At 48.6% G+C, this 60,029-nt stretch overlaps 2 protein-coding genes across 4 annotated transcripts; both read left to right on the forward strand.

The window, feature by feature from the left end:
- The first annotated feature begins 771 nt into the window (after positions 1-771).
- Positions 772-33,720, forward strand: CERCAM (cerebral endothelial cell adhesion molecule). 2 transcript variants are annotated; one of them, XR_013981718.1, is made up of 14 exons: positions 772-1,095; positions 6,015-6,125; positions 6,699-6,816; positions 7,900-8,034; positions 9,827-10,031; positions 11,019-11,138; positions 12,741-12,817; positions 13,152-13,258; positions 14,844-14,976; positions 16,265-16,392; positions 19,391-19,594; positions 26,785-27,041; positions 28,212-28,332; positions 32,762-33,720. XR_013981718.1 is itself a non-coding variant. In XM_080990922.1 (13 exons), exons 1-12 carry the CDS (start codon positions 845-847, stop codon positions 27,029-27,031), a joined length of 1,836 nt encoding a protein of 611 aa, XP_080847048.1. In that variant the 5' UTR covers positions 779-844; the 3' UTR covers positions 27,032-27,041; positions 32,762-33,720. The 2 variants fall into 2 exon arrangements, 1 of the variants encoding a protein (XP_080847048.1); XM_080990922.1 differs by lacking the exon at positions 28,212-28,332 and having other exon boundaries at positions 779-1,095.
- A 5,502-nt stretch (positions 33,721-39,222) lies between these two features.
- On the forward strand, positions 39,223-59,080 carry CFAP157 (cilia and flagella associated protein 157). 2 transcript variants are annotated; one of them, XM_080990929.1, is made up of 9 exons: positions 39,230-39,503; positions 40,121-40,392; positions 41,424-41,577; positions 48,418-48,685; positions 52,104-52,234; positions 52,393-52,543; positions 55,356-55,543; positions 57,534-57,681; positions 58,582-59,080. In XM_080990929.1, the coding sequence occupies exons 1-9, from the start codon at positions 39,358-39,360 to the stop codon at positions 58,684-58,686; spliced, it is 1,563 nt and encodes a 520-aa protein (XP_080847055.1). In that variant the 5' UTR covers positions 39,230-39,357; the 3' UTR covers positions 58,687-59,080. The 2 variants fall into 2 exon arrangements, with proteins under 2 accessions (XP_080847054.1, XP_080847055.1); XM_080990928.1 differs by lacking the exon at positions 58,582-59,080 and having other exon boundaries at positions 39,223-39,503; positions 57,534-58,313.
- The last annotated feature ends 949 nt before the right edge of the window (positions 59,081-60,029 follow it).

Here is a 60,029-nt window from a genome sequence, read left to right on the forward strand (position 1 = left end):
AGGGAAACCCAGCCAGATGGGCGGGGTAAAGGTAAAGGGACCCCTGACCATTAGGTCCAGTCATGGCCGTTTCTGGGGTTGCGGCGCTCATCTCGCTTTACTGGCCGAGGGAGCTGGTGTACAGCTTCCGGGTCATGTGGCCAGCATGACTAAGCCGCTTCTGGCGATCCAGAGCAGCGCATAGAAACGCCATCTAACCCCGTTTACCTTCCCGCCGGAGTGGTACCTATTTATCTACTTGTACTTTGACGTGCTTTCGAACTGCTAGGTTGGCAGGAGCAGGGACCGAGCAACAGGAGCTCACCCCGTCGCGGGGATTCGAACCGCCGACCTTCTGATCAGCAACCCCAAGGCTCTGTGGTTTAACCCACAGTGCCACCCGTGTCCCCGATGGGCAGGGTACAAATAATAAATTATTATTATTATTATTATTATTATTATTATTATTATTATGTGTGTGTGTGCATGCTCGCCAATGGCCGATCTAGTGCAGCACCCTCTTCTCACAGGGACCAACCAGGTGCCCTTATGGAAACACCGTAAGCAGGACTGGAGCGCAAAATAGCACTCTCCCAACTCGTGGCTTCCAGCAACCGGAATTCCAAAGCATTCAGGCCCTGGGCTGGGGTGGGGGGAATCTCCCTGCCTGAAATTCTGGAGAGCCGCAGACAACATTGAGCTCTATGATTCAACATAAAGCGACTTACTAAAATGTTGGATTTCTCGTCCCCGCCCCCTCCCGTGTCCTGGGCCCGCCCCCTTGGCCCTCTCCTCGCCTCTCCCCTCCCAAACGTCGGTCTTCGCCCCCACCCTGCGCGCCCATAAGTTTTGCAGCCTCCGAGACATGGTTTCTCCCGCGGCCGCGTCTCTTCTCCCATGCGCCCTGCTTCTCCTTCTGCGCTCCGGTTTGGGGGTCTCTACCCCGCCCAATGAGGAGGGGGAGGATGTTGAGAGGACGGGGAGCCCTGCCGGACCGCGGGAGGAGTTTCCAACCGTGGTGTTCGCTATCCTGGCTCGCAACTCCCAGCACTCTCTGCCCCATTACCTGGGGGCCCTGGAGCTCATGGATTACCCCAAAGAGCGCATCTCCATCTGGTAAGGGGCGCAGCAACTTTAAGTTGCGCTGAGCTGACTGGGGTGGGGTGGGGAGGCGGCGGCAAGCGGGGACAGGATGGAGTTTTGGGGGTTCCCCCTTCCCAGCCCAATTTGGGATTGGTTCGAGACGCCCTAGAAAAGTGTTTATGAGCGTGAGGGTTAGTTGTGGGGGGAACCTAGTTAATTTTGGGTGGTGGTAGGTATCGCCAGTTGTAGTGTTAGTGAAGGTTTGTAGGGGCTTGAACCTTGGGCAGGCCGTGCAAAGGTGTGCCTCAGGACCTCAGGTTGGGGGTTACGTGGGGGGAGGGTGCATAGCTGTCAACTTTTCCCTTTTCTTGCGAGGAACCCTATTCGGAATAAGGAAATTTCCCTTTAAAAAAGGAAAACGTTGGCAGCTATAGGAGGGTGTCTAGGGAGGAGCAGGTCCTCAGAGGCTGCCGCCGTGCAGGGCATAGTTTTGGAGTATATAGGGGAGCGTGATTTGGGGCGAGCCCTGAATACTTCTGGTGTCTAGTGTGGGGGCACAGTAGCATGTACATTTCTGGAAGTCTTCTTTGGGGTGCCTGAACAAGGAGTGCTGAGTTTTGCACGGTATCTGGACTGTCTCCTAGAGTGTTAGTTTGTTGTTGCTGCTACTTGTGTTGACGTGTTGTTGTTGTTTTCGCAGGGCCAGCTGCCCATTTTCAGGGCTGACCTGGCCATGATCCTTCCAGACCCAATGGGATATAATGGAGCTGTTGTTGTGTTGATCAGAGGTGAGGAACATGTAGCATAGCTGTCAACTTCTCCCTTTTCTTGCGAGGAATCCTATTCAGAATAAGGGAATTTCCCTTAAAAAAAGGGAAACGTTGACAGCTATGACATGTAGCCCTCCAGTTGCTGAGGCCTCCAACATCTGAAAGGCTACATAGATGTTACTCCTATGATGCAGATCAGTGGGGAGAGCTGGTGCCCTCTTGGAAGACCTCATTTTATAGAGGTGGGCACTGATGAGGTCAGGAAATTGTTGCCGAATGCATCCCCCAATACATGTTTTCTCTTTAATGTACCCCTTCCCTCTTTTAGGAGGGAAACCTCCCGTTGGAAGGAACAAAAGTTCTAGAAGTTTTTTGTGTACATATAAGCGCTCTCTAAGGATACACAGGGGTGGTTGTAATCAAAAGTGTTTGTAATGCTTTGGGCTATGTTGACATGCTAGGACAGGGACAGGGTTCCTGTAGCCTTCCAGATGCTGCTGAACTCCAGCTCCCATAAGCCTTTGCTACTGTGGCCAGGGATGGTGGGAGTTGTAGGCCAGCAACATCCAGGTGACCACAGTTTCCTCATCCCAGGGCTAGAATGGCAAGTTTTTTAGTTACACTGGAGCTTCGGGAGAAAGAGCGGCAGGAACCACACCAACATTTTAGGGTGGAGGCTCCTGTGGCAGGAATAAGAAACCTGTGGTCCTCTGGGTGCGGTTGGACTCCAGTTCCCATGAGTTCCTGCCAGCATGGCCAGTGGGCGGAGCTGTGATGGGAGTTTGCATCCAGCGTAATACCTGCAAGGCTACACATTTGGGAAGGCTGGGGGTCCTAAGAGGGGTAGCAGATCCTGAGGAGTGGCTGCTTCCCTTCACCTCTACCTCAGGGGTGGGGTAAACAGATAAACAAATGGAATAAAATGTAGCATGACCACTGCTCCATAAAGGCTGAAAGCAGCTATAATGAATTACAGAGGATCGTTAAGACACATAGCATGGAAGATTTGGAAGTCTCTCCAAATATGTCTCTGTGTCTGTGGTGGTCTTTAGGCTTTATAACTTTAAAAAGTACGTTTCTAGTCTCTAGTCCTTATGGAGGCTACAGAAAGCTGTTTCAGCAGTGCATGCTGGCACTGGGTTGAACATGAAAACTTGCCTTTGGCCAGCAAGTGTGACTTTTCTTACTGTTTCTGTCTCTTCTCATGGTGTTCCTGCCTATTCTGGTCTAATTTTTCCTTGGTCACTTACAGTTGGCATGTCAGTTTTTTCTGCCAGCCGGGTAGTCCATATCCATGCAGACCATGAGTCAAGTGACAGGCAGGTCTCCTGTTTTCCAACTCCTAGTTATTCCTTGTGGTCCTCTGGCTTTTGTAGGACTCCAGCTCTTCCCTCCAACCCCAAAAGCCTGCATGGCCAAGCGCCAGGGATGATGGCAGCTGTAGTCCAACAACATCTGGAAGGTCACATGTCCCCCACCCCACCCCTCTTGAATGGCATCCAGAGAGCCCTCCGTGTTGCCTGCCTTTTTATTTCCCACCCCCTACTGCCCCATTTCCCTAACCTTGCTGGGACTGCTCCGCTCCAGCCTCCCACCCCATGTTTCAGTACTCTGCAGAGACAACAGAATTCCCTCCCTTTCTGTTCCAAAGCTTCTCCGCCTCAGGCGTGTTTTATAGCCTATTCTACGATCTTGTAGGAAACCTTACCCTGGTAGTATAAATCTTCTTTTTTAAGAGCTCATGAGCTGTTTTCCATCTGCTGTCTCTGTTAAACTGATGCACAAACCTCTTAATGATGTCTCAGTCCAGTTCGGGAGAGACGGCATCCTAGACCTGCAATTTAATCTGCTATATATTAGCATCTGTTCTTTCTTTTAAACCAAGTTAATTTTCCTCGAGTTTCGTTCTTGGACCTGTGGCTCTTGGCTTGTTCAACACTGCTGGAGGGAGTCTGTGTGGCAGGGCAGAGAGAACTCCCTTTCTGGGATTCCTGTAGCGCATGCAGATGGAAGTCTGTTTTTTCAGATCCATGAAGTGTACAGTGGTACCTCAGGTTACAGACGCTTCAGGTTACAGATGCTTCAGGTTACAGGCTCTGCTAACCCAGAAATAGTACCTCAGGTTAAGAACTTTGCTTCAGGATGAGAACAGAAATCACACGGTGGCAGTGGGAGGCCCCATTAGCTAAAGTGGTACCTCAGGTTAAAAACAGTTTCAGGTTAAGAACGGACCTCCGGAACGAATTAAGTTCTTAACCCGAGGTACCACTGTAATCCTAAATTTGCAAATGTATATACCAGCATGGTTGGCAAGAGAGAAGCGAGAGGATTGAGGTTGCAGGGAAACAATATGGCAAGGACTCTGGACCACAAAAGCGTCTGTCTTAATAAATTTGTGCCACAAGACTCTGGTGATTTTTCTCCTTTGTCTTTTTGCTGCGGTGAACTGACAACACTCCCCTTCTGGAAACCGATCTAGGGAAGCAGACTCATGGGTCCTTCTTTGGATACCACACACCTTCCTTTGTTTTGGGGACATTTCACTACCTTGAGATACATTGGGGTTTGTTTCGAGATTGGAAAAAGTTTCCCAAATTGTCTGCATACATTTCTTTCTGAGTTAGGAACTGAAGCAGTCTTGCCATATACCACTGGCTCTGCTGTGGCTGCGCTGGGGGCTTCTGAGCCCTGTTCAGAGTGCTGCTTTTTATTCATCAGGAAATAAGGATTTGTTTTTAATTATGTAGCATGAGGCTTTATATGCAATGTTTAATTTTTTTTGGTAAATGAATTCCATTAATCCATTCACAATGTCATGCTCTTCCAGAGGTTTCCGTAAGATTATTTGGGGCAGTTTTTCTAATGAGAGGATATTATCACAGATGCTTGTTTTTGCAGTTCTCAAAAGTGTGAATTTGTGTCTGCAGGGATAACATGCCTTTCCTTCACAGGAAAAATGTTATAAAATAAACATACAGAGTTGAGGGGAAAAACCTTAATCCCATTGTTCCTTTGCAAATTTATATACACAGAACCAGTAATTTTTGATATAACTGTAAAATTTATTATTCCACAAATGAAATCTTCATCTGGTTGTAAATATTAAGATTATACCAGCAAGAATGAGTCTTTCTGTAAAAATAATGATTTAAATCAAGTCTTACTGACTAGTGATTTAAATCGTGATTTAAATCGTGTTTTAAACCAATTTGATTTAAATCAAATCCACCCTGCTTCATCATGTCATTGGGTGACCCACTTGGGGCTTGCAGATTAATTCACACTGGCTTCGATTCCTGCTTTAGGATGTGCCCAATATAAGCCCTACTTGCCAAGGAGCAATATGGAGCACATTTAAGGCATGGGCAATGGTCAGGGATGATAGGCGTTATAGACCAGTGGAAAGCCACAGATCCTCCAATCTCTGCTTTGGAAGGTCTGTTAAAAAGTGCCCATGCCAGCTAGTGCAAGTTTTGGCGAAGAATACATGCCACTAGCTATAAATATGCTCAGAGATGATGTGCTGGCATAGCCATGCTCTAGTCAGGAGCCCTTTGGGAAATTAACATGTAATTTTCAAGAACTGACTGGGTTGCAATAGTGTCTAAATTGCAGATTTCCTAGCCAGCACTGAGAGGACCTTGCAGTAGATGAGAGGGTTTGTCAGCTTTCAAGTCCAGGTTGCCTTTATTCTAACTCAAAATTTTAAAAAAAGGGTAAACCCACACTGATCTGGCAGGTTTTCCGTTTTTTGTTCCCAAATGTTCAAGTGGAGAATGGAATGGAGTGTGCTGGAAGAGGGCATGGCTGGCTGGCCCCCCCGAATAGGAGCCTTCCACATTGCAGGTCCCACTTGCATCATGCCTGCCATCCCAGGGTATCAAATATACACAGGCTATAAACACACCAATAATGTGTATAATTAAATTGGCTTATGTGGCATTAAGCTGTTGCACTCCAGCTAGCTACAGTTCTAGTAGGTTTTTCTGCTGACATAAAGTGCCGATGTTTTGTGCATGGCAAATAGCAGCTGGACAAACCAATTGAAAGGCTACAAGCAGCCTTGGATTTCTAGTTGCAAACCACCACCACCTCTTTGCTCTTTCTGCCAGCTTTTGGGTAAAATTGGCTAACGGTGAATTGAGGAGGAACAGATCCCTCACTTGCAATTTGGATCCTCAGGTGCGCCACTGACCACAATGTGGACAACACAACAGAAATACTGCATGAGTGGCTGACTGCAGTGGAAGGCCACTACCGGCACATTGAGTGGAGATCCGTAGATGAGCCCAGGTAAGTTTGGAATACTCGTGCCGACCTACTTGAATTTCATAAATAATTGAGAAGCATGCATAGGTTAGGAATTAAAGAAGATCACGGTGGATTTGGATACCCAGAAACAATTGCAGTACTTCTTAGAAGGTTGATGTGGTACAGCTGTAACTTTGTGGAAAAGTCAATAGGAAGATCTGCGTTCAGAGGCAATGTGAGTTGCTGTAGGAACAACTGTTGGTAGAATGCCTTCAGACCCTCTTAAGGAACATAAATGGAGCCTTGAAGCCAGATCAGGCCTAGGGGGACTGTGCACCATGCTGCAACATTTTGTTGCCATTCCCCCATGCTCATACGCTATGATCCCTTTTTAGGGTAGAGAACTTGAGTTGGTTTATTCACGGGGATGTTCCCATCTACAGAATTCTCTAATTCCCTCCAGTGAACCATTAAATGTGCTTCTGTGTTTCTTGGAACTACAGTATGGAAGGGCTGTGCTAACCTGAAGGCTTGCATAAAATAGGCGCTTCAGCGCAAAGGAAAGGGGAGAGGGACAGGCCTTGCACTCTCTGCTTACCATCTTGCCTCTTGCAGCTCTTATCCTGACGAACATGGGCCCAAACACTGGAGCGACGCACGCTTTGAGCACGTAATGAGGCTCAAACAGGAAGCTCTGAGCTTTGCCCGATCTGAGCGGGCCGATTACATTTTGGTAAGTCAGTCTGATCATCTGGAGGTGGGAAAATGTCCAACGCGTGTCTCCTCCATTCTGTCCACGCCAGAAGACACTTTTGGGTGGACCTGATTCTCAACTACCTCAGCCTTCCTCAACATGGTGCTCTACAAATGCTGCTGCCACAATTTATTTATTTACTTATCATGCTTATTTGTTGCTTGTTATCCGGAAGGTCTCCAAGAGACTTACAGTAGAGAAAGACATATGTATGCACATACATAATACCCTGAGGGAGGGAGGGCAAGATCATATAATATGTTAATATTTCACATAATGTACAACTTTGTAAAATGGAAGCAACATGCCAGCTGCATAAATGGTAGTGAACAACTTTAGCAATATTCATACAATCTCTCTCTTTCTTTATTAAGGTTCAGAGACCCAACAAATCGTTACAAAGAAATACACAATTCATACAGCCTACCCTCCAGGTTAAACAAGCATTTTGTTCAGAATATAGGGATCATTGGTTCTTGCAACCACCAATAAAAACTTTGCCACTGCTAATGTTGTAGCATTTGTCCGGTCTTCCAATAGGAACCTGACATGGTGAGCCTCTGATTTTCCTGGGAAAGGTACCAGCAAGGGTAGTATCAGTTCAGCCTGGCTTGATATTCATACAATTAAAGCAATACTCCTAGCCACTAATTAGCAGATAAATGAAACCTGACCTTTGGTCATAGTGGCTACTGGAGCTGATGAGAGATGGAGTCCAGGTTGTGGGGTGGGGTGGGGGCTCCTGTGTCACCTTATTTCCTTCCCTCTCAAACCAAGGGCGTCCCACACCCTGCTTTCTTCCTCGTCACCTGCCCACAGACACCTTCCTTCCTTAGTTTTCTTCAAATGTACATCTTGCCTCACACCTTCCAACCTTGACTGCTTGGTGCTCCTCTGCTTGGGGCATTTTTAAATCCACTGGAGCACTTGGTGAGATTTTTCTATCCATGCAGGCTATTTTGCAGTTCAGTTGTGCCTGCCAGGCTCCCTCAGGGGTGGGGTTTAGTTTCCAGACATGGTTTCAGTCAAGATAAAAGTGTGCACTTTTAATTCTGTCCCCAGTTCACAGACACAGACAGCATCTTGACAAATGACCAGACTCTGAAGTTCCTCATTGCACAAAACAAATCTGTTGTTGCTCCCATGCTGGATTCTCAGACCTATTACTCCAACTTCTGGTGTGGAATTACTCCTCAGGTAAGCCTGTTTGGTGGAGGTGCTTGAGCAGATTTGCAGAATTTATTTATTGCACGAGCAGGAAATCTGTGGCCCTCCAGGTAATGTAGGGCAGTGCCCAGGGGTGATGGGAGTCATTGCTCAACATCTGGAGGACCACAGGTGCACTACAAAGAGACAACAGAGTCAATTCAGCAAGTGAAAATGCATGCACCATCAGAGCAATATAAAAGCAAATATATATCATAAATACAGCCAGGCTTCGACTGAAGTCACCCACTATTTGTTCTTCTGGAAACAACTGAAGACATTTTTATTTCTACAGACATTTTTGTTTCAAAGCCTGTTTAAGTTGTTCTTATTTTTGCAACGTTTTAAAACTATTCTAAAAAAATTATGTCTACTGTGAATAGGACTTAGTTGGACATAACCCTATGTGTGTATGGCATGCTTGAAAGAAAACTGGGATGGGGCCAAACCTGCCTCCTGGGGAAGGGAGTTTCATAGGTGAGGAGCCACCACCCAAAAGGCTCTGCCTCCTATTCCCACCTGCTTGATTGGCAGGTCTGCAAGAAGGGGGTCTCTATAGCAGGCTCGTATGGGTGCAAGTGGTCCATGGAATAACTTGGCCCCGGAGTATTTAGGTCTTCAAAGGTAAAAACCAACACTTTGCATTGTGTACAGTTGATGTAAACCTAGTATGCTCTAAACATTGAGCTCCCTCCAACATACGGACCTCTGCGTTCTGCACCAGCTGAAGCTTCTGGACCACTGGATCATGGCAGTACATCCTTAGTGTTCCTTCCGCACTTGCCGCTCTCCACTTACCTTTCCCCAAAGGCACAGCCCTGCTTGAAATTCCTTCAGGCCTGTTGGGTGACTGCTGAGGGTCATAGACACACAGTAGGCAGAGCCAGAACAAACGAGAGGTGGAGGTAGGTCATTATAGTTTTGCCCCAAGCGTTGCATTCAGTGCTAGTCCTACTCAGAGTAGGTCCACTAAAGGCAGTGTATATTTTATTTGTTTGTTTATTTATTAAATTTGTATACCACCCTATAACCATAGAGCTCGGAGCGGTTCACAACATAAAGTCACAATATAAAAAAACACAGAATACATAATAAAAACAAAGACAACCCAATAATCCACAACACATTTAAAATGACATCAGATGTCAATTTAGCCAAAGGCCTGGTATAAGAGGAACGTTTTTGCCTGGCGCCTAAAGGTGTATCAGGAATGCACCAGCCGAACCTCCCTGAGGAGAGCGTTACACAAATGGAGAGCCACTGCAGAGAAGGCCCTGTTCTCATGTTGCCACCCTCTACACCCCTTGTGGAGGAGGCACATGAAGAAGGGCCTTAGAGGATGATCTCAGGGTCCGGGTAGGTTCAAATGGAAGGAGACATTCTTTGAGGTATTGCGGTCCTGAGCCGTTTAAGGCTTTATAGGTCAAAACCAGCACTTTGCATTGGGCCCAGAAACCAATTGGCACCCCTTGAAATTCATCGGTTATAATAGCAGAGTCAATATCACAGTGGCACATTAATTTTCATGGGTCTGCTCTGAGTAGGATTTGGTTGGATACAACTCTAAGGAGGATAAACAGGCAATGCTGCCCCCCATCCCCGACCCCCGGGCTAATTTTAAGTAAGATGCAGGTGGTGGGTTTGGCGGCTGTGATTGGTAGACAAGCCTCCATTGCTGCAGGACCTTTCGTGTTTAGAGTTATGGTTTCCTAATTGGGTGGCAGACAGTTCTTGGCGCGGCACTGGGCTATTTTGGGTTATGATACTCTGTCGCACGTTCCAGGGTTACTACCGTAGGACAGCAGACTACTTCCCCACCAAGAACAGGCAGCGGGTCGGGTGCTTTGCTGTCTCCATGGTCTACGCCGCCTTCTTGATTGATCTGCGGAAGGACGACACTGCTGACCTGGCCTTTCACCCACCCCATCCCAGCTATACCTGGCCATTTGATGACATAATTGTTTTTGCGTACTCCTGCCAAACTGCAGGTGAGAGTGAGGAAGGAAAAGGGGGAGGCAGACTATCATGGCGAGCAATTGTATAGAGTTTCCACATGTCCAGAAAGTGCTTGATAATACAGTGGACCCTCGAGTTATGTACCGCTCTGGATACATAACTTTCGGGTTGTGAACGCAGCAAACCCGGAAATGTATACAGTGGTACCTCTGGTTGTGAACGGGATCCATTCCGGAGCCCCATTCGCAACATAAACAGAACGCAACCCGCATCTGTGCGGGTCGTGATTCACCGCTTCTGCGCATGCACGTGACGTCATTTTGAGCATCTGCACATGTGTGAGCGGCGAAACTTGGAAGTAACCCTTTCCAGTACTTCCAGGTCGCCACGGGAAGCAACCTGAAAAGACGTAACCTGAACTGAACGTGACAAGAGGTATGACTGTCCTTCCAGGTTTCGCCGCATGCGCAGAAGCGCTCTGTGCACCGCGCACGTGCGTGGAAGTGGTGCCTCCGATTACGGACTTTTCAGGTTATGTATGGACCCCTGGAACGAATTTAATTCGTATCCAGAGGGTCCACTGTAATAAGAGCCCTACTTTTCAGACCAGATGCCCTTCTAGTCCAGAGGTACCTGTGGCCAACCGGGTGCCTCTGGGAAGCCCCTCAAACAGCATGAAAGCATCAGCCCTTTTCTGTTCCCCCCTCCCTGAAGCTCGTGTTTAGCATTATACTGCTACTGGACATTGAGGCTCCATTTCACCCTGATTTTTTTCTAATGTTTGATTCAAACTGGAGCAAGCAAAAAAGGGAGATGGACAGCCCATGCTCTGTCTACCAAGGTGTGCAGAAGAGCACGGCGGTCAGGTGTGGCACTGGGCGGAGCAAAGGAATTCCACTGTCAAGGAGCCTGTGCTGGCGATGTGGCAATTGTTTGGACTTTATCTTAAATGCTCGTTTACAGAACCATAGAATTGTCAAGCAGCATATTTTTAAGTTATTATTCTGTTTCCTGTGCAGGAGCCCAGATGTACTTATGTAACCAGCATCAGTTTGGATATATCAATGTCCCTGTGAAATCTCACCAGACGCTGGAGGATGAAAGCATCAACTTTGTGCACCTGATCCTGGAGGCAATGGGTGAGTTAATACTGCCCTAGCCCACCAGAGAATCTTTCTTGGGGGTTATTGTAGGGTATTTTTCTTCCTGGCTGCGGGACCTTGATAGGCCTACACTTGATGGCATGTACCCAGTGCTTGCTCTACTCAGAGCAAACCCATTGCAATTAATGTCCATGACTAAAGGAGTTTCCAGACCCTCACTATTTCCAGGTGGGATTCAGTCACGTGCTGGCAAATTCAGGCTGCATAATCAAATTCCATTGGGAGGGCGTGTGCTGCAAACCTGCTTCCCCAAAAGATCAGACTTTTTGGTGGTAAGGAAAGTGAGGGATCGCATTTGCTTTGGTGCAACAGCGTCTAACCTCCCTGCAAACAAATGGGGATGAATGCTCAGTAAGCAGGTTGTCTGGAAGCACCACAAGTTGTGCCCATTAATTTTAGTAGGTCTGCTCTGAGTAGAATTTTGTTGGATATGGCCCCCTATCTTTCTCTGGTTTACCTGAGAAAGATAGGTTTGAGCATATTATGCCAATTCTGGTCCAATTCAAAGTGCTGGTTTTGACCTATAAAGCCTTAAATGGCTCAGAACCACAATACACCAAAGACCACTTATCTCCATATGACCCTACCCGGACCCTGAGATCATCGTCTGAAACCCTTCATCATGTTCTTCCTCCATGAGCGGTCCAGAGGGGGCAACACGAGAACAGACTTTTCTGCAGTGGCCCCCCATTTCTGAAATGCTCTCCCCAAGGAGGCTCACTTGGTGCCTTCATTATACACCTTTAGGCACCAGGTAAAAACCTTCCTCTTCTACCAGGCCTTTGGCTGATTGACATCTGATGTCATTTTAAATGTGTTGTGGAAGGGGGGATTACTGGGTTGTCTTTGTTTTTGCTCTTATTATGTATTATGTGTTTTTTATATTGTGATTTTATGTTGTGAACTGCCATGAGATCTGTGGGCATAGGATGGTACACAAATTTAATTAATAATAATATTAATAACTTAACCTTCTCAAGCTCAAGGGAAATTAGAACCAAAGAGCTGGAGAGAGCTTTGTAGGCCATTTTGTCTGTCTCCTGCTTGATGCAAGAAATCCAAACCTGGAACCGTTTCTCCCTCTTCATTTACTACTACTTATAATTAATAATGCTAATAATTAACAACAACAACAACACAATGGAAGCCCTATTATAAGCAATTCAAAGAGGGAAGGGGAGAAAGTTTTGGGAGCTGGTTTAGAGTTATTGGCAGAATACACCAGCAAAATAACAGCAAGCTGTTTATGGAACTCACTTGCTTAAGAGTACAGTACAGTGGTACCTCGGTTTACAAACTTAATCCGTTCCAGAAGTCTGTTCTTAAACCAAAACCGTTCTTAAACTGAGGTGCGCTTTCCCTAATGAGGCCTCCTGCCGCCGGTGCCCTTCCACCATTTGGATTCCATTCTTAGACTGAGGTAAAGTTCTCAAACCGGGACACTACTTCCGGTTTTGCGGAGTTCGTAAACCGAATCATTCGCAAACAGGACTGTTCTTAAACCGAGGTACCACTCTATAGATTAAAAACCTGAGCAGCAACATAGCCTCCTCTTCAAGCTTTACATCTCTCTTGCAGTGGATGGTACCCCAATGTTCCCCTCCAGCCATGTCTACCTCCCACCGAAGCATCCAACCAAAATTGGGTTTGACGAGGTAAGCAAGTCTCTCTCTCTCTCTCTCTCTCTCTCTCTCTCTCTCTCTCTCTCTGTGTGTGTGTGTAAGAGAGAAATTGTCAGCACCTGTGAGGGCTGTGAGTGAGTGAGTGACTGAGTCAGAGTATGCCTGAATGCATGTGATGAATTTTGTGCGTTTTGAGTAAGTGGAATCCTATTTTATGGGGTTTTTTTGAGCTTCATTGTTTTACGTATTCCACTTTAAATTCATTAGTTAATTGCATTTGATTTTCTTTGTAAGCCTGCTTTTGTAATGAAAAGTGGTTTATATAAGTACTCGAAAAAAGGAATTGAACCTTCTGTTTTCCTTTTAGGTTTTCCTCATCAACTTGGCAAGGCGCCCAGACCGTCGGCAGCGCATGCTTAGTTCCCTCTTTGAGTTGGAGATAGAGCCCCTGGTGATTAACGCTGTCGATGGAAGGTGACTGGCTGACGCCTCTTTCTGGGGTGCTTTGTTTTGGTTTTTAGCATGAAATGGGGCTGCTGCAACTGGTGGACCTCTCTGCCACAAGGCTTAGATAGCTTTTTAAAAATGCAAATGTAATAGGAGAAAGGGGAACACATTGAGGCCAAAATATGATGGTGATGATCATTATTATTATTATTTACAGTCATACCTCATGTTACGTTTGCTTCAGGTTACGTTCTTTCAGGTTACGTCCCACAGCAACCCGGAAGTACCAGAAAGGGTTACTTCCGGGTTTCGCCACTCATGCATGCGCAGAAGCGCTCAATTGCGCTTCGCACATGCGCGCAAGCACCAAGTCACACTGTGCACCTGCGCAGATACAATGCTTCAGGTTGCGCTCTTTTCATGTTGTGAACGGGCCTCTGGAACGGATCCCGTTCACAACCAGAGGTACCACTGTAGATAGATTTGAAGGAGCAAGTCCATTCAGGAAACAGCTATCAAGTCCTTCTAGTCGTGATGGATTTACAGAACTTGCAGAACCAGTGTACCATGGAATATCAGTTGTTAGGTGAAGGGCAGTAGTCAGGGTGGGGGAAGCCATTGCCTGCGTGCCTCACTGGTGGGATTCCTGCAGGCATTTGCTTTGGCACTGTGGAAACAGGATGGTGAACAAGATGGGCCTGTGGTCCAGAAGGACCCTCTCCTCATGTTCCTAAATATCCCGGCCTTTCCCTCTGCTGTATGTGAAGCTTCTTTCATCACTAGCTTTAGTCATCTTTGTGAAGATAACCCTTTTTGCCCAGGCTTCCCCTGACCCATAAGATCGGACCCTGCTTTTGCTGAATTCCTCTCTTTTTTGTATAAATACTCCCCCCCCCCCATTTTTTTATTCATTTTATAACATAACTAAACAACACAAACAGAAAATACAAACAGTACGAACAGATTCTTGTCTTACCCTCATTTTTTCTAAACATTGTTAGGTGGGCTTCCCCAAGTCCCCACTATCTGATTTTCATTTTACCTCCTCTTTAGCTGTTTACATATATCATAATTTTTAACCATTTTTTTTTAAATCACGCTTACTTTTACCATAAAAATCTTCACATTTTATCACTTACAAATAATACTATTTTAAAATACACTATCTTCTACTTCTAACCCTACAGCCTATATCCACTTCCAAAGCTATTCTAAGATTTAAATATTAACATATTTTTTCAGATATTCTTTAAATCTTCTTCCACCATCTCTTCTCTAAATACTTTTTAAATGCACTTTGTCTGTTTTTATTATGCTGTTCTTTGTACATGGCTTTCAGAACTTTTAACTAGAAATGCTCCTGAACAAATGCAATAAATCTACTTGCTGTATAGTTGTCTGAACCCCATTGCACCTGAAAGCTGGAGAGAGGAGCACGTGGGCTCCATGCCACCTACAGCTGATGTGAACTGGCGCCCCAACAACACCTGGGGGACCCAAGGCTGGGTGGGATATCTATACGGGGCTGTGTCGCTCCATGCTGCCTGTCCTGGTTCGTGACCTGCGCTCTTGGGAGTGCTGCTTTGCTAACCTCTGTTATCTCCTCTGCCAGTGCCCTAAACAGCAGTGACATCAAGAAACTGGGTGTGGACCTGCTTCCAGGTTATTTTGACCCCTTTTCAGGCAGGACACTCACCAAAGGGGAGGTGGGATGCTTCCTGAGCCACCATCATGTGTGGAATGAGGTAAGGGCTTGGGCTGGGTTGGAGGAAAGGGTCAAGGGCTTGGGTTGGTTCAGTGCAGGGAAGGGCCATTGATGTGGTCAAGCAGAGCCTGCCCATCCGCTTCTCTCTCGTTGGCTACTCAAGATCTGGGGCCAAGCCCTGTGCAATGGTTATATAGGTAGAGCCAGTGTGGTGTAGTGGTTAAGAGCGGTGGCCATGTAATCTGGTGAACCGGGTTCGCTTCCCTGCTCCTCCACCTGCAGCTGCTGGGTGACCTTGGGCCAGTCACACTTCTCTGAAGTCTTTCAGCCCCACTCACCTCACACAGTGTTTGTTGAGGGGGAGGAAGGGAAAAGGAGATTGTTAGCTGCTTTGAGACTCCTTCGGGTAGTGATAAAGCGGGATATCAAATCCAAATTCTTCTTTTAGGTCCAGCTAGGCTCCTACTGTGTCTCTCAGGTCACCTGGTTTGCTGGGCTGAAGAGTAGGGGAGGCGTTTCTGGCTGTTGCTCGACATTGTACAACATAGCAGAGAGTGGGTGGAGAAGTGTCGGGAGGCTTGGGGAGCCCAGTCCTTGCAAATCCTGACACTGGTTGACCTGACCCCCACCTCCCAGATTGACGCATGCATCAGGAATTCATTGCCCTCTCACTTTTGCACTTGGAATCATAGAGCTGAAGATTAGGAAGGGTCCCTGGCAGTCATCTGGTCCAAGCTGCAGCAGCACAGGAGTCAAACTCTTTCCCAATGTTCCAAAGTAGTTCTTTTGTTAGATAACTTATTATTTTTTCATTAATAACAATCCCATGTAAGCCACATTAATACAATATCAAATCACAATACAATTAAAAGAGCCAATTATCCAGTTCCAAATTAAACAATTTTGGGTGACTTCCCGTATTCTGATTATCAGGAGATGGTGTTATTCCTTGATCCTGGCTCCAATCCTCCTAATTAATCCAAGCCTGTGAGCATATGATAAAATTTGCTCTCTGCCCTGCACTTTCCCCAAAAAGGTCTTTTGGATTTCTCAACAAGGTCTACACCAGGGATGCAGAACCTGTGGCTATCTAGATGTTGCTGGACTCTCATCAGCCCCACAGCTAATGGGAGCTGTAGATCTCAGACATCTGAAGAGCAACAGCTTCTCCAGCTCCGAGCTGTGCTGTTATAGCATACACAGCAAGTTCCCTTGGTAAAGATGCTGATGTCCCTTTGCTTGCTGCAGTCCTGGGTGAGCTCTGCGATGGAACTTTAAGGTCTCTTTCACCCATACTCTCTAGCGCTGTTGTTTTCTCCCCCCTTTAGATTGTCGAACGGGGTCTGGAGAAGTCTGTGGTGCTGGAAGATGATGTGCGGTTTGAGGCATATTTCAAGAAGCGAATTTTGCGGCTGATGGATGAACTGGAGCAAGTACAGCTGGATTGGGACCTGATGTATGTTGGGTTAGCTGGTGGGGTTGGGCAGGGTCCTCAGCTGCAAAACAGCCCTAGTTGTTTGGCTACACTTTGGAATGCCAAAATAACTATAGCTCAGTGGCAGTGCACCTGCTTTGCATGCAGAAGGTTTCTCCAGGAAGGTCTGGAAAAGTCTCCTGTTGGAAATCCTGGTGAGCTGCTGCCAGTCAGTGTAGGCAATATTTTGCTTTTTGGCACTAAAGAATATGAAGAAGACCTGCAGAAGGGACCTGGGAAAGACTTAAGAGCCTCGGACATAAGATCTCCAGGTTGATGGACTATATGGATTTGACGGAAAGGACTGGCAGAATCCGAAACCAGGGAGAGGAGATGGTGGATGAAGATGAGAGATTTTAAAGTTTATATATAGAAATATTGCAAAATTAATGAATGATAGAAAAATGGTGGAAAGAAATTTTATGGCTTTAGTAGAAATGTTATAAGGAGTTAAGGATATATGAGTATTTAGTTTTTAATGATAAAAAAATATGTTCAGATATTTATAATAAGACAGAAAATAGAGAAAGATGGAAAGGGTTTGCTGAAACAATTAAATAGAAGTGGAATACAAAAAGGGAGGTGAGAGGAAGTAGAGGAAACAAGGGAATGAAAAATAGAGTATGGAAAGGGTGTGATTTATGTTTTTAAATGGTTATTGTTTTGTTTTGTTTAGGGTTAGGGTTTTGTTTAGTTTAGAGTCTGTGCTTTGCATGCAAAAGTCTCTGGCTCAATCCTAGGCAACTCCAGGTAGGGCTGGGAAAGAGATCCTGACTCTGCCTGAAATACTGCAGAATCACCAGAGGCAATGTTGAACCAGATGCGCCAATAGTCTGAATCATTAGAAAGCTATTTCCTGTATTCACGTTTATTTATTTCATAAAAATTATGCACTTCTTGAGCATAAAGCACCTCAAAGTGGTTTAAAAGAAGGCAAAAGAAAAAATCTAGAAAAAGACCACAACACTGCTTCAAAACATGCAAGAGTTAAAATACTAAAACTGATTAAAATCACCTCAACTTTCCAAGCACCTGGCTAAAAAGGTAAAGGGACCCCTGACCATTAGGTCCAGTCGTGGCCGACTCTGGGGTTGTGGCGCTCATCTCGCTTTACTGGCCAAGGGAGCCGGCGTACAGCTCCCGGGTCATGTGGCCAGCAGGACTAAGCCGCTTCTGGCGAACCAGAGCAGTGCACGGAAACGCCATTTACCTTCCCGCCAGAGTGGTACCTATTTATCTACTTGCACTTTGACGTGCTTTCGAACTGCCAGGTGGGCAGGAGCAGGGACCGAGCAATGGGAGCTCACCCCATCGCGGGGATTTGAACTGCCGACCTTCTGATCGGCAAGTCCTAGGCTCTGTGGTTTAACCCACAGCGCCACCCGCGTCCCTAAGCACCTGGGTAGGCTTGTCTAAACAGGAATGTTTTTAGCAGGTGCCGAAAAGAGCATAGCGAAGGCTTGATCTCAATAGGCAGGGAATTCCCAAGTGCAGGCGCTGCCACACTAAGTGATTGAGTTCTTACAAATGCTGAACAGGTATTATGTGGCACCTGCAAAGTAGTGGCATTTCCAGTGGTTGAAGTGATGGAGTGTGCACATTTGGTGTAAGGTGATCTCGTAGGTTAACTGGTCCCAAGTTGCAAAGGGCTTTATATATTAGCAGAAACACTTGAACTTGGTGCAGTAACAAATCACCAGCCAGTGCAGACCTCTGAGCTAGCAAGGCCTCACTCCTGCCAGCAAACTGTCACCAGCCAGTCCTCTGCACCTGAAGCCAATCTACATCTTCTGGCTGCAGCGCAAAGCTGAGACAGAGCTGCAGCTACAATTGTTTTTACTGTTTTAAATTGTTTTAACTGTTTTTGTTAAACTTGTTGTTGTTGTTTGTTTATATTGAGGGAGGGGAGATGTGTCTGGGAGGAGAGGAGCTGGGGAGACCGGGATCGTATGGTGTGGGAGGTGGGGCAGGCTGGGTAAGTGGCACATGGATAAGGGCCCCTCCTCCAACCTGGGGATTTGTGGTTGTCTGCATGCAAAGCAAGTGTGCTGCCACTGGGCTGTGGATCCTCCCCACCACCCTCAAATGGTGCCACCTTATACTGGGACAGATCAGGGATCTGTCCAGCTTGGAACACTGTGCTTTGACTAGCAGCAGCTCCCTGAGGTCGGTCTGTTAATCTAGGGGTGGGGAACCTTCCAGCCCACCAGCCAGGTTTGGCCTGCCAGGTCTCCTCAGTTCTGCTCAGTTACTATCTCTCTCCGTCCCCATGGGCCTGTTGGGATGCGTCCGGGGAGACGGGGGCATTTGGCAGGCCCCCAGCTGGCTCCAGCCACTGGCCGGCAGCCGGGCAAACTCCGGTTCTCGGAACAGCATTAAAAACTGTGACTCAGGCCACAGAAGCCTTCAAAGCTTAAGCACGCAAGCCAGCAGAGATAAGAACTCTTTGCAACGGAAGAGGCATATGTGCTGTGAGTATTTGCAGGGACCGGGCCCCGCGTGCTGTGAGTATTTGCAGGGACCGGGCCCTGAGTGCTGTGAATATTTGCAGGGACCGGGCCCCGAGTGCTGTGAGTATTTGCAGGGACCAGGCCCCGGGTGCTGTGAGGCATATGTAAGCATATTTACATCATTTTATTCAGCAGCAGACAAAGGAAAACATGTCTGCTTCCCTTCGTGTCCAAGCAAACAGCATAGGCAAAAGCAATATACAAACGGAAGTTCCCAGCAAGCTGTGCTGGAATGTAAACAGACATGTGACATGCAACAATCCACATATCTGTTCCTCTCACGGTGGAACGGAACATCAACATCCTAACAGGGCCAACTTCTGACAGGTTGATGGCACTGCCCGGGGCTAATGTTGGCTTTTGGAGGTGGGAGATGACGATCTGGCTTTCTGGGGCAAAAAGGTTCCCTACTCTTGGTGTAGGCAGAAGGAAATGGGTGAACACTAAAAAGGCCGATTTGTCTTCTTCAGTTACCTGGGCCGGAAGCAAGTGAACGCTGAGGATGAGGAGCTGGTGGAAGATGTACGAAATCTTGTGGTGCCTGGATATTCCTACTGGACGTTAGCTTACATCATCTCACGGCGAGGGGCTCAGAAACTGATTGATGCACAGCCGCTCTCCAAAATCCTCCCTGTGGATGAATTCCTGCCCATCATGTATGACAAGCACCCCAAGTAAGGAGCTTGAAATATTGTGGGTTTGTTTCATTTGGCTTGAAGTTCAGATGTAGTAATAACAGAACAGCAACCTTGCCTTGATGTTCTCATGGAAGCGCTGAAGAAGCACCCTGTCTGTATGGGAAAGTCTGTGGCGGATTTAATGTGTGAGTGGGACCTGCGACAAAATGTTGCAGTGTGGAACACTTGATGGAGGAGAGGGCTGTTAATGGCTAGCCATGGTGGCTATGTTGTGCCTCCACATTCAGAGGCAGTAATGCTTGTGGATTCCAGTTGCTCTTGTGCTCAGGTTTTGCAGGTTTCATACAGGCATCCGGTTGACCACTGTGAGAACAGGATGCTGGACTAGATGGGCCATGGGCCTGATCCAGCCTCAGGGCACTTACTGTATGTTCGTAATGCTTTTCTTCAGGGCCCCTCTAGACCCCATTTTTATTGTGAATTTGTGGTTGTTTGTTTTCATGGTGCTTTGGGGGCAGTTATGCACTATCCCACTTTCAGTTCTGTTCACACCCGCAAAGGTTTCAGGGCAGACATGCTTTGTTTCCGCGTCGCGCAGCTCCCTGCTGATAATCCTGTTACCGTATTTTTCGCTCTATAGGACGCACTTTTTTCCCTTCAAAAATGAAGGGAAAATGTGTGTGCGTCCTATGGAGCGAAGACGCCATAGCCCCGCGACCCTCTCCCGGCTGGAGAGGTGACGGGCGGCTATGGCAAGAGCCTCAATAGCCGCCCGTCACCTCTCCAGCCGGGAGATGGTCGTGGGGGGCTGCTTTAGCCCCGCGCACGCTCTCCCGGCTGGAGAGGTGACGGGCGGCTATGGCAAGAGCCTCAATAGCCGTCCGTCACCTCTCCAGCCGGGAGAGGGTCGCGGGGGCTGCTTTAGCCCTGCGCGCGCTCTCCCGGCTGGAGAGGTGACGGGCGGCTATGGCAGGAGCTTCTATAGCCGCCCGTCACCTCTCCAGCCGGGAGAGCGCGCGCGGGCACCCCGCGACCCTCTCCCGGCTGGAGAGGTGACGGGCGGCTATTGAGGCTCTTGCCATAGCCGCCCGTCACCTCTCCAGCCGGGAGAGGGTCGCAGGGCTGCTGGAGAGGTGATGGGCGGCTATAGAAGCTCCTGCCATAGCCGCCCGTCACCTCTCCAGCCGGGAGAGGGTCGTGGGGGGCTGCTTTAGCCCCGCGCACGCTCTCCCGGCTGGAGAGGTGACGGGCGGCTATGGCAAGAGCCTCAATAGCCGCCCGTCACCTCTCCAGCCAGGAGAGGGTCGCGGGGGGCTGCTTTAGCCCTGCGCGCGCTCTCCCGGCTGGAGAGGTGACGGGCGGCTATTGAGGCTCTTGCCATAGCCGCCCGTCACCTCTCCAGCCGGGAGAGCGCGCGCGGGCACCCCGCGACCCTCTCCCGGCTGGAGAGGTGACCCGCCCGTCACCTCTCCAGCCGGGAGAGCGCGCGCGGGGCTGCTGGAGAGGTGACCGGCGGCTATAGAAGCTCCTGCCATAGCCGCCCGTCACCTCTCCAGCCGGGAGAGCGCGCGTGGGGCTGCTGGAGAGGTGACGGGCGGCTATAGAAGCTCCTGCCATAGCCGCCCGTCACCTCTCCAGCCGGGAGAGCGCGCGTGGGGCTGCTGGAGAGGTGACGGGCGGCTATAGAAGCTCCTGCCATAGCCGCCCGTCACCTCTCCAGCCGGGAGAGGGTCGCGGGGGGCTGCTTTAGCCCCGCGCGCGCTCTCCCGGCTGGAGAGGTGACGGGCGGCTATGGCAAGAGCCTCAATAGCCGCCCGTCACCTCTCCAGCCAGGAGAGGGTCGCGGGGGGCTGCTTTAGCCCTGCGCGCGCTCTCCCGGCTGGAGAGGTGACGGGCGGCTATGGCAGGAGCTTCTATAGCCGCCCGTCACCTCTCCAGCCGGGAGAGCGCGCGCGGGCACCCCGCGACCCTCTCCCGGCTGGAGAGGTGACGGGCGGCTATTGAGGCTCTTGCCATAGCCGCCCGTCACCTCTCCAGCCGGGAGAGCGCGCGCGGGGCTGCTGGAGAGGTGACCGGCGGCTATAGAAGCTCCTGCCATAGCCGCCCGTCACCTCTCCAGCCGGGAGAGGGTCGCGGGGGGCTGCTTTAGCCCCGCGCGCGCTCTCCCGGCTGGAGAGGTGACGGGCGGCTATGGCAAGAGCCTCAATAGCCGCCCGTCACCTCTCCAGCCAGGAGAGGGTCGCGGGGGGCTGCTTTAGCCCTGCGCGCGCTCTCCCGGCTGGAGAGGTGACGGGCGGCTATGGCAGGAGCTTCTATAGCCGCCCGTCACCTCTCCAGCCGGGAGAGCGCGCGCGGGCACCCCGCGACCCTCTCCCGGCTGGAGAGGTGACGGGCGGCTATTGAGGCTCTTGCCATAGCCGCCCGTCACCTCTCCAGCCGGGAGAGCGCGCGCGGGGCTGCTGGAGAGGTGACCGGCGGCTATAGAAGCTCCTGCCATAGCCGCCCGTCACCTCTCCAGCCGGGAGAGGGTCGCGGGGGGCTGCTTTAGCCCCGCGCGCGCTCTCCCGGCTGGAGAGGTGACGGGCGGCTATGGCAGGAGCCTCTCTGCTGCGCCTTTCCGCTGCTCCCTGACCTGCTCTTTGGGGCTGGTGGTGGGCTTCCCCCCGCCAGCCCCAAAGAGCAGGTCGAAATGAACCTGAAGCCTGGAGAGCGAGAGGGGTCAGTGCACACCGCCCCCTCTCGCTCTCCAGGCTTCCAAGGTAGCCGCCTGAACGCACCTTAAACGGCACCTTGTTTTAGAGCGGGAAAACAAGAGGGGGAAAGTTCTCCCCCTCTCTGCGCAGCGCCTCCTGCCACTTCGCTGAAGGGGCGCTGGGCAGAGAGGGGGAGAAATTTTTTTTCTTGTTCTCCCCCCTCTAAAACAAAGTGCGTCCTATTGTCCGGTGCGTCCTATGGTGCGAAAAATACGGTAACTTTCTATACCACAAATACTCCTTTTGTTGTGCTGCAGTGCAAAAGCTTAGTAATCCAGAGGGCAATAAAGCAGCAACATAGGAGGAAGTATCTCAAAACAGCTAATGACGGGGAAGGATGTGTGGACGGTCCAGTACAAATCCACAGCTATTGTACTCTTGTTGCACCAGTGATGTGGCAGTATATGTCTGGGAAAACCAAACAAGCACCAACCAGTCAGGGGTGGGAGGCTAAATCTCTAATAATAATAATAATAATAATAATAATAATAATAATAATAATTGTACCCTGCCCATCTTATTGGGTTTCCCCAGCCACTCCGGGCGGCTTCCACAAAGACCAAAAATACACTAATATATCATACATTAAAAACTTCCCTGAACAGGGCTGCCTTCAGATATCTTCTAAATGTCAGGTAGTTATTTTTCTCTTTGACATCTGATGGGAGGGTGTTCCACAGGGCAGGCGCCACTACCAAGAAGGCCCTCTGCCTGGTTCCCTGTAGCTTTGCTTCTCATGGTGAGGGAACCGCCAGAAGGCCCTCAGGGATGGACCTCAGTGTCCGGGCTGAACAATGGGGATGGAGAAGCTCCTTCAGGTATACTGGACCAAGGCCGTTTAGGGCTTTAAAGGTCAGCACCAACACTTTGAATTGTGCTCAGAAACGTCAAGGCTGACACACACAGATAAGGCCTCCAGAATAAGTTGGGCAGGATCAAGCCTTGTAAGCAAAGAAAAGAAGAAAAGCACCTCTCTCCCCGCCCCGCAGCAATCCCTGCCTTCACTGCTCCGGCATCAGTTAAGGGAAAACATCTGTTCCTATGACTTCACTCCCTCCAGCCTGCAGAAGTCTGTGGAAAAGAATAGTCAGCAAGCCCCCAGGAGGAGGAGGAGAGGGTGTTGAGGTTTCTTGAACAGCCATTCGCTCAGTTTTCTGGAAGCATAATAGGAGCCAGGGAAATGTGGCTGATTGCCATGCCTTGGGACTGGGATGGAGAATCCTTGGTCCTCCTGATGCTCTAGGGCAGAAGTCGGGGCATAGAAGAGGCAGTTTCCCACCAGGTCCTCATGTCTCTCACAAAACATCTTCCCTTGATGCTTGGGGTGCCCTCCCAAACAGTGGGGGTTAGCATGGGGGGGTGTTGCTGTTGGGGGAGGGGTATGTGAAAGTTGCCTCCCCTGTTGGTGAGGAAATGGTGCTGGCAGGAAGGATGAACTCCCCTTTACCACCAGATCCTAAACCTCTGCTGTCTTGTGGCTCTACTCATTCATGAGAAAGGTTTCAGGAGTAAACCCCGAGGAAAAATCCACACCTGATTCTTTGTGAGACACCTTCAGGGGAAGAAAAGGCTAAGCTAAGGAATAAACCCTACACAAATTCAGAATGGAGTCCCTAAGGCAGTTGAATGGTGCCTTGTACTCCTCCTTCCAGCAACTCCTGCAGCCAAGCTGGTGCCCAACGTCTTGCTCCGCCTTCCTTTAGACCACACCTGCAATGCCGAGTGGGGGGTCTTGTCTCCTGGGCAGCCCAGGACCTCCATGCACACTGCCCAGGCTTGTGCTTCAGAGTCACTCTGGTGCTGCAAGCACAGTAGTTTGCCTTCACCCCTAGAGGTGCACTCCATTGTCTCTCAAGACAGATGGATGCCAGCAACAACAAGGGGAAGTTGTCCCCCCCCCCCAATATCATTTTTATTACCGTAATTTTACAATACAGTCATACCTCATGTTGCATTTGCTTCAGGTTGAGCATTTTCAGGTTGTGTCCTGCGGTGACCCGGAAGTACCGGAAAGGGTTACTTCCGGGTTTCGTCACTTGCGCATGCACAGATGCTCAAAATGAAGTCATGCGCAGAAGTGGTGAATCATGACCCGCAGATGCGCAGACACGGGTTGCGTTCTGCTCATGTTGCGAACGGGCCTCCGGAATGGATCCCATTCGCCACCAGAGGTACCACTGTAATGCTTTCCATTACAATTTCTCCTCTTATATTATACATTTTGGCTTTTTAGGGCCATGACTTCCTTCAAACCTTCCTTGTGATTTTCTATCTTTCATTTCTGATTTCTGCATTTTCACTACTTAACCATTGCTTTCAAATCAAAAACATCAAAGCATCATATTTTCTTATTCCTCTCTGCAGTGATTTTTATACCTTTCCTTACAAAGCTTCTTGCAATCCTACCAACATGTTTGATTGACTACAATTGTCTTTCAAATAATTTACAAATTTAGTCCAGTCCTTGTTGAACTTCTGGCCCCGCTGTTCTCGGATTCTTCCCGTCATTTTGGCCAGTTCTGCATACTCTGTTAACTTCAGTTGCCATTATTCCTTTGTCGGTAATTCCTCTTGTTTCCACTTCTGTGCTAATAAAATTCTTGCTGCAGTTGTTGCATATAGGAAAAGCTTAGTATCTTGTCTGTTAATGCCTGTACCACAACAAGGGGAACTTGTGGCCCTCTAGATGTGGTTGGACTCCAACTCCCATCAGCCCTAGCTGATGCTGAGAATCCATCAACATCTGGAGGGCCTCAGGCTCCCTATCCCTGTTTTGACGGATGGGCTATTTTCCTGGTCTACCCAATTGTGTCAGTAGGCCATGATTGGCTTTGACAGGACAGACTAAGGCCCACGCTGTGGTAAGGGGCCCCACTGTTGACCTTCAGAGCCCTCCTCCCCTTCTGCCCTGTTCAGCCTTGCAGTTGCCACATGTTCGCCTTCCATCTCAGTTGAGCAAGGAGGAGCATTGGCCACCACTTGCCCACTTCCTCTGTGCGCTGGTGCGGATTAGGCCCAGTGGGAGAGAGCAAGCAAATGGGCAACAAGGGCAGGTCTTGTTCAGCCCTCCTGCCCCCCCCCCCCAAATCTGGAGTCCATCACTGGGTCACCATAGTAAGCAATGCCGGCACGTGGGATGGAGCAGCCACACTGTGCCCCAAATAGAAAGTGGGCTTGATAGGAGAAGCTTTTATGTCTTACTTGCTGCATGGCTTCCCACGAGCTACACTGGCTTCTGCTCAAGACACTTCGGGAATGTGATTTACAGGCAGCCGGCTGAGGCTGAGCCAGGATTCCTGGCTGTGTTTTCAGACTTTCCATCTGTGCCAGACTCTCGCTCCAAACCAGAATTTCACCTGGCCTTTTTTGGCTCTGTGTTTGCGTAATGCAAAATCAATCTCTCTCTCTTTCTTTCTCTCTCTCTCTCTCTCTCTCTCTCTCTCACACACACACACACACACACACAAATAAAATATTGCTGGGTAGTCAATAACAATTCCTTTGCTAATGGGGATGCATTTTGGCTCCCTTTGATCTCACTTCTCTCCCCACCTGCCCCAGTTTAGGACTGAGCTTCATGCATCTGATGAAGTGGATTCTTAGTCAATAAATGTTTATGCTAGGTTAGCCAACACTGGGTAGCCACAAGGTTGTTGTGGTGGTGGTTGTGGTGAATGATTTTTTAAAAAATGCTTTTACAGTACAGTATCGAATTTCAAAATTATTAACAAATACAGAAGAGAGAAAACAAATTTCTGAAACAAATTCCTAGAAACTCATTGAAAATACATTTATTTTCAGTGTTAGGAACTAATGGTGTACTTATATCAGGTAAGTTGTAATACATTTTACAGTTGTTGCTGGACTCCCAACTCCCCACAGCTAACACAGCCAGTCGTCAAAGACAATGAAAATTGGAGTTCACCAATGCCCAATGGGGGCACCACGTTGGCTACCTTTAACAAATGTGCAAGGTTTTAAGATGCCACAAGGGACGCGAGTGGTACTGTGGGTTAAACCACAGAGCCTAGGGCTTGCCAATCAGAAGGTCGGTGGTTCGAATCCCCGCAACAGGGTCAGCTTCCGTTGCTCGGTCCCTGCTCCTGCCAACCTAGCAGTTCGAAGCACGTCAAAGTGCAAGTAGATAAATAGGTACCACTCCAGTGGGAAGGTAAACGGCGTTTCCGTGCGCTGCTCTGGTTCGACAGAAGTGGCTTAGTCATGCTGGCCACATGACCCGGAAGCTGTACGCCGCCTCCCTCGGCCAATAAAGCGAGATGAGCGCTGCAACCCTAGAGTTGGTCACGACTGGAACTAATGGCCAGAGGTCCCTTTACCTTTACCTTTAAGATGCCACAAGAGTGCCAAGTGGCTGAATTGGCTTGGAGTGCAGATGTCATAATGCAGAGCAACCTTTGAGAATCACTGGTCAGAAGGATAGGCTGATGCTTCCTTCTCTTCCCTCTCTCTCAGTGAGGATTACAAAAAGCATTTCAGCAACCGGGACCTGCGAGCTTTCTCTGTGCGCCCCCACCTCGCCTACCCAACCCACTACACCGGTGATGCCGAGTGGATGAGCGACACGGAAACCTCCACCATCTGGGACGATGACTCACGCAAGACGGGCTGGAGCGGCTCGCAAAAGACACTGAAAGACACCCATGGCAGCGTAGGCACTTCAGGCCACTCCTTCCGCCCGGCCTCTCGGGATGAGCTATAACATCTGGCTGGTAAGTAAGGCCTGGGAAACAGCTGTGCAGCAGATGTGGAACCGCTTGGGCGGAGCCGTATGCTGTAGGGCAGTTGGCTGCAGGAAGCCTTTCCCAGAAGTGATTGCTTCTCGCCCCCCCACCCCCTGCCCTGCAACTCATCTACAGCATGATGGCATTTTATGCACAATTAACTTGCAAACTTGCACGGTTGAAAACAGACCGGTTGAAACTGTGCAAATTAATGCACACCAGGTGGAGAGCTTGAAAGCTCTTTTTGAGCATGGAAGGAGCTGTTAAGCTGTCTGCCTTGCTTACTGGGCAGTGCCCAGTAAATGTTTTTATATTACTGTACACTGCCCTGATACCTTATGAGTAGGCAGTATATAAATACTTTTACTGCATGACCAAAATAAATAAATGAGCACCTTGCAAGAAGGCTCACCTTCATCACTGAGTAGGTGGTCTCCTGCAGGCCTGTATGCAGAGATGTGTGTATGTAACTTGGAGTTTGTTTGGATTCTTTGTGTGTGTGCGTGTCCTCAACGTGTCATGGAGCTAACTGGAAAGGTTCCATCTCTTAAAAAATAAATAAATCAAGAACTGTCTTTCTGGAGCCACCAATTTTGCTGAGACATTGGGCGCCAGTTTGCTGAAGTCCAGAGTATTCATTCTTGCCAAGACACTTCAGTTCTGCCATCGTTGCTGTTTAGATTAAGGCAGCAAAGTAATAATTATCCTGGTGAGGGTTGTCAGTTGTTTGAAACTGGTTGCTACTCGTTGAGCTGCTTGAAATGCACTGATGTATGTATTGAGCTCTACATCTTCAGTTGCTCATTTCTGCAGATCTCTCTTAAAAAGCAGCAAGCCAGGCCTGTTGTTTGTTTTTCTGGCCATGTCTGTGTCCTGTGAGTCTCTTTCTCCCTCCATATTTATGGGGGGGGGGGAGAGCAAAGTGGGTAGTTACCAGGGGTGGCACATTTGAGGAGGCAGTGCCTCCCCCAAAAGTTTGGCAAAGGGCTCACCCTAACCCAAGTGATCAAGGGGATGGAGCAACTCAACTATGAAGAAAGTGTTCGGGATTTTTTAGTTTATAGAAAAGACAAGGAAGAGGAGACAACGATAGAAGTTTATAGAATTATGTACAGCCTGGAGAAAACCGACAGAAACATTTTTCTCACTCTCTCAAAGCATTGCAACTCATGGACACCCAGTGAATCCGAATGTTGGAAGATTCAGGGAAGATAGAAGAAAGCACTTCTTCATGCAGAATGCACGTCAAGCTGTAGAACTCCCACAGGAAGCAGCAATGGTCAGCAACCTGGAGTGCTTTCGATTAGTCTATTTCACGGGGGCCACTAGGGGGCGCATTGGAAGATGGCCGATAATACCATCTCTCCGACCCATACGGGGTAATTAAGAGGCTGTTATGGGAGTAGGCAGCCTCCCTTGTTGCCCCAAGGAAATGGGGAACACTGCCCTTGCATGCTGTGCCCATAAATCACCCCCTAATTCGAAAGAAGGGGGTGAGGGCCCTAGGCAGAATGCCCCCGTGTGGACCTCGGGTCTCCTGGACGCTGTCTCTGATCGCGCACTAGCTGCAGCAATTTGGAATAATTAATTACAAAAGAAGCAAATGCACATATTTCAAGTGAAGAAGGGGAGTGAAGTCTGCTAATTTAAGTGACCTCTGCGAAAGAAGACGATGGGTTGGAGAAACAGGAATATTTTACGATGAAGATACACCAAAGGCTGGGTATGTTGACAACGGGACTGAATGGGGGGGGGAACCTTTTTGCTTTCCTTCTATGTGATTTACAAGAACCCCTCCTCACTAGAATCGTTGGTTGAACTAACCCAAGCAGGATGATTAAGGTCTGTGTGGAGATAAACTTTAACCAAAAGTATGCTTTATGGAGATCGAGAAGCAATAAGAGCTTTTGGAATGGCGCAGCAATTAATTTGGAGTCGCCATCTTGCCAAAGGATTTATAGCCGGGAGGAAGAACGGACTTGTTTTCAGACTGCATTCCTGGTGAATCTCCTAAAGAGGTTTTGAGAAAGGAGGCAGATTGGTGAAGATTAATGATGCTAAGACTGTTTTGATGTATGGAAGTGATGTTATATGGAAAACGTCTGGATATGGCTACTGGATAAAAAAATATATATCCACGCAGGATTACAAAATGTTCTAACCAGCTTGTGGAGACTATCAGAGGTCACAAAGAGAAAGGAAAAATATATGAAAATAACAACAAGAGATGTGGAAAAACAATAAGAAAGGACTGGATAGTACTGTGAACATCATAAGGTTAGATTTGTGGACATTAAAACAGCAGTAAGAAGCAAGAAGTTGATTGGATCCCCTTCAGAACTTGAAATATGGGTACCCCCAACAAAAATTTAAAATTCGGCTGTGTAATTTGGAATTTATGTAATTTGGTTTGATTTGATGTGATTGGTCAGTTAATAAAAAATTATTCTAAAAAAAAAAGAAGGATTAGACCATTTCACAGAGCAGAAGGCTATTGACGGTTACTAGACAGGATGGCCGTGCTCTGCCAGCATAGTTGGAGGCAGCAATGTTTCTGAATACCAGTTATTGGAAACTTCAGGGTTTTTGTTATTGTTCCTGCTGCACTCACGTCCAGCTTGCAGGCTCCCCAACAGAGGCATCTGGTTGGCCACTGTAGAAACAGAATGCTGGACTAAATGGGCCATTGGCCTGATCCAGCAGGACTCTTCTTATGTTCAGGCTCTGGAGCTGCTGCCTTGGGCTGGTCGGTGGGGAGAACTAAGTTGCCACACCAGCCAAGGGCAGGGTCCCCTATTCAGAAAGGGAAGATAGAGCAACTCCAGAACAGCGTCCCCCATGTTGGAGGGCAAGGAGCCCCCTGGCAAAGCTGGTGGGAGGTGGGGAGCACTCAGAACACTCCTGCTTTGTTCTGCATCCAGGAAGCAACCTCCCCCTTTCCACTTGCCCACCTCCACTGCTTTTCTCACCACTTGTCTACTTGCCCCTAGCTGTGAAAGCAGGCTTTTCGCTCAAGACTCCCTCTGTGTGGGGCCTCATCTTGCTAAGGAGGATGTCTCCACCCACTGCACCTTTGCTCGTGTCCCACACACTGCATACACTTGGTCATGATCCTCCTGCAGAGTCCTGTCTGCATCTACTCAGAAGTGAACCGCTCCCATAGCTCAGAGGGGCTTGTTTCTTCCAGGTATGTGGGCCTATGACTGCAGTTTCCTCTAATCATGTATACAGTTTATTACTGAACGGAGTGGAAGTCGCTTCTGCTGTGGGTAGCAGAGCACACACCATAAATACTGCGTATGAATCAAAGAAGCAGAATAATACAGTGGTGCCTCGGGTTACATACGCTTCAGGTTACAGACTCCGCTAACCCAGAAATAGTGCTTCAGGTTAAGAACTTTGCTTCAGGATAAGAACAGAAATCGTGCTCTGGCGGCGCAGTGGCAGCAGGAGGCCCCATTAGCTAAAGTGGTGCTTCAGGTTAAGAACAGTTTCAGGTTAAGAACGGACCTCCGGAACGAATCAAGTACTTAACCCGAGGTACCACTGTACAGAAAGCTGAAATATGTGTGAATTTTGCATTGTTTTCTCTGTCTGCCCCTAATTTGGGTGATTTGGAATCAGGTTGGGTTTCTTTTTTTATTTTATATTCTTCATTGAAAAATTAAAAAGTACAAAAGTACAAGTGCACAGAGTAAGATAAGACACAAAGAAGAAGAAACAAGAAATCGTATCTATGTAGAAAACAAAACAGAAAAGGATATTGTGCACATTACAAAAAAGGGGGGGCACTTGTTATTGTAGTTAAGCAGACTTTAATCTAATATGTTTGGGTTTCTTTTTACATTTATACCCCACCTTTCCCTCAAGGAGTTCAAGGTGGTGTACAAGGTTCTTGCCTTTCTCTGTTTTATCCTCACAATGCCCCTGTGAGGTAGGGCCTTGAGCTGTGAAGGACTGACTGGTCCAAGGTCAGCCAGTGAATTTCATGGCCAAGTGCAAGGGGAGAATTTGAACCCGGGTCTCCCAGATCCTAGTCCAACATCCTAACCACTGCATAACACATCACGGATAAACAACCTTGTAAATGAAAACATCTGGCAGTTTTTAGTCCAAGGAAAGAGGGATGCATTCTCCACAAGCCCCACCCTCTCTCCCACTTCTATGGATTTCTCTCTGATTTGTGCCTTGCTTGTGTGGGAGGTTTTAGCACTAGCAGGAGCCTGACATCTGGGCAAAACCTGCGACCCTCTAAAGAACCTGGAAACCAGAGAAAACTCAGCAGCTGGAACATGGCTCTGAATCCTGCTGCCCTTATCCTGATTTCAGGCAGTTGGCCTCGGCTCCCAAAAGCCGCGTGGGCTTCCTCTGCTACTCTGGCTGACTCTTTCTCTCCTCTGGACCGCCTGTGTGTCTTGCAGAGCCTAAACAAGCAGGAGTTTCAAAAGACTCTGTCTAAGGACGTGTGCTGAGGCTCAGTGCTGCTTTTGTGAGTTCCCTGAAGCTGCTAGGACAGGAAATCCCAAGAAACTGCTCAGATTCCGAGGTAAACAAACAACGGCCCTGTGCTCCCTGCAGCTGGAGGTCAGGAAAGTCTGGCTTGCTTTGCTGTTAGCCAGCTGGTTCTCAGCTGTAGCCTCCCGCACCCCCACTTTTTGAAAAAGATCCTACATACTGGTGATGCACAGTTCAGGGAAAGGAAATGAAGCAGCAAAGCACTGCACTCGGAGCCCGCTTGCTGTTCCCTGTGTCAAGAATGCAACCACAGGATAATGAAAACCATGCAACGCAGGTCGCTATAAGCTGGATCGGTTTCCTGCAACGAAGATATTTCTGGGTCCCAGTTTGCATGTGCTGGTTAATGATTTGCCGCAGGAATGAGGAGCCTCAGACCCAGGAGCCAAATCTGACCCTCCTGGCCTCTCTGTGTGTGACTGTTCACTGGCTGCACCCATTACCAGCCTTGCTTTGGGACTTTCATGAGTGCTTTTGCCTGGCTGGAATATGTCTTTGAACTCTGATCATGCCTCTTGGTTGCCTGGACGGAGGATAATGTGCAATCCGCTCATGTGTGCAGAAACTAGCTTATTGCACAAATGCAAAAAGCACATTTGTTGTCTACTCCCCCCCCCCCTTTTTTTTGGCCCTGCCCACCAGTGGCATGCTATGAAAGTGTCTATTCCCCTCACAGACCTACAATCCCCAGTGTTTCCTGTGAAGAGGGATTGGTTGTTTAAGCCACCCTGGGAAGGGAACAGGGTATCCCTTATAAACTTTCAGCACGCTTAGCAAACTGCATCTCAAAGGAAGCTGTGTTTGTTTAAAGTGGTTTCATAGCACTTTAAATGTACAGTATGAATGTGGCCGTAATCTATCTTCTCTTACTATGATTGCTGCCATTGGGCAGGTTTATATGTTGACAGTGTGTGCCTTGAAATTCCATGCAAATTGCAGAGTTTTGTAATTTGTCAATAATGAGAATCTTGGCTTACTTTTAAACAGCAACGAAGGACAAGTTCCTAGCCCCTGTGCCCTGAAACCAATCCCTGCAAAAACAGCAGCTGGTGGAATAAGCACCTTGCTTATCATTGCACACACGGCCTATGTCTCCAACTATAGCAGCAGGTCTATGCCAAAATGTTTTCTTCCTGCTCTCTATCAGTAGGTTTTACTCTAATAACACCCATCTCTTCCTTTTTCCCTCCCAGGTGTACCTGCTGCAGCCCATAAGTGAGAAGACGATGATAGATCAAGGATTGGTTCCCCCCACTCACCACCTTGTATTAGGACACTGTGTTTGCTTGAGCTGTGTTGAACAGGGAAACGAATGCACTGTGTGCAAAACTTGCATCAAAGACCAGTTTGTGCTCTGCCAATGCCTCTGGAATTTCCCTTTTTGGATGACGGTGGAGTTTTGGGGTGCTGCAATATTTGTGCTCTCCTAGCAGCAAAAGCTTCCTTCACTTATACGATGGTTTGGAGCTGATATTGGCACCAGCTGGGTGCCTTTGGCTGTTTTCCTTTCTCCACAAACACGCACACATGCACGGCAGTTGCAAGAGACCTAATTTCTGCAGCCTGCTGAGATGTAGATTGGTTTGTGCAGATGTTTGCTGTCAGAACAGGCCATTCCAACTTTTTTTTATAAAAAAGACTGTCCAATTTGGATAAATAATCTGCACAGCGATTGGAGTTTTCTGCACTGCCTGGCATTGCCATGGGGCATGGCTGGTTTAGAGAGACAGTGTCTTCATTGAACACCAGAGGAGGGGAGAACCTCTGGCCCTCAAGATCTTTCTGTCAGGCCTTTGACATCCTCCTGAAGCCACACACCCCTTGAGTCCCTTCCCTGGGTGAAATGTGTTGTTCAGCAGGGATATAGTGGCTCTTGCTTACCAGGGTGGAGCAACAGGTGTGGATGTGTATATGGGAAAACTTCTCAACATTTGCATGGTTGAAATCTGGCTTATGGTACAAATGGCAGAAGTTATACCTGATGCTTCAGTCACTCTTGCCTCTGGCCCCCCCAGGAGGCTGCTAGTAAGTGAATGTTTCCCCTAAGCCATCTAGGAGACCTCAGGACTGCCTCTTTGACTTAAAACAACAACAATTTTCACAGTATAGCAAAATAGAAAACACCCATACAATCAAGAAGAAAGAACACTTCTCTCAGAAGAGTAAGATAACAAAGGCTAACCAAATGTACCTCACTATACATAGCTGGCCATGTCTTGCTGGAGGATGCATAACTGAAAACATTTAAGATAACTAGGGTTTTTTTAGTTGTACATTCTTGGATTGCATGGGGTTAGACTAGATGACCCTTGGGGGTACTTTCCAGCTTTATTGTTCTGTGGTTCCATATTTCTTTGAAGTTGTTTTCCATTTGTGGTCCATTTAGTGCTCTTAATTGTTGGGTTTGCTTTTCCATAAGAGCTGCTGTGCAAACCTCCTGCTTCCAAACAGCCGACTGTAAATTATCCGAAGTTCTCCAGTTTTGAGCAATCTGTTGTTCAGCTGCCACCAGCAGGGATGGGATTAGTTAGGACCTCCACGTTGGCTGACAGACTGTGTTCTGCCTGTTGACTCTGGAGTTCTTCAGTTCCAGTTCTCTCTCCACTGTCAGCTTCCGCTGACACACCATTTCCTCAACTCTTTGTTGCATTTCTTAAAAAGGCAAAACTAGTAAATCAAACTGAAGATTAAATTTGATCTCTTATTTAAATGTACAGAGCCATATCTTCACTGTATTCTTGTTCCCCTCTCCAAAGCTATGGGGCAATATCCATTGGCCATAACCAGGGTAGACCCATTGACTTCAGGAATTTTATTTATTACATTGGGTGTCCTCTCAATATGACTTGGCTGGATATCACCCATCATTGCCAACTTTTTCTGCCAATGTTCTTCTGCCCTTTAAAGCCCCTGTACAACAAACAGAGGGACGCGGGTGGTGCTGTGGGTTAAACCACAGAGGCTAGGACTTGCTGATCAGAAGGTTGGCGGTTCGAATCCCCGCGACGGGGTGAGCTCCCATTGCTCAGTCCCTGCTCCTGCCAACCTAGCAGTTCGAAAGCACGTCAAAGTGCAAGTAGATAAATAGCTACCGCTCCAGCGGGAAGGTAAACGACGTTTCCGTGTGCTGCTCTGGTTCGCCAGAAGCGGCTTAGTCATGCTGGCCACATGACCCGGAAGCTGTACACCAGCTCCCTCGGCCAATAAAGCGAGATGAGCGCCGCAACCCCAGAGTTGGCCATGACTGGACCTAATGGTCAGGGGTCCCTTTACCTTTACAACAAACAGAAGTCCGGCCTATGATGTTTTCTCCACCAGCATGTCTCCATGCTGGGCAGGGCAGGGGACTTCACCAGCTGAATATAAGTTTGTACAGGTGTTAACAGCACAAGGCCCTGTGCGGGAGGGAAATCTGGCAATCTTGAACATTTAGGGTACATGCTAACCATTTGCACTTCAGCCGTTGTGGGTTCTAATGGTCAGGAATCTAGCATGTAAAACTAATGATGTGATGAGAAAATTGTAGCTGTGCTATGGGGCGGGGGAGGGGGGCGGGATTACAATAAATGCATAAAGAAATTTGCATTCTTATTTTGCCTTGGTTATTTTAGTTATTTTTAAATATTGATGAAATTGCACATGAGTTGAAGGAGCAATAGACAGAGACCTCTGCTCAATGCTCAAATCCTACATCAGTGCTTTTAAGTCAGATTAAAAGAAGCTGCTTTTATACCTGGCCAGAAAAGTGATAAATTTTGCGTTCTATAGGTCTTGTGACAAAACCATAAGCACAGACAATAATAAAATAAAAAAACAAAGCCTCTACTTGAACAAATGGGACCATGTAATGCAAGCGGGAGTATAAATGAGAAGCCTCCATGACTACATGCAGTATATTTAAATTTACTGCTGTTTTGTCTAGTTATTTCTTCCTAATCTTCCTTGCCACCAGAGCAAAAAGGGCCGCTTTGTCAGTCACAATGGTGTTAGAGTCACCAGTGGCGTAGCGTGGGGGGTGCCAGGGGTGCCGGCCGCACCGGGCGCAACTTCTGGGGGGGGCGCGAGTCCAGAGGGAAGGGGAACGCCCCTCGCTCAGCCCGCGCATCCCTCGCCCGCCGGCAGCTTCTCCTCCTCGCCTCGCTCAGCGCCGCCGCCGCGGATGCCGCCCAGACCCCCCAGCGCCCAGGGCCATTTCCCGGGGAGCCTCCTCTGGCACATGCCCCGCGCAGGAGGAGGAGGGGGAGGCGGCTCCGGGATGCTCCCTCCCGCCCCGGGAGGCAGAACGCAACGCACAACACACACACACCCTGTCGCCCCCGCGGCAGAGCAAGGCAGCCAGACGCGGAGCAGGGAGAAAGGCTCGGGCTCACCTTGGGGCAGCCTCCGGAGAAGCGAGTCCCGAGGAGGAGGAGGAGGAGAAGCCGCCGCTGCCGCTGCCGCCGCCGCCGTGCGCCCCCAGCACCGGGAGAGAGGCCGCTGGCCGCCCGGCGGGCCGTGGTTCCTTCCTCCGTCGGGCGCCCAAGGGGAGGGGGCTTTGGCTGCCTCGGCCCGCGGGGGCTCCACAAATAATAAATTTAATAAATTCCTTTTTTTAAAATAAGATATTTATTAAAGTTTTCAATTTTATACAAAGAGAAAAATGCAAAAAATAGAAAAAATATATATTAAAAACACATAAAATTCACAACTTATTTTTCAATAACATATTTCCCTGACCTCCTCATACCTCCCCTTCTTGTTTTCTAGTTCAAATTATTTGTTCAGCAAATCCTTATCTCATAGCATTACCGCTAAATAACACCTTATTTTCTATCCAAGTTCTTGAAACTTAAACTTTTACTTTAAAAAACCATTTTTTCATAACCTTTTATACCATTACAGCTAGAAACCACTTAACGTAATTTCAATCCAACATCATTCAACATTCCTTAATATTGCAGTATTTCTGTAAATAGTCCTTAAATTTCTTCCAATCTTCTTCTGCCGACTCTTCTCCCTGGTTGCGGATTCTGCCAGTCATTTCTGCCAATCCCATGCAGTCAATCAACTTCATCTGCCATTCTTCCAGAGTGGGTAAATCTTGCGTCTTCCAATACTTTGCAATGAGTATTCTTGCTGCTGTTGTAGCATACATAAAAAAAGTTCTATCTTTTTTAACACCAACTGGCCAACCCAGTGGCGTAGCATGGGGGGTGCAGGGGGGGCCGGCCACACTGGGCGCAACATCTGGGGTTAGGGCAAATCCATGGGTTAGGGGGCGCAAATCCACAGGTTAGGGGGCGCAAATCCATGGGTTAGGGGGCGCAAATTACTTGCCTTGCCCCGGGTGCTGACAACCCACGCTACGCCACTGAGAGTCACTCAACCACCTCAGAACCCTCTCTGCCAAGGGGAGGCTGCTTTCTTGAACAAACGGGGTTTAGAAAGCACCTCCTAGGCTCTGTTTATAATGGACAATATAACAAATAATGAAGACTATATTCTACCTGTGGTTGCCCACATGGCTAGAAACTTGCACAACCTTAAGTACCTGGTGGTGGGTGCCAGCAGCACAGGGTAGGCAGCCCCCCCCCCCCCGCATTTTAACATCCTAGAATGTCCTAGAGCAACACTGAATGAGCCCAGCCATGCCCAGAAATGCTGCGAGGGTGGACCTGGGGCCTTGACGCATGCAGCTGGGCATCCTGCTTCTTATAACAAAGGCGGCATTTTTTCATCTCCGCCAAGCTAAGCAGTTGGCTCCTTACCTCTCTCGCCCTAACCTAGCCACTGTGATCCATGCAACAGTCACCTCCAGGCTTGATTATTGTAACTCGCTCTACGCAGGGCTGCCCTTGAGACTGAACCAGAAACTCCAGCGGGTGCAGAATGCCGCGGCGAGACTCCTTACGGGGTCCTCACCGTGGGATCACATTCACCTGGTGCTATACCAGCTGCATTGGCTCCCAGTGGAGTTTAAGGTTTAAGATGCTGGTTTTAACCTTTAAAGCCCTATACGGCCTAGGACCCTCATACGTACGGGACCACCTCTCCTGGTATGCCCCATGGAGGACCTTAAGGTCCACAAATAACAACACTTTGGAGGTCCCGAGCCTCAAGGAGGTTAGATTGGTTTCAACTAGGGCCGGGGCCTTTTCGGCACTGGCCCTGATCTGGTGGAACGCTCTGTCACAAGAGTCTAGGGCCCTGTGGGACTTGATGTCTTTCTGCAGGGCCTACAAGACAGAGCTGTTCCACCAGGTCTTTGGCCAAGGTACAGGCTGACCCCCTCCTTCGGTAATGCTCACAGAACTCTAGCCCAATGGTTGCTATTAATTTGATTTTGAATTGATTTTAGAATGAATTGATTTTAGAATGCTGTGTTACTTTTATTGTTGTTAGCCGCTCTGAGCCCGGCTTCAGCTAGGGAGGGTGGGATAGAAATAAACTATTATTGTTGTTGTTGTTGTTGTTGTTAAGTGATAATTCCTTCCCACAGTGGGAACCAGGCCCTTGTCCACAGACTTCATGGTAAAGGAGAATCGAACCCTTGTTTTTTGTTTAATATTTTTATTAAAGTTTTCTTGGTTTACAAAGGTATGCGCAATGTCTCTTTTTTCAAGTTACATTTTCCATAGGTCAATTTCATTTGTTGAGGGTTACATTAGGAAGAAAAAGGGGGGGAGGTTATGTTTCTAATTTGCTTAATGTATGTGTGGGGTTTGGTGCCAGCGTTGCTTGTGCAGGTTCTCTGCTGTTCGCTTGTGTTCCTTTGGTGGTGAGAGAGGTTGGGGTTGGCCTAGGGTGTGGCTGTTCATTTGTGGTTGGCTGTGGTGGTCTTTGTTTTCATGTGTGAGTGGGGTGGGTGGGTGTTTTTGAATCAGGTTAGCCATATTGATTCGTATGCTATTGGTGGATTCTTGTCATTGTCTTGTTGGGCTGTGTATGTGATAAAGGGGAGCCATACCAGGGTGAAAGCCTCTTCTATTTTTCCCCGTGTCAGTTTCAGTTTACAGTGGTACCTTAGGTTACATACACTTCAGGTTACATACACTTCAGGTTGTAGACTCCGTTAACCCAGAAATAGTACTTTGGGTTAAGAACTTTGCTTCAGAATGAGAATAGAAATTGCGCAGTGGTGGCGCAGCGGCAGCAGCAGGAGGCCCCATTAGCTAAAGTGGTTTCAGGTTAAGAACAGTTTCAGGTTAAGAACGGACCTCCAGAACGAATTAAGTTCTTAACCCGAGGTACCACTGTACTCTATAGTAGTTATAGATTAGATTATAGATTATGGGTGTAGTGTGGATTTTATCTGGATCCATTTCCATATACAGTGGTACCTCGGGTTACATACACTTCAGGTTACAGACTCCGCTAACCCAGAAATAGTGCTTCAGGTTAAGAACTTTGCTTCAGGATGAGAACAGAAATCGTGCAGCGGTGGAGCAGCAGCAGCAGGAGGCCCCATTAGCTAAAGTGGTTTCAGGTTAAGAATGGACCTCTGGAACAAATTAAGTTCTTAACCCGAGGTCCCACTGTATTGGTTAATTTTTCCGGTAGGGCTGTTTCCCAAACTATCCCTTCTAAACAAAAGGAAACTGCTTGTGGTGTCTTTGAGGGAGGTTTCCTGGCCCTTTAAGGTTTCATTCCAGATGGGCACGCCCCCCTTCCCACTGTTGCTATGTACATCTCCTCCACCCTAGTGACAGCGCAACCATTCTGCCTCTGAAAGGGCCCTGGCGGCATTCCCTTTCGACCTCGCCATCCCTGAATCTCCCGCTCTCAGCAAGAGAAAACCCCGGCAACACCAATGGCGCCCAAGAAGAAAGGAGGAGGAGGAGGGCGCAAGAAGGAAGAGGCTGCCAAGGAACCAGAGCTGGATGATGCTATCGTACCTGAGCACAGCCGGGAGTTTTACTTGATTCAGATCCGAGATCTGGAGGGGCGACTAGCCCGGTGGGTAAAGGTGTGTGTGTGTGTGTGTGTGTGTGTGTGTGTGAAGACTGTATTCTCTGAGGTGTATAGGGAAGGGCAGCTGGAACAGAGCATAGACACCGACTTCCACAAATCTTTGCTATGCATTTGCTCCTTAGATGGGGCATATGGAAAGCATCCCCTTTCTTGGTAGCCAGAGGTACCATCAGGGTAGGATTTAGGGGCTGAAGTATCAAAGAATCAGAGAGCTGGAAGAGACCACAAGGGTCATCTAGTCCAACCCCCTGCAATGCAGGAGTCTTTTTGCCCAATGTGGGGCTTGAACCGACGACCCTGAGATTTAAGGGTCTCATGCTCTACTGACTGAGCCAACTCTACCTGGGGCCTCACTGTGCAGAAGGAGCACACCACCACCACCCCACACACAACTGGAGCAGGGGCTGGATTCCTGCATGCTAAGGTGGTGCCCAATGTGAACCCTACTTGGAGTGCACCCATTGTAATGAATGGGCCATGGCCAACTTAAGCCCATTCATCTCAATGGCTCTGCTCATGGGTGTCAAGTTAGTTGGTTACAACCCGCTGCACTTGGAATGGGTTCTGGGTTCCTGCCTCTTGACTGATCTTCTTTTGCTTAGGTACCAGAAGAAATGGGACGAGATGCAGGTGAGCGAGGAGATCTTCCGCAATGAATACGAGAAGATGCTCCATGACAACAAGGAGATTGTGTCCTTTCTGAAGAAGACGCTCAACCAGCGGGTCGACGAGATTGCAGAGTTGACGGAGCAGCTCCAGTTACTCCAGCAAGCCAAAGACACAGAGAAGGACGCCTTTGAGGCCCAGCTAGGCCAGCTGAGGCACGAGTTCCAGGAGACCAAGGATCAGCTGACTTCTGAGAATATGAACCTCAGTAAGGCTGCCAGGCTGCTTTTTGGAAAAAGCAAAGGGGAAGGAGGTTTAGGCTCCCCTGCTTAGCTGCACAGGCGGAGTGTGCCTGTGTAGAGCACACTAGAAAGGAATTGCTTTCAGTTGCTTTCCAGGACAGTGCCTGCCTTGGATCTGCAGCACTTTAAACTCTATTTTCAGTTAAGTGAAAATAACACCAAGCTTCTGAAGCATGCTGAAGGTAAAATCAGAGCATGTACTTCTGTTGTTCCTAATCTATGTGTACATAATTCCACAATCCAGGCTGCAAATGCCATTGGCTATGTAGTCAGAAAAGCACCACCCATGTGCAAGAAGATGTGTGTCTCCTATCAAACCCCCACCTAGGTTGGCACTACCAGGAGCCTTGATGAGGCAGTTGCTTCAGCGGCAGAGAGGGGAGGGGCAGCAGGTTTGGATTTGGGGCCCCACCTGCCTCCCTGCCTTGCAGAGACCTCAGAAGTGCTCCAGGGGACGGCGCCAAGGAGAAGGACGTGGCTGCACCTCTCTTTCTTGCCCCTACTGATACCTCCTTTTAGCAACTGGGCACAAGGAAGGAGTTAAATCCCAAACAGGCTGAGAGGGGTGTGAGGATGGGTGGCAGCTGTCCTGGTGAGTCAGGCGGTCAGGCCAGGTGCAAGACCTGGGTGAGGGCACAAAGTTCTCCATGGCACTCCTGAGGTGAGGTCACTTGGGCGGCAAAAGGGTAGGTAGAGGCAGGCAGACAAGGAGGGGTGGGCAAACAAGTACCACCCTGGCACATGGAGGCTGCCTCAGATGAGCAGCCAAGTTGATCGCTTGGCTGCCTGGCTGGGCTCTGTACTTAGAAAACCAAAGGGAAAGAGACAGAGCCCCCGGTTCAGGGGCAGCCTACCTCTGCATAACAGGTTACAGGGATGGGCACTGTTTCCTTGTTCATTTCAGGTAACAAAATATATTGAGGTGGCTATGCTCATACCCTAGTATGATGACTGGGGCCTAAGGGGGTTGCCTAAAGTCAGAATTTCTGGTTGCTAGGTGGCAAGCTGGCTGCCCTGGAGGATTTTAGGATCCACAAAGATGAGATCATGTCGAAGTTTGCCGAACTCGAGGCGCAACTGAAGAAGCAAGCAGAAGACCACAAGGATTACATCTATAACCTGGAGAGGAAAGCTGTGATTGATAAAGAGAGGTGTGTACTGTGGGATGGGGGTGACCAGCCTTCGCCAACCTAGTGCCCCCCAGATGCTTTGAACTACAACTCCCATCAGCTGGCTGGGGCTGACGTAAGTTGTAGTCTGAAACATCTGGGAGACACCATGTTGGTGAAGGCTGGGATTGACCAAGGGCGCCATTGTGTCAGGTGTTCAGTAGGATGGAACACATGCAGACTACAAGCTTTGCAGACCTGTATTGTTCTTGTTCTTTCTTTCTTATTTATTTATTTATTTGCAATGACCTCATGGTTCAGCCAACTGGAGCTAGTAGCAATACAATGGCAGAGTAGTGAGGGAAAGAGCTACAGGCAAAATGGCGGGCCCAGGGATGGAGACATGCTCGGCTGGGATGGCCTGCCTATCCAAACCCAGACATCCCCACTGTGAAACTACAGATCAGGGGTTCTAATGTAACCAAGATTCAGTATATGGAAAGGGACTAAATATCAAGTGGTGTGAGAGACCTGGAGAGCCAGTGCCTGTCACAGCAGGCATTACCTGGCTTGGTGAAGGCAACCTCTCTTTTTGTTTCTTTGAAATATACTCAGAGTCGCAAAGTGATTTCATGCTCTTTATTCAGCTCATAGTGGTGAGGAGGAATGAATAAATGTCCCCTCACAGTATCTGCTTTATATACATTATTTACACAATGGGCTGCACATGATTGGCTAATTCTGGAATTCTACTGTAAGCCAATCAGGTTGTGGATTCACTTCTATCTGGAGCAGGATTGGGTGGTTCCTGCCAACCAATCATACTGCTGCATTGTTCTAGGACCAATCAGACTGCTGCATTCTGAATCCTATTGTTCTAGGACCAATCAGACTGCTGCCTTTTGGATCCTATTGTTCTAGGACCAATCAGACTGCTACAGTTTGGATCCTCTTCAACTCAGTACATAACACCCCTCCCCTCTAAGTTCCAGTCCTGCCCGGGAGGTCGCATTCATAGTCCTCAAGGTATGCCGGCGGCCTACGTGTGCGTTGTGGCCTGGGGTGTTCCCTGGTCCGGGCTCCGGGTTCTGGCTCGTGTTCCAAGGATGCTGGCTGTGATGCGGCTGTTTGGTCTGGTGCAACCGGCTCGCTCAGTCGTGGTTCTGGTTCCGGTGTCCTTTCGGCCTCACGGGTCCTCTCTGTATTTACTGATTCTGCCTCTCCTGCTGGCCCCTCCTGCTCTATGGGCCTCACTGCCCCGCTGTTCCCTTGGGACTCCTCTGACCTGTCCTCCTCCTGGTTTTCTCCCGGGAATCGTCGCCGTATCTGGTCGCAGTGGCGGCGCCAGCATTGCCCCCCATCCGTTAGCACCTCGTACGACACGGGGCCAGTGACCCTGGTGATTGTGGCGGGTACCCATGCTGGGCCTGCCCCAAAATTCTTTGCGTACACTGGGTCCTGGGCCTCGAAGGTCCGGGGGTTCCTGCCTTCCCCCACCACTACCTCATCCTGAGCTCTATCGGGGTGAAGGCGGTCCAATCTGATTGCAAGGCGCCGACCCATTAGTAGTTCAGCGGGGCTCCGGCCAGTCGTTGAGCTGGGGGTGCTGTGCTGTGCTAGAAGGAATGTGGCAAGGCGGTACTCCCAGTCCCCTTGCGTCATGCGGCGAAGGGTGTCCTTGGTGGTCCGCACCATGCGTTCTGCTTGGCCATTGGTGGCAGGGTGGAACGGCGCCGAACGGATGTGGCGGATGGCGTTCTGCGCTGTGAAGGTTTGGAATTCTCCTGACGTAAATGCAGTCCCGTTGTCTGAGACGAGAGTGTCAGGGAGCCCGTGGGTTGCAAACAGCCTGCGTAGTACCCGGATGGCTGCGGACGTGGAAGTGGACGGTACCAGTGCGACTTCCAGCCATTTGGTGTAGGAGTCCACCACTATGAAGAATGTTTTCCCCTGAAAGGGGCCAGCGAAATCCACATGCAGGCGTGACCATGGTGCTCGGGCGGACTCCCAGGACTGGACTGGGGCCCTTGGGGGATCTGGGCGGGATTCTTGGCAGGCCTGGCAGTGTTTGACCCAGGCCTCTATCTCTCCATCGATCCCCGGCCACCACACATAACTCCTGGCAAGGGCCTTCATTCTTACTACCCCTGGATGTGTCTCGTGTAGGGCTGTGAGGACCCTTTTGCAGAGGGGCTGGGGAACAACGACTCTGCTTCCCCATAACAGGCACCCCTTGTGGGCCGACAGTTCATGTTTGCGGGTTGTGTAGCCGGCGAATTCTGGCCCGGGGCTGCTGCTGGGCCATCCCCTCCACACCCAGTCCAGGACCCGGGAGATGACCCTATCTTTCTTGGAATGGTGTGCAACTTCTTGTGCCTGAATGGGGCGGTCGGGAAGCAGCTCCAGGCTCATAACCTCTTGTGCAGGTGCTGGGTCAGGGCCTGTTTCCGGTAGTGGTAGCCTGCTGAGGGCGTCCGCATGGCCCATCGCCTTCCCAGGTCGGTGAATCAGTGCATACTGGTAGCTGGCAAGGAAAATTGACCACCTGAGGACGCGAGGAGACAGCACTTGGGGGGTCTGCTTTTCGGGGGCAAACAAGCCAAGCAACGGCTTGTGGTCAGTCACCACGGTGAAGGGCCGCCCGTACAAGAAATCATGGAATTTTTTTACTCCCTTTACGATTGCCAGACCCTCCTTGTCGATTTGCGAGTAGTTCCGCTCGGTTGTGTTGAGTGTCTGGGAAAAGTACGCCACCGGTACCTCTCTTCCATCCGGGAGTTGGTGCCCCAGGACAGCTCCAATGCCATAGGGTGAGGCGTCGCATGCTAGCACCACCGGCAGCCTCTCGTCGAAGTGTGCCAAGACCGAGTTTGAGACAAGCAAGTCCTTGACTGCCTGGAATGCGGCCTCCTGGCGCTGGCCCCACACCCAAGGGGCCCGCTTGTCCAGGAGTCTGTGTAGGGGCTCCGCTACCGCCGCCTTGTGGGGAAGGAAGGAATGGTAAAAGTTCAATAGTCCCAAGAAGGCCTGAAGTTCAGTCTTGCTCTTGGGCGCTGGGGCATCACAAATGGCCCGTACCTTGTCCCCAGTCGGGTGGACCCCTTCTGCGTCCACCATAAATCCCAGAAAGTCCACCTGAGGCACTCCTAGTAGACATTTTTCCCGCTTCACCTTGAGACCCGCCGTCTGGAAACGGTGCAGAACGGTGCGGAGGCGGTCCTCAAACTCCTCTGGTGTGGGGCCGGCAATCAACACATCATCGAAGAAGGGGGTGACGCCAGGAATCCCTTTAAGGAGAGAGTCCATTATATTCTGGAATATGCCTGGTGCCACGCTGACACCGAATTGCAGCCGCTTTACCCTGAACGCTCCTCTGTGCGTCACAATCGTCTGTGCCTCTGCTGTGGCCTCATCTACTGGCAGCTGTTGATATGCTTGGGCCAAGTCCAGCTTGCCAAAAATTTTCGACCCAGCCAGGGTGGCAAGGACATGGCTGACCACTGGCACTGGGTATGCGTGGGCCGTGAGGGCCTTGTTTATGGTACATTTGTAGTCTGCGCAGATGCGGACCGAACCATTAGGCTTGACGGGTGTGACGATTGGGGTTTCCCAGGGAGCATTAGGCACCGGCTCCAGCACTCCTTGCTCTACGAGTCGGTCCAATTCCTCGTCTATACGGGGTTTCAAGGCGAACGGGACCCGGCGGGCCTTGAGCCTGACCGGTCGTACTGCGGGGTCAAGCTGTAGCGCAATGGGGGGGCCCGTATACTGTCCCAATTTCCCATCGAAAACCCCTGGAAATTCCTTGCATATGGCGTCCACGTCCACTTGTAAGCTAGTGTGGTTCACCCCGGTGACAGCTAGCCCCAGTGGTCCAAACCATGCCAATCCCAGTAAGCTAATGTAGGGGCCCTTGACCACAAGCAAGTCCAGTTGCCGCGTCCGCCCTCGGTATTGCACCCTGAAGGTCCCCACCCCCATTGTGGGGACCTTACGTTTCTGGAAGTCCCGGAGGGTGAATGGGGCCGGCCTGAGTTTGGGACCCCCAGTGGGACACAGTTTCCTTAAGGTCCTTGCCGAGATTATGGATAGAGTTGAACCCGTGTCAAGCTCCATGCGGCATGGGGCCCCCTCTATCTGTACCTCTACATAAATTTTCTCTACGTTGGGGTGGGGCAACTGGTATACCTGGAAGTCCGTGAGCTCCGTCGAGTTGCCTTGGTGCGTTGGGCCCCGGGACCTGGGGCTCTTGGATTGGTCATCTGATGCCTGGTGTCGGGTGGGCCGAGCCCGACACACCCGGGCGATGTGTCCCGATTTTCTGCACTGCCTGCACTCTGCGTTGCGGAAACGGCAGGTCCTCCTCTCGTGACTCTCCCCGCAGCTTGCGCAGTTCCCTCCTTCTCGTCGAGGCAGCTGTGGTCTGTGCGCTGCTTGAGTGCGCTGCTGTACTCGCTGCACCTCCTCCCTGTCGGATCCTGAGTCGTCGGTGAGGTCTTCATGGTGGACCCTCGGTTGGGATGGCAGGCTCGGCCGTGCCTCTTGGGTCGACCTCTCGGCAGCTTCTGTTGCCAGGGCCTCCTCCAGAGCGACCTGGAACGTTAGGTCCTTCTTAGCGTAGAGGCGCCGTTGCAGCTTCTCATCCTTCAGGCCACCGACGAGGCGGTCACGAAGCATGTTCTCCAGCTCTGAGAAGTTGCAGAACCGGGCGGCTTGGCGGAGAGAGGTCACAAACCCAGTTATGGTTTCCCCAGGGGCTTGCCGCTTTGCGTAGAAGGCATTTCGACGAGCCACCACTGAGGGCTGCGGCGAAAAGTGCCCCTTCAGCTGTTCCATTATTGTTTTGTATGGAACAGTAGCGACGTCTTCAGGCGCAAGGAGAGCCCGGGCGATTTCAAACGTCTCCTCTCCGCAGACGCTGAAGAATATCGCCCTCTTCTTGGCGTCTTCTTCGTCGGTGACCCCTTTGGCTTCTAGGAGGAAGGTGAAACGGGAGGCGTACGCTTCCCAGTCTCCAGATGCTGGGTTGAATGGCGAGAAGCTGCTGTTGGCTGCCATTCTGAGTTTCTTGTGCCCCGGAGCTGAAGCCTGGATACACGGTGCGAGGCAGCGGTGCGGCAGTTGGCGGTGCTGCGGTGCTGTGTGTGGCAGTCAGCTCAGCGGGATCCCATCCTCGTCGCCAGTGAAATATACTCAGAGTCGCAAAGTGATTTCATGCTCTTTATTCAGCTCATAGTGGTGAGGAGGAATGAATAAATGTCCCCTCACAGTATCTGCTTTATATACATTATTTACACAATGGGCTGCACATGATTGGCTAATTCTGGAATTCTACTGTAAGCCAATCAGGTTGTGGATTCACTTCTATCTGGAGCAGGATTGGGTGGTTCCTGCCAACCAATCATACTGCTGCATTGTTCTAGGACCAATCAGACTGCTGCATTCTGAATCCTATTGTTCTAGGACCAATCAGACTGCTGCCTTTTGGATCCTATTGTTCTAGGACCAATCAGACTGCTACAGTTTGGATCCTCTTCAACTCAGTACATAACATTCTTATTTATTTATTTCACCGGTTGTAAAAAACAAACAAAAACCCGGACAAACCTCAAAGTGGTTTACCACAAAAATAAAGCAGTAAAATCAAGAAAAATGTGTAACCCTACTTTCAAACATATGAAAGTTAAATTACCAGAACAGATAAAAATTACCTCTCCTTTCTAAGCATCTGATTGGGGTTGTTGAAACAGGAATGTTTTTAGCAGGCATTGAAATAGTACATTGAAGGCGCCTGCTTAATCTCAAGAGGCAGGGAGTTCCAAAGGGTAGGTGCTGCCACACTAAGCGATTGATTTCTTAGAAACGCAGAACAGGTCTTATGTGGCACTTGTAGTAGTGCCAGTTTTGCCGACTGAAGTGGTCAAGTGGGCACATGTGGGGTAAGGCGATCTCTCAGATAAGCTGGTTCCAAGTTGTTAAGGGCTTTATGTACTAATAGTAGCACTTTGAACTTGACCTGGTAGCAAATTGGCAATGAGCACAGCTGTTGTATGCTGACAAGGCCTCACTCCCGTCAGCAACTGTGCTGCAACATTCTGCACTAACTGCAGCTTCCAGATCGAGTGTGAGGGAAGCCCCACACAGAGCACAGTGCAGAAATCCAGGCTTGAAGTAACCGGTGCATGAACTACGGTGGCAAGTCTTTATCGGTCCAGGAATGGCCATAGCTGTTGAAAGGTTACCCACCCCTATTATAGGACAACAGTGTGATTTTTAAAAATGTGTATTTTGTCATTTCCTGGATTGCAAATTCCTTGAATCCTGTAATGCAAAAAAGCATGAAAACAGGCACCTGGTTTGCCATTGTGAGGCTAGGATGTTGGCTGAGTTGGGCCTTTGGCCTGATCCAGCACCCTTATGGTGGTACTGAAATCACAAATGAAATGAAATGGCACATGTTGCCTGGGGCAGTAGGATAGATGATCCTTGGGTGCTTTCCAGAGGGCTTCCTACTGGACCAAGGTGGCTCAGACACTGGCCAATCCGCCTTTGCCACCTCCCAGCTGCTAGGCCAGGAGCTGTGCCTACTGCCAGCTCCTTGCTGGGATAGTGAGCCAGTGTGGTGTAGTGGTTCAGAGCGGTGGACTCGTAATCTGGTGAACCGGGTTCGCTTCCCCACTCCTCCACATGCAGCTGCTGGGTGACCTTGGGCTGGTCACACTTCTCTGAAGTCTCTCGGCCTCACTCACCTCACAGAGTGTTTGTTGTGGGGGAGGAAGGGAAAGGAAATTGTGAGCCGCTTTGAGACTCCTTAGGGTAGTGATAAAGCGGGATATCAAAACCAAACTCTTCTTCTCTTCTTCCTTTCTCTCTCTCTCTCAGGTTAAAGAAGGAGATGATGCACCGTGTGAATACGGTAGCCGCTGAGTTCCGCAAGGTGGCCCACAGCCAGATGGCAGAGACCACTAAGCGCACCATCCGGGAGAATGTCACCATCAGCTTCCAGCTGACCAAGATAACCGAGCAGAGCCTCCAGCTCCTCCAAGAGAACGAACGGCTCAAGGAAGCCCACTCAGAAGCTCTGAAGCAGCTGGAGCTGCTGGAGGAAAACGAGACAAAGATGGCACAGAACAGCCTCAGCAACCAGAAGGTAAGAATTGTCCTTTGCAAAAGTGCAGGGCTGGGCCACAATTTATGCCTGGGGTGGCCAGCATGGTACCTTCTGAATGCTGTTCGACTCCGATAACACAGTGGGTAATTCAGAAGTGCATGAAGTTCCCTTCAAAGTAGTCACAACGACACAACTTCACAGCTGCATCCACTTCTAAGATTATACAATCCTCTTTAAAAGATACAGTCCACTTCTTCATGTGGCATTTGGCTAAACTATGGAGCTTGCTTCCACGGGAGGCAGTGATGGTCGCCAACTTGGATGGTTTTAAAAAAGAACTGGACAAATTCGTGGGGGAGGAGAAGGCTATTGATGGCTTCTAGCCAGGATGGCCACACTCTGCTTCTACAGTTTGAGGCAGTGATGCTTCTCAATGCCAGTTGCTGGAAAGCTCAGGAGGGGAAAGTTGCTCTTGTGCTCAGGTCCTGCTTTCTGGTTTCCCTTTAGGTCACCTGTCTTGGCCACTGTGAGAACAGAATGCTGGAACAGATGGGCCATTGGCCTGATCCTGCAGACTCTTACGTTCTTACAACAATAATACAGTGGTACCTCGGGTTAAGTACTTAATTTGTTCCAGAGGTCCGTACTTAACCTGAAACTGTTCTTAACCTGAAGCACCACTTTAGCTAATGGGGCCTCCTGCTACTGCCGCACCGCCGGAGCACAATTTCTGTTCTCATCCTGAAGCAAAGTTCTTAACCTGAAGCAATATTTATGGGTTAACGGAGTCTGTAACCTGAAGCGTATGTAACCTGAAGCGTATGTAACCCGAGGTACCACTGTAATAACTATCAATGAGAACCTCCATGCACTGCCTTCCAGCTAGATCTACTGTATTCTGATCATGTACCTGGACAAATTATTTGGAGTGCTCCAGTAGCTACAGGTGAAACTCGAAAAATTAGAATATCGTGGAAAAGTTCATTTATTTCAGTACAGTGGTGCCTCGCAAGACGAAATTAATTCGTTCCGCAAGTCTCTTCGTCTTGCGAGTTTTTCGTCTTGCGATGCACGGTTTCCCATAGGAATGCATTGAAAATCAATTAATGCGTTCCTAGGGAAACCGCCTTCAGACCAGGTCCGGGGACAGTCTGTCCCCGGACCTCTTCTGAAGGCTGGGGGGGGGGGGACAAGGGCTTTTCTTCCCACCCCCAGCATTTTAAAAAACCCCGGGACAGCGGAGGACTTCTCCGCTGTCCGGGCGATCTTAAAATGCTGGCGGGCGGCATTTTAAAATCGCCCCGGGACAGCGGAGGACTTCTCCGCTGTCCGGGGCGATTTAAAAGCCCCTGGGAAGGCGGGCAGGGGGGACAAAGACTTTCACCCCCCGCCCGCCTTCAGAAGGTGTTCCCGCCCCCCGCCCCGCTTCGGAGCAGCGTTCCGAAGCGGGGCGGCTGGGGCAGGTGTTCCCGCCCCCCCCGCCCCGCTTCGGAACAGCGTTCCGAAGTGGGGCGGCTGGGGCAGGTGTTCCCGCCCCCCGCCCCGCTTCGGAACAGCGTTCCGAAGTGGGGCGGCTGGGGCAGGTGTTCCCGCCCCCCCGCCCCGCTTCGGAGCACCGGGAGAAGCGATCTCCCCGCAGCCCCTTGCTTCAAAAGAGGTCCGGGGGCAGCGGGGAAGAAGCACTGCGCTTCCCGCTGCCCCCGGACCTCTTTTGAAGCAAGGGGCTGCGGGGAGATCGCGATCTCCCCACCGCCCCTTGCTTCAAAAGAGGTCCGGGGGCAGCGCGAAGCGCTTCGCGCTGCCCCCGGACCTCTTTTGAAGCAAGGGGCTGCGGGGAGATCGCTTCTCCCCGCAAACCCTTGCTTCAAAAGAGGTCCGGGGGCAGCACGAAGCGCTTCCCGCTGCCCCCGGACCTCTTTTGAAGCAAGGGGCTGCGGGGAGATCGCTGTCCCCGGACCTCTTTTGAAGCAAGGGGCGGTGGGGAGAAGCGATCTCCCCGCAGCCCCTTGCTTCAAAAGAGGTCCGGGGGCAGCGGGAAGCGCTTCCCGCTGTCCCCGGACCTGGGGCTGTGGGGAGAAGATCGCTTCTCCCCGCCGCCCCTTGCTTCAAAAGAGAAGACCCACTGTCCCCGGGGCAAGCTTCGTTTTGCGAAGCAAGCCCATAGGGAAATTCGTCTTGCGAGGCAACTCGAAAACGAAAAAACCTTTCGTTTTGTGAGTTTTTCGTCTCGCGAGGCGTTCGTCTTGTGGGGTACCACTGTAATTCAACTTCAAAGGTGAAACTAATATATGAGATCGACTCATGACATGCAAAGCGAGATGTGCTTCTACTTCTCAGAGGTCCAAACTTGCTCTATTTGCAATCCTTGTTTTGCTGATTTCCTTGAATATTCTAATTTTCTGAGATGGTTAATTTGGGGTTTTCATAAGCTGTACACCATGATCATCGCAATGATAACAAATTAAGGCTTGACATATCTCGCTTTGCATGTCACAAGTCTATCTCCTATATTAGTTTCACCTTTCAAGTTGAATTAGTGAAATAAAGGAACTTTTCCACAATATTCTAATTTTTCGAGTTTCACCTGTACTTTTGGAGTGACTGAAGTTGTGCTTTCCCTGAAGTTCCATTGTACGTAACAGAACTTGCACACCATTCTCTTGAAACCGAAGCTCCTTTTGTTTTCAGTGTTGCTAAATGCTTAGCTTTGGAGCATGCCAAACTCCTCCTCCTTTGTGTCCTTCCTGCATACCTTCTCCACAGTGACCCTGGTGGTCCATCCTCAGTGGCTCCAATCAGCACAAAGGGTGAGAATACTTATTTTCAGTGGCTAGAAAACTCCCCTTTCATGCTTATTGGGCAGCCTTGGACCATGACACTTCTGTACAATTCCCATCAGCCTCAACCACCATGGTCAATGGTCAGGGATGATGGGAACTGTAGTACAAAACATCTGAAGGACCCTACATTGACTACCCATGAAAATATACAGCAGCTGACTCCCATGTTGCATTTTCTGCTCATCAGGATAACAAGAGCCAGTGACATGATCCAGGGCTGATGCTTTCGTGCACTACTTTAGTAAACCCACCCAGCTAATAATAAGGTTTCCCCAGCCACTCTGGGCGGCTTCCAACAGAATATTAAAATACAATAACCTAATAAACATTAAAAGCTTCCCTAAAAAGGGCTGCCTCTAACATCCCAACCTTGTGCTTCCCATGTTACTAGACTCCAACTCCCATCATCCCCAACTTTGCCCATGCTGGCTGGGGATGATGGGAGTTGGAGTACAACATTACCAGAAGGGCATCAGGTTGTGGGAAAGCTGATATTAGTTACTATATTATATTCAAATGGTGCTGAGCCTTTCCACACCCAGCTGAAGGCAGAATGCAGGCTGATGATCACCTGTGTATGTGACAGGTATGCTCACATGTGCATGTTTGGTACACAGATGATCTGGATGCTCACCAACAAGTGCAAGGAGCTGCAGGCGCAGGTGGAAGAGTACATGGAGATGAAGAAGGTCATGGCCCAAACGCAGGAGACCAATGAGGTGCTGGAGCAGCAGAACGTGGCGCTAAAGTTAGTACAGGCATCTCTCTCTCTCCCTCTCTCTCAAGAGTCAGAGTCAGTTTTTTCACTTAACTAACTGCCCAGGCTTCTTTCCTGGTTAGGTGCTGCTGGTTGTTGACTAACTGTCTTGTTCTATTCCTGGCCTGACCTTCTCCTGCCCCACTCAGAGAGGAGCTGACTCTGCAGAGGCAGGAGATGCAACGGAAAAGCAGTGAAGAGGAAAGCCAATCAAAGGCCCTTGAAGAGGAGCATCAGCTGCGGCTGAATGCTGAAAGAATCCTCAGGCACACTGCCCAGGGCCTCAAGGAAGTGCTGCTGGTGAGTGTCTGGGAATATTGGGACACTGTTGGGAGGGTTTTGAGACCTTTTGCCACATTAAGAAAATCCAAGTTGATTGGCCTTATGAGCTTTGGCTCATTTTTATGGGTCAGTATTGCATCTATTTGCATTTGAGTTGTCTGTCTCGGGAGACAATGGAGGAGTGTGTCTTTGGGGGTGAAGTCAAACCATCAGAGAGTTACAGCGCCTGCTGTGGCTGTGGAGACTGATATGGGAGAGACATGTTTTGTTGCAGCTGGGGCAAAGGAAGGTGTCCAGTTGTGCTGCTGCAGGTGCACCCAGGCATTTTTTTAAATATAATTTTTATTAATTTTCCAATATAAGATTATACAAACAAAACCTCCAATTTATCACCAACATCCTCTTTTTGGACTTCCATCAACATGTCTGGTAATTCTCCGTTTTACTCACTTCCACATTTCTCAATTTAATATTGCACTACCTTAATATCTTATTTTACCTTATTTTTTTAAACAATATTTCTATTATACATTCTCACAGAGCTTCCTGAAAACTTACAAACATTATCTGATCATCACATATACTTTTCATATAATCTGTAAATGTATTCCAGTCTTCAGTGAATTTCTGGTCTCGTCGGTTCCGGATCCTCCCTGTTAATTTATCAAGTTCTGTGTAGTCCATTAATTTCATTCTCCATTCTTTTTTTTTTTTAAATGATTTTTATTAAGGTTTCAATAAAAAGTTAGACAGAAAAACATAAAAAAGAAATACACAAATACACAATACATAATCCAAAAAAAGAAGAAAAACACAAAGAACAAAAAACAAAAAAAGAAACAGAGCAATTAAAAACAATATCACCTTTTCATTTCCGTTTTTGAATTTACTTATTTTCTGGACTTCCTCATACCTCCCTCTTTTGTATTCCAGTCCAAATTGTTTGTCCAGCAATTTCTTTTCCACTTTTTTAATCCCAATCTTTAATCTTAATGTAATATAACATTAAAATTTTACCTCTTAAGTACCAAATTTCCATTTCCTTAAACTTCTTTAACCCTAATCTTTAATCTTAGTCTATCTATAACTTTATCCTGTACAGCTGGAAACCACTTATTTTCAATCCAACATCACTCTAACATTCTTTAATTTTGCAGTGTTTCTGTAGATAATCTTTGAATTTCTTCCAATCTTCCTCCACCGACTCTTCTCCCTGGTCACGGATTCTGCCAGTCATTTCCGCCAGCTCCATATAGTCCATCAGTTTCATCTGCCATTCCTCCAGCGTGGGAAGTTCTTGTGTCTTCCAATACTTTGCGATAAGTATTCTTGCTGCTGTTGTTGCATACATAAAGAAAGTTCTATCCTTTTTTAACACCATTTGGCCGACTATGCCCAGGAGAAAGGCCTCTGGTTTCTTGGGGAAGGTATATTTGAATACCTTTTTTAATTCATTATATATCATTTCCCAGAAAGCCTTAATCTTTGGGCACGTCCACCAAAGGTGAAAAAATGTACCTTCAGTTTCTTTACATTTCCAACATTTGTTATCGGGCAAATGATAGATTTTTGCAAGCTTGACTGGGGTTATGTACCACCTGTATATCATTTTCATAATATTCTCTCTTAAGGCATTACATGCCGTAAATTTCATACCTGTGGTCCACAACTGTTCCCAGTCAGCAAACATAATGTTATGTCCAACGTCTTGTGCCCATTTAATCATAGCTGATTTTACCATTTCATCCTGAGTGTTCCATTTCAGCAGCAAGTTATACATTCTTGACAAATTCTTAGTTTTGGGTTCTAACAGTTCAGTTTCTAATTTTGATTTTTCCACCTGGAAGCCAATTTTCTTGTCCAATTTAAATGCCTCCATTATCTGAAAATAATGAAGCCAGTCTCGCACTTTGTTTTTTAATTTTTCAAAACTCTGCAATTTCAGTCTATCTCCATCTTGTTCCAAAACATTCTCCATTCTTCCATCGTAGGCAATTCTTCTTGTTTCCATTTTTGAGCCAACAAAATTCTTGCTGCTGTTACTGCGTACAAAAACAATTTCCATTCTTTTTTATTAATTTCATTTCCTATTATTCCTAATAGAAATGCTTCTGGTTTTTTAACGAATGTATATTTCAACATTTTTAAAAACTCATTATATATCATTTCCCAAAAGCATTTCACTTTTTTACACTCCCACCACATATGGTAAAATGTTCCTTCTTTTTCTTTACACTTCCAACATTTATTACTTACTTTATACATTTTAGCTAATTTCACTGGTGTTACATACCATCTATATATCATTTTCATCACATTTTCAGGTGCACCCAGGCATCTATTCTCTCTGCGCTCTTCCCAGCAGTCATTCCTTCTCTGGTTACTGCTAAGGATGCACGACCTGTCTGTCTGCAGGCACTGTGGTCGCTTGCAAGTGATTCCCACACGGTGGTGGTGATGTTTCCAGCCTTCATGTCACATTTGCAGAAATCTTTATAACACAGAGTTGGTTTGCCAACAGGTCTGGTGCCTGAAACCATCTTTCCATAGAGAAGATCCTGCCATCTTCCAGTCTGCAAACAGGATCAAGCTAGTAAAAGCCAAACTGTTGTTAATCTCCTTCTTTGTAGATCCTGCATTGAGCAAGGGGTTGGCTACAATTCTATAAGCTAACCTAAACTGTCTGCTTCCTGTATGCATTTGGGCTGGGCAAACTGGGATCACAAACTTGCCCACTTCAAACTTTGCATTTTATTTGAAGTGTGGGGAACAAATATGGTGGAAATCTAGGGGGGGGTTGCAGCCACATTCTTCCTCTTCACTCCCACAGGAACGCCCATCTGATGAGGATGAGGATGGCCACTTTGATGTGATGTTCCACTTAAGGCGCAATGATGTGCTGCAAGCCACCTTGAATCTCCTGAACAGAAGCATCGCACGCATCGAGGCCAATCAGCTTCTCCGCACTCTCTATGTAGAGAGCAAGGTGTTCAAACCTACCACCACGGAGGGCAGCAGGTAAGCGAAAAAGGGGATGAGATCCATGAGGGTTGGGAGGGGTGCCACCGCCTGTTAAAGGTAAAGGTACCCCTGGGGTTGTGGCGCTCATCTCGCTTTACTGGCCGAGGGAGCCGGCGTACAGCTTCCAGGTCATGTGGCCAGCATGACTAAGCCGCTTCTGGCGAACCAGAGCAGCGCACGGAAACGCCGTTAACCTTCCCGCCAGAGCGGTACCTATTTATCTACTTGCACTTTGACGTACTTTCGAACTGCTAGGTTGGCAGGAGCAGGGACTGAGCAACGGGAGCTCACTCCGTCGCAAGGATTTGAACCGCCGACCTTCTGATTGAAGAGCCAGTGTGGTGTAGTGGTTAAGAGCGGTAGTCTCGTAATCTGGGGAACCGGGTTCGCGTCTCCGCTCCTCCACATGCAGCTGCTGGGTGACCTTGGGCCAGTCACACTTCTGTGAAGTCTCTCAGCCCCACTCACCTCACAGAGTGTTTGTTGTGGGGGAGGAAGGGAAAGGAGAATGTGAGCCGCTTTGAGACTCCTTAAAAGGAGTGAAAGGCGGGATATCAAATCCAAACTCTTCTTCTTCTTCTTGATCGGCAAGCCCAAGAGGCTCAGTGGTTTAACCCACAGGACCACCCGTGTCCCGCCACCGCCTGTTACGTTCTTGTAAAAGGACAAGCAGGCAGAGCTACTTAGTGAAAGGAAGCAATGCAATATAGATACCTGCCTCATAGGAATGGAAGAGGAAACCTGATTCAAATAGCACAGAAAGACAAAACTGCAGAATCCACACTTTCTTCCCCCACCATTAAATTTTTAATTTGTATACATAACAAGGGGGTTGGACTATATGAGCCTTGAGGATGCCTTCGAACTCTGTGATTCTAATATCCAAGGAAATAGTCTTACCAAAGACAATAATTCCAGTCTACCCAGTCTACAGCAATCATAGGTCATATGCAAATTCCCAATATAAGCTTAACATTATAGGCACCAATTCTATAGGGCAGAGATGTATTCAGCCCCTGCAAAGTTTGTTGGGATGAGCCCCTTCAATCTGCAGGGGCCAGGTCCTGCAGTAACAGCCCTTGCTGAGCCTCGTGGTAGCAGTGGGAGGCCTCAACAAACGTCATGACGCCCATGATGGGAAACCCCCAATGTTGGGTAAAACTCTGTGCCTCTGCTTAGCGTGGAAGTTATCAGTCTACCTAATCGTATCCACAGGCATTCCTGAAAGAGGATGAAAAGGTCTCTCCCCTTTATTAGCGCATGCAAAAAAAGGGGGGGGGGGAGCCACAGGTTGCCAAAATTCTATATGCAATGCCTTGATCTGAAATGGCCACTTCCCAAACATTACAAGCCTGGCTGCTGTTAATAAAATGCAGATTGGCTCCTTATGCATATTAACGTCTAATGAGGAGTGCAAGGGCCTGCTCCAAAGATGTACACGTGATTCAAATGTCTCATCCCAGAACTCTCATACTACTGTGTGGAAAGTCATGTACGGAAAAAGGAAGTCACATCACCACACTCCTTCCAGCACATGGGTTTTATTTTTACAAGCCTAGATGGGCTCCAGTGCTGCCTCCGTACAACCGTGAAAGTTGCACTTTCTGAAACAGTGCATGAACCGAAACGCAGCCACTCTTCAAAATTCACGCTTCTTTCAATTCTGCAGGGTAGTTCTCCAGCCAAAAATACATGTTCTAGAGAGAAAAGCGTGTGTAGAAACAGCATATACACCAGCAGAAAGCACATGCACAAAATGACCCCCAGGCCTTGGCTGGGGAGGGCGGGGTATAAATAAAAATTATTATTATTATTATTAGACAGCAGCATTCTGGGAAAACGTGTGGGTTAGGCAGATTGCATGTAGAAATGTTGAGTGTTAGGGGAAATTGGCTGGAAAATGCTGCTGAATTTCCACAGGAACGTTTTGTAAAATAAATAAGCAAATTCGCAAACTGGTATGGAACTGTAGATATCTGTTTCTCAGCCTCTCTGCTATCAAGCCTTCCCGCATCATGTCGCACATGAATGTTGCCAAGATCCCAGGGACTCATGCTGTCCACAGTATGCCATCTCTGAGCAACGTCTCCCAGGTCCGTGAGGATACTGTCCGGCCGTACGCTAGTGCCACAGAGGTGAGTGGGGAATCAGGACTTATTGGCCCCCAGGTGGGAAGCAATAACCAAAACCTAGGCAACAGCATGGCTTCCAGGAAGCACCTTGCAGAAATGAAGGCTGGAGCAATAATGCCTGACATGCATGGAATTTGCTGCCACCGGTCTATCAGCCAAGGTAGTTGCAAGGATAAAATTGACAGAGAGAAGCGTGTATGCCCGCTTGAACTCTTAGGAGAAAAGGTGGGATTTAATTTAATAGTAAACAAACTGTCATGGCTGCTCCCAAAGATTTCTGGGAACCTCCATGTGTTATGGTTCTCTTCCCTAACAAATCTTGGCACCCTTAACAACTAGAGTTTCCAGTATGCTTTGGGGAGAAGCACGACCGTTGAAGTGGTACAATACTGCTTTAAAAATGCATAGTATGGATGTGACCTTACAAGCCTTTCCCTTCTGTTGGGGTGACAGAGCTGTATGGGCTGCACATAGCCTAGTGTTTATTTTATTTTCATTCATTTTCACTTTTCTATCCCACCTTTTATACCCTTTCCAAGGAACTCAAGGGGGCTTGTAGTTTTTATCCTCATTTATCCTCACAACAACCCAATGAAGTAGGGTAGGCTGGCCCAGATTCCCACCATATATATATATATATATATATATATATATATATATATATATCCAAACCACCCTTGAATTTACTACGCCAAGAACAATATATAAATGAGCCTGATAACTAAAGGTGTCCAGTGCTATTCTGTCGAATCGTTTTGTGGAGAACTACCCTTCTCCTCTGCCTCAGGCACTGAAATGTATTGGGCTGGTCCTGTTTTTTATGAGTACATTTATCCGTGTTTTCATCTGTGAAATTGTGAGGGGTGTGGATTTAACATCCCTAGCCTGCCCTTTCCCCCACAGCCTTTAATAGCAGCATGGAGAACGGAGCTGAAAGAGGAAGAGACCAGACCACAAGAGAAAGCTGTCTGTAAGAAACTGGCTACACAGCAGCCAACGGAGGAATAGTGAATGGAGAAGAAGCAACCCTTTATCCAGTATTCTCATTTTGCATCAGCACCTATCCCTCCAAGAGATAATGATACTCAGGGTGGAATTCTGAGGACTTTTATCCCAATAGGTCAGTGCAGAACTGTCTGAGGAAAGTTACAGAGCCACTGAGCTGCTTTGAGTCAGAAACGGAAAGCAAACAAAGGAGGAGGCACAAGCGGCCCTCTAACCCAACCACGTTCCGAGGCTGGGTGGATTTCCTAGGGCAAGGCCCCCACACTGCTCCCGCATGACAACAGGTCTTTGCAAAGTGGGATCCAGCTAGGATAGGAGGCCTGCTGCCTTTCTGGTAGCTGATATATGCTCCCACCTTCTTCTTCCTTTCTGAATTAAAGTGGAAGACACACTTCAACCCTTATACTCAAGGTTTACTCTTTAGAAGTGTGAGGAAACTTTTATTTATGTAGAAGTTAAAGGTAAAGGGACCCCTGACCATTAGGTCCAGTTGTGGCCAACTCTGGGGTTGCGGCACTCATCTTGCTTTATTGGCCGAGGGAGCCGGCGTACAGCTTCCGGGTCATGTGGTCAGCATGACGAAGCCTCACAAAAAGCTTTTAAAATTATTTCATTCACGTTTTCTTCATGGTACCCTGCAAGATGCCCACACTCTCTCATACTACACAGCGTGGGAATTACTAGGCTTGGAGATCTGGGACGAGTAATCATTGCAGCTTGTCATGAGGAGTAGGAGAAGGGAGGGGAACATTCCTCCCCTGCAATGCACTTCCTCCCAATTAAGGTCTTTGTTGCAACGAAAGTGCATTGCAGTGGTACCTTGGGTTACAGACGCTTCAGGTTATAGACTCTGCTAACCCAGAAATAGTACCTCAGGTTAAGAACTTTGCTTCAGGATGAGAACAGAAATTGCATGGCAGCGGCGCAGGAAGCCCCATTAGCTAAAGTGGTACCTTAGGTTAAGAACAGTCTCAGGTTAAGAACGTACCTCCAGAACAAATTAAGTTCTTAACCCAAGGTACCACTGTAATGGTGGAATTATACTAGACTGTTCACACATCATTCTGCCTTATTAGTTGTCCTGCAAAGCTTATGAGATGTTTTTGCATTATTGCAGTCCAGAGCGCCCCTTTTGCACTGCAGCATAACAAAAGCAGGACAAAAACACCAACTTTGGAACATTTCTGGTATAAGAGGTTGCAGTTTTGCAGCAGGAAGCTACATGATGTGCATTGACTGGAAGCGAAACTGTATGTCCACCCTGAAACATTTGCAGGTGTAAACAGCCTTGAAAATGGAATTATGTATAACCACCCTCATACTGTCATGGGCACAAATGATCAGGA

The sequence above is a fragment of the Podarcis pityusensis genome (assembly GCF_964106645.2).
Source record: "Podarcis pityusensis genome assembly, chromosome: Z".
Lineage (NCBI taxonomy): Eukaryota > Metazoa > Chordata > Lepidosauria > Squamata > Lacertidae > Podarcis > Podarcis pityusensis.

What these genes read in the sequence shown, in the direction of transcription:
- CERCAM (XM_080990922.1), top strand. Translation starts at nt 845, where the DNA reads ATGGTTTCTCCCGCGGCCGCGTCTCTTCTCCCATGCGCCCTGCTTCTC. An exon ending in GGTGTGGAATTACTCCTCAG is followed by an intron (nt 8,035 to 9,826) that starts GTAAGCCTGTTT and finishes CGCACGTTCCAG; the next exon opens with GGTTACTACCGTAGGACAGC. An exon ending in ATTAACGCTGTCGATGGAAG is followed by an intron (nt 13,259 to 14,843) that starts GTGACTGGCTGA and finishes CTCCTCTGCCAG; the next exon opens with TGCCCTAAACAGCAGTGACA.
- CFAP157 (XM_080990928.1), top strand. Translation starts at nt 39,358, where the DNA reads ATGGCGCCCAAGAAGAAAGGAGGAGGAGGAGGGCGCAAGAAGGAAGAG. An exon ending in TTCTGAGAATATGAACCTCA is followed by an intron (nt 40,393 to 41,423) that starts GTAAGGCTGCCA and finishes TCTGGTTGCTAG; the next exon opens with GTGGCAAGCTGGCTGCCCTG. An exon ending in ACCACCACGGAGGGCAGCAG is followed by an intron (nt 55,544 to 57,533) that starts GTAAGCGAAAAA and finishes TCTGTTTCTCAG; the next exon opens with CCTCTCTGCTATCAAGCCTT.